Source organism: Mytilus trossulus, chromosome 8, assembly GCF_036588685.1.
Source record: "Mytilus trossulus isolate FHL-02 chromosome 8, PNRI_Mtr1.1.1.hap1, whole genome shotgun sequence".
Classification (NCBI taxonomy): Eukaryota; Metazoa; Mollusca; class Bivalvia; order Mytilida; family Mytilidae; genus Mytilus; species Mytilus trossulus.
This window is the reverse complement of record NC_086380.1, coordinates 40,491,693-40,563,781: the sequence shown is the minus strand read 5'-3', so window position 1 is coordinate 40,563,781 and position 72,089 is coordinate 40,491,693. Positions and strand designations below refer to the sequence as shown.

The 72,089-nt window shown below is 31.8% G+C and overlaps 1 protein-coding gene and 4 long non-coding RNA genes across 5 annotated transcripts; 1 reads left to right on the top strand and 4 right to left on the bottom strand.

The window, feature by feature from the left end:
* Window positions 1–16,973: 16,973 nt before the first annotated feature.
* On the bottom strand, window positions 16,974–19,979 carry LOC134680948 (uncharacterized). The gene is made up of 4 exons (XR_010100539.1): window positions 19,452–19,979; window positions 18,656–18,725; window positions 18,268–18,326; window positions 16,974–17,165 (listed from the first exon to the last, which is right to left on the bottom strand). It is a non-coding gene; the product is annotated as an uncharacterized LOC134680948 (long non-coding RNA).
* Window positions 19,980–20,622: 643 nt separating this feature from the next.
* LOC134680949 (uncharacterized) lies at window positions 20,623–25,167 on the bottom strand. The gene is made up of 4 exons (XR_010100540.1): window positions 24,964–25,167; window positions 22,208–22,275; window positions 21,293–21,357; window positions 20,623–20,668 (listed from the first exon to the last, which is right to left on the bottom strand). It is a non-coding gene; the product is annotated as an uncharacterized LOC134680949 (long non-coding RNA).
* A 949-nt stretch (window positions 25,168–26,116) lies between these two features.
* LOC134680947 (uncharacterized) lies at window positions 26,117–27,656 on the bottom strand. The gene is made up of 3 exons (XR_010100538.1): window positions 27,584–27,656; window positions 27,217–27,278; window positions 26,117–26,317 (listed from the first exon to the last, which is right to left on the bottom strand). It is a non-coding gene; the product is annotated as an uncharacterized LOC134680947 (long non-coding RNA).
* A 9,165-nt stretch (window positions 27,657–36,821) lies between these two features.
* On the bottom strand, window positions 36,822–40,875 carry LOC134680946 (uncharacterized). Its single transcript, XR_010100537.1, has 3 exons — window positions 40,845–40,875; window positions 40,502–40,617; window positions 36,822–37,613 (listed from the first exon to the last, which is right to left on the bottom strand). It is a non-coding gene; the product is annotated as an uncharacterized LOC134680946 (long non-coding RNA).
* A 15,070-nt stretch (window positions 40,876–55,945) lies between these two features.
* Window positions 55,946–58,549, top strand: LOC134681918 (uncharacterized). The gene is made up of 2 exons (XM_063541549.1): window positions 55,946–56,416; window positions 58,288–58,549. The coding sequence occupies exons 1-2, from the start codon at window positions 56,131–56,133 to the stop codon at window positions 58,515–58,517; spliced, it is 516 nt and encodes a 171-aa protein (XP_063397619.1). The 5' UTR covers window positions 55,946–56,130; the 3' UTR covers window positions 58,518–58,549.
* The last annotated feature ends 13,540 nt before the right edge of the window (window positions 58,550–72,089 follow it).

Genomic DNA, 72,089 nt, shown 5'->3' with positions numbered 1-72,089 from the left:
TTGTTTTCAAAACTAATGTCTTTCTTTTCTTCATATCCAACATCTTCTTTGTTTTCAAAACTAAGGTCTTTCTTTTCTTCTTCTTTGTTTTCAAAACTAAGGTCTTTCTTTTCTTCATATCCAACATCTTCTTTGTTTTCAAAACTAAGGTCTTTCTTTTCTTCATATCCAACATCTTCTTTGTTTTCAAAACTAATGTTTTTCTTTCCTTCATATCTAACATCTTTTTTGTTTTCAAAACTAATGTTTTTCTTTTCTTCATATCCAACATCTTCTCTGTTTTCAAAACAATTGTTTTTCTTTTCTTCATTTCTAACATCTTCTTTGTTTTCAAAACTGATGTTTTTCTTTTCTTCATACCTAACATCTTTGTTTTCAAAACTCATGTCTTTCTTTTCTTCATATCCAACATCTTCTTTGTTTTCAAAACTAATGTTTTTCTTTTCTTCATATTTAACATCTTCTTTGTTTTCAAAACTTATGTTTTTCTTTTCTTCATATCTAACATCTTTGTTTTCAAAACTAATGTCTTTCTTTTCTTCATATCCAACATCTTCTTTGTTTTCAAAACTAATGTTTTTCTTTTCTTCATTTCTAACATCTTTATTTTCAAAACAAATGTTTTTCTTTTCTTCATATCCAACATCTTCTTTGTTTTCAAAACAAATGTTTTTCTTTTCTTCAAATCTAACATCTTCTTTGTTTTCAAAACTAATGTTTTTGTTTTCTTCATTTCTAACATCTTCTTTGTTTTCAAAACTATTGTCTTTCTTTTCTTCATATCTAACATCTTCTTTGTTTTCAAAACTAATGTCTTTCTTTTCTTCAAATCTAACATCTTTTTTGTTTTCAAAACTAATGTTTTTCTTTTCTTCATTTCTAACATCTTCTTTGTTTTCAAAACTCATGTCTTTCTTTTCTTCATATCCAACATCTTCTTTGTTTTCAAAACTAAGGTCTTTCTTTTCTTCTTCTTTGTTTTCAAAACTAATGTCTTTCTTTTCTTCATATCCAACATCTTCTTTGTTTTCAAAACTCATGTCTTTCTTTTCTTCATATCTAACATCTTCTTTGTTTTCAAAACTAAGGTCTTTCTTTTCTTTATATCTAACATCTTCTTTGTTTTCAAAACTAATGTTTTTCTTTTCTTCAAATCTAACATCTTTTTTGTTTTCAAAACTAATGTTTTTCTTTTCTTCATTTCTAACATCTTCTTTGTTTTCAAAACTCATGTCTTTCTTTTCTTCATATCCAACATCTTCTTTGTTTTCAAAACTAAGGTCTTTCTTTTCTTCTTCTTTGTTTTCAAAACTAAGGTCTTTCTTTTCTTTATATCTAACATCTTCTTTGTTTTCAAAACTCATGTCTTTCTTTTCTTCAAATCTAACATCTTTTTTGTTTTCAAAACTAATGTTTTTCTTTTCTTCATTTCTAACATCTTCTTTGTTTTCAAAACTCATGTCTTTCTTTTCTTCATATCCAACATCTTCTTTGTTTTCAAAACTAAGGTCTTTCTTTTCTTCTTCTTTGTTTTCAAAACTAATGTCTTTCTTTTCTTCATATCCAACATCTTCTTTGTTTTCAAAACTCATGTCTTTCTTTTCTTCATATCTAACATCTTCTTTGTTTTCAAAACTAAGGTCTTTCTTTTCTTTATATCTAACATCTTCTTTGTTTTCAAAACTAATGTTTTTCTTTTCTTCATATTTAACATCTTCTTTGTTTTCAAAACTAATGTTTTTCTTTTCTTCATATCTAACATCTTCTTTGTTTTCAAAACTAATGTTTTTCTTTTCTTCATATCCAACATCTTCTTTGTTTTCAAAACAATTGTTTTTCTTTTCTTCATTTCTAACATCTTCTTTGTTTTCAAAACTAATGTTTTTCTTTTCTTCATTTCTAACATCTTCTTTGTTTTCAAAACTATTGTTTTTCTTCTCTTTATTTCTAACATCTTCTTTGTTTTCAAAACTAATGTTTTTCTTTTCTTCATATCCAACATCTTCTATGTTTTCAAAACTAACATTTTTCTTTTCTATATATCTAACATCTTCTTTGTTTTCAAAACAATTGTTTTTCTTTTCTTCATATCTAACATCTTCTTTGTTTTCAAAACTAATGTTTTTCTTTTCTTCATATCCAACATCTTCTATGTTTTCAAAACTAACATTTTTCTTTTCTTCATATCCAACATCTTCTTTGTTTTCAAAACTAACATTTTTCTTTTCTTCATATCTAACATCTTCTTTGTTTTCAAAACTAATGTCTTTCTTTTCTTCATATCCAACATCTTCTATGTTTTCAAAACTAACATTTTTCTTTTCTTCATATCTAACATCTTCTTTGTTTTCAAAACTCATGTTTTTCTTTTCTTCATATCTAACATCTTCTTTGTTTTCAAAACTAATGTTTTTCTTTTCTTCATATCCAACATCTTCTTTGTTTTCAAAACTAATGTCTTTCTTTTCTTCATATCCAACATCTTCTATGTTTTCCAAACAATTGTTTTTCTTTTCTTCATATCCAACATCTTCTTTGTTTTCAAAACTAATGTCTTTCTTTTCTTCATATCCAACATCTTCTTTGTTTTCAAAACTCATGTTTTTCTTTTCTTCATATTTAACATCTTCTTTATTTTCATTGCTCTTGATATTCTGGTCTGTGATATTAGGTATCAGATTGGCGGGTTTCCTTTTTTCAGAAGATAGTTTGGGTTTAGACATTCGTTTCTTTGTTTTTTCAAACATGATGTCAAAACTAACATTTTTATTTTTCTCTAGTTCAATATCTTCTTTGCTTTCATTGCTTTTAATTAAATTCTGGTCTGTTGAGGTCGGTATCAGATTGACGATTTTTCTTTTTTCCGAGGATAGTTTCGGTTTAGAAGTATGTTTCTTTGGTTTTTCAAAAATTATGTCAAAACAAGTATTAACTTTCTTTTCATAACCGACTTTATCTGCACCGTCTTCACCATCATAAGAACTTCCGGTTTGTTCTGGTGGCAGAACTGTCTTTTCTTCCTCGGCTCTTATTTTTTCATTAATGGTAACATCTATTTCCTCATCATCAGTAATTCGCACTGAGTGGCGTTCATGCACATGATTTAACTTTCCCTCAAGCTTCTTTACCACATGGGATTTAAGATTGAACCAATCTTCTGTTTCTTCTAGCATTAATTCCAATTCGATTATTCTTTCATTCTTTCTTTTTATTTCTTCCTCAACAATATCAATTGCTGACTCAAGATCTTGCTCTTTTTGTGCCAACCTGTAAGAAAATAAAGTTATTTGTTGGAATATTTAAATACAAATATACTATTTTAAAATGAAAGTTCAAATACTTTAAAATTTTCTTCAATATTTTGTAACTTCCCCTCTGATTATTTTATCAGACTCTATATTGAAATTTCTACACAGCAATTTCTTTATGTGTCAATTTTTGTTGGAAAACATATTTATGGTAAACTAATCCAAATGTTTACCCCTTTTGGATGTAATTTTTATACTTCTATATTTTTAATTTACTAAGTAGTCCGTACATTTTGTACGGAAATTTTAGAGACATCTGATTTTGGTTAAAATCACACACAAAAAACAAGACCTGAACCCGGGACCCCGGACAATGTTAGCGCATTTATAGTACAACCAAAACAGTGAAAGATGCTTTGAATTCACAATCATATCTAATGGATGGGGATCAAAATAAATCTACTAGAGCAAAGGAGTTCTAACATGAAGATAAACTCTCAAATCGCAAGAAGATCTCGTTTAAATTGTTTTACATTGTCTTATCGGGGCCTTTTATAGCTGACTATGCGGTATGTGCTTAGCTCATTGTTGAAGGCCGTACGGTGACCTATAGTTGTTAATGTCTGTGTCATTTTGGTCTTTTGTGGATAGCTGTCTCATTGGCAATCATACCAAATTTTCTTTTATATCTTAAGGTCTGTGTCGTTTAGTTTCTGTCTCAAAGGCGTATTAATCTCGTGTCTCCTTATGGTCTAATATTTGAACACCAGATCGCATGATTGGAAACGTAGAGCAATTATTTGTTCTATTCTCTACTTTGATATACGGAACTAGGAACTCGGACGCAGAGGGCCATCGATTTATACATTTGACACAAAGAGCAACCGCTGTATATATTCGACACAATAAGCCATCTTTGTATACCCTTGACGCAAAAAGCCAAGGCTTTTTACACTTAACACAAGGAGGCAGCGCTCTATATCTCTGACACAGAACACAATCGCTTTACCCAGTTGACACAAAGAGCCACTTTTTATAACCCTGGCGTAGAAATCACCACTCTACATCTGACACAGAAAGACATCGCTTTATACCCTTAGTCTATAACTAAGGCAACTGATTTATACCCTTGCCACAGAGAGCAACCGTTGAATACCCCATACACATAGGACCATCGCGTTATACCCCTGACACAGAAAGCAATCGCTGTATACCCTTGACACAGAAAGCAATCGTTTATCCAGTTGACAGAAAGAGCTACACTTTATAACCCTGGCGCAGAATTAAATCACCACTCTACATTTGAAACAGAAAGACATCGCTAAATACCTTTGATCTATAGGGCCACCGATTTAAACCCTTCACACAGAGAGCCAATACTTTATACCCCCTGACACAAAAAGTCATTCCTGTATATCCTTGACACAGAGAGCAACCGCTTAATACTCAATACACTAACACATAGGACTATCGCGTTTTTCCCCCGACACAGAAAGTAACCGCTTTATCCTGTTGATACAAAGACATCGCTTTATACGCGTGACACAAAAAGTCATCGGTTTATACTCCTGACACAGAGGGCCACCGCTTTATACCCCTGACACAGAAAGTCACCACTCTATACATTTGACGTAGAAGTCACCGCTTTATACTCCTAGATGGCACAGAGAGACACACTTTATATCCCTAAACACTTAACGTAGAAAACCACCGCTTTGTATCAACAGATATCCACTGTTATACGTACCTAATCTTCGAGGGCGGTAATTTCTTGGGTCACAAGCAACAGCAAGCAATAAAGTACCCCAAAATGACTAAGTGTAACACCATTCAAACGGGAAAACCTACGGTATATATAATCTATACTAGTACAAAAACGTGAAACGAGAAACACTTATGAACCACATCAACAAACGATCACCACTGAAGTGAACCATGTTCCTGACTAAGTACAGGTGCAAAAAAAATGTAGTTTGCGTGATAAATGATAAAAGAATATACTTACTGAGAAAATATGTCTTCGAACTTATATTTTTGGTCCACTTTCATATCGTCAAAGCCCTTATTAAACTTGTGGTCTGACATTTCCGACTTGTAGTGATTCTTCTTGTATACTATCACACTGATTTCTAAGAAAGAAAAAGGGGTTACTTTAAACATACATAAGAACATGTTGTCAACGAACAAATAAGTATGTTACAAGTCAACAACTAAAACATCTGTATGGAACGCCACGACTGCCTTATGTTAATAATCAGCCTTATACGCAGTGTTCACAGCATTATATGAAGTGATCACAGCATTATATGTAGTGCTCACAACATTATATGAAGTGATCACAGCATTATATGCAGTGCTCACAGCATTATATGCAGTGTTCACAACATTATATGAAGTGCTCACAACGTTATTTTAAGTGCTCACAACATTATATTAAGTGCTCACAACATTATATTAAGTGCTCACAACATTATATTAAGTGTTCACAACATTATACGTTTTTTGTTGTATGATGAGATTGATGTATGATGAGATTTATGAATGATGAGATCATTCGGTAAACTTCGTTTTTTAGCGGAGATTACCGAATCCATAATTGGTAAATAACGGTAATGCCCAGCAAACAAATTTAAAAAGTTATTAAAATCATGTTATCATAAGGTAGCATACAATATTTAAAACTGATTAAAATAAGTAAGGAAAAGATGAAACTGAGATGTGAATGATTGAAGAAGTTCTGTTCGTCGTAAGAAATACGAATGGCAAAATGTAAGTTAAATAATAAAAAGTTTATTTAATGAAATATCGAAGGAAATTTTGTATGATATATTCTCGAGTTCATTTCCTACTGAAGAAATTTAGCAAGGTGCCACTTTATAGTCCGTACTCAGTTTTAAAAAGCTTAATTACCTTTTAAATAAAACAGTCAGCTTTCTATAACACATAGGTGCCATATTACGCTAGCTTATATATGTCATGATAGAGTCATTTTTGGCATCGATTTTCAGAATTTGGCATTTTTACATGAATAAGTATCTAACAGATATGGAAAATGCAGTTTAAAGCATTTCACTGTAGGTGTTAAACATAACTTTACATCAATTATTCCATTTTTTTACAAGCTTTTTAGCACGGCAAGTACTAAGATTGTCTTCTAAATATGATCAGCAGTCTTATATAGAAATTTCAACTTTCATAGAAAAATTTACCCTTTCAAGACCCTGTTTAACATTTTTATTTAAAGTTATCATCTCTTATGAAAATTGAGTTTGTGGGGATGAATAAAACGTTTACTACGTTTGTTCGTCAGTTTGCACGGTACACATATATATATAAAAGTGGTATGCTTGCCAATGAAACAACTTTCCACAAGAGACAAAATGACATCACAGAAATTTTAAACAGCTAAACGGCCACAGTACGACCTTCAACAATGAGGAAAGCCCATACCGGATAGTCAGCTATATAGAAGGCACCGAAATGATAAACGAAAAATATTCCTAATTTATGTACAAACAAACGATCGAAAAACTAACATGTATATAACACATTAATTAACAAACGACAACCACTGAAATAAAGGCGCCTCCTGACTTGGGACGGCCACATATATGCAAAATGTGGTGGGTTTTAACATGTTAGCGGGATGTTGGTATCCTCCCTCTAACCTGGGACAGTGGCGTAACAGAACAACATAAGAACGAACTATGAAAATCAGTTGTAAAAGGCTTGTTAGTTTTCTCGTTTGAATTGTTTTACATGGTCGTATCGGGGCCTTTTATAGCTGACTATGCGGTATGGGCTTTGCTCATTGTTGAAGGCCGTACGGTGACCTGTAGTTGTTAATGTTTGTGTCATTTTGGTATTTTGTGGATAGTTGTCTCATTGGCAATCATACCACATCTTCTTTTTTATATTAACTCATTAGATGGGTACAAATATAAATGCATATGATCTAACAAGAAAATAGAGTGAACGTGCATGTGGGCGGGTACTTGTATATCCCAACAATAAAAAGACACTATAAGTACTGATCTGAGAGTATATATAACTAATATAGTACCATGCTGTTGATTAAAAATAACATCACTCCAGACCCTTTTGTTTTCCACATAATTAATATTGCCAATAATTAAGAAGTTCCAGGTCGAATCGATACCAATAATATGTTCACCTGTTAACTTTTACATTATCTGTACGTTCCGCATCTGACAGGAGTACCACGAAACGCTGTATTTAAGATTTTGCTATATACACGGGTCGTAATCACAGGGTTGAAACTACTTAATTCAACCATTGTCACATTGTTCCCGATTGTAGTACTTTAATCAGTATGACTTTCTAAGATGACAATACGAAGAATAAAAATCTGGACTTAAAATAAGGCGTATAGGTACAGCATGTACAGTTTTCAATTTGTGAGACGTAAAACAGCGAATCAAAAATTCAATTTTATTCATAACTCATAAAGGACAAAACTGTTGATTAAAAAATACTCCTTTCCAGAGACTTTTGTTTTCCAAACAAAATCAATAATACCAATATTAAATTGACAAGTTCCAGGTCGACGGGTTTAAACAGAAAGATGTTAAAAGCAGAGAAAACTTCATCTTATAATCGGCATGACTTTATCAGATGACAATACCAATACTAAAATAAGGCTTACGCATAGTTATATTCTTTAATTCAGTCACAGACCCGCGATATCACGGATGTGTTCTAGTAAATGTATATACATATTATTAGTTGTGAATATGGTGAAACTAATCCTCAAAATAAGTTTTAAATGCCCTGATGTGGAATAAACTTGGGTTAAATTGATCATACTTCTTAATTTACTTATTTCAATCCGTTTTAAATATTGTATACTGTCTTAATGATCACATATATAAAAATAACTGTTTAAATTTGTTTGCTGGGCATTACCGTAATTTACCAATTATGGATTCGGTAATTTCCGCTAAAAAACGAAGTTTACCGAATGATCTCATCATTCATAAATCTCATCATACAACAAAAAACGTATAATGTTGTGAACACTTAATATAATGTTGTGAGCACTTAATATAATGTTGTGAGCACTTAATATAATGTTGTGAGCACTTCATATAATGTTGTGAACACTGCATATAATGCTGTGAGCACTGCATATAATGCTGTGATCACTTCATATAATGTTGTGAGCACTACATATAATGCTGTGATCACTTCATATAATGCTGTGAACACTGCGTATAATGCTGATTATTAACATAAGGCAGTCGTGGCGTTCCATACATCTGACCATGCTGACGTATGTACCTGCAACAGATAAGACCATGACACATGCTATTTCAAATAACATTACCATGTGATCTTAAGTTCAGCAAGACGGACCAGAAAAAGGGAAGAAAAATAAACATTGCCTTTCTTGCGAGTATTTAGTACGTGAATAATATATATATGGATTTTGTAGTTTCTCTTTTAATCGTCTTCTTTCTCATTTTATTTAGTTAATGTACAGAATTAAGTCGTTTGTAGATTTCCCGTCTAATCAGTGGTCAGATAATATTATCAACTTATATTCTGGCTCTCACTCCCAGCGTTAAAATGTTAAAGATGTTAACGCTAGGAGTGAGAGCCACAGTTAGATTTAACTTTTTTGCATTATATTACAACAACTAAGCCATAATTACTTCTATAACATTACTTCCTTTTATTATTTTACCGCTTATACATAATACAGTTCCAAATAATAGCTAGCTTAAATGCAGAATTCAGTTAATTTATTCTTGACCTCATTTGCACATTTTTCTAAAATAACCCAACGATATTCTTTGACATCGATATTAAATATAATGTCGACCTCGTTCATTTAGTTCCAAAATGTTTTGAAAAACAAAGACGAAGCAAAACCGCTAACAATATATATCTATAATCGAGCGGACCTTTATCGAACTATATTTTTTTATTAGTATAAATAAAACTTCTAAAAGCAACTTACCTGCGTTCTTGATGAAATTTTTATTAAAATCACATCTCAATATCTCCAAAGCCTGTTAAGTTTTTATGTATACGTTAATGTTTGCGGTCGTGAAGTAAAAGCTCCTTTAGACAGCAGAGAAGTAGGTTTCTTCTGGCCGCTATTGTGACGTTACAAACAAAAAATCACAGACGTTACCAATAGATCTGTGCATGTTCTGGTGACGTTGTCTGAAGATGTGCACACACTGAGTTTTGATAATGCATCGAATGCACGAACGTTTGGTACAATTGGCTTTATTGACACCTTAGTACGCACATTTTTATATCATCATTATTATTTTGGAATTAAAAAAATGATAATAACTTGCTTATTATTACTATACTATATATAAAAATATTAATTTTCGCGAACCATTTAGGTCACGGAAATTCCAAAATATGGCATCAGTAAGGAGAGTTGTGCAAATAATGTGAATACACAGAACCCCCATCCAAATTATCTCTAGCCAAAAGTATTTATCTTTTTCTATTTTATATGTACTAACAATATTCAATTTTTCTATAATTTCAATTAAAATATTACAAAATCTGAGTAAAAATAGATCGAATGCCCCAAATAAACATTGTTTGATTGGTTGAAGTACTGTGGCGTCGATGCTTAGCATAATAAGCCTCGATGTAAAGCACACGCTTCACAGGAATAAGGAGAGTTTTACAAATAATGTGAATACACAGATCCTCCATCCTATTTATGAGGGTCTGGATGGGGGGGTCTGTTATTCTGTAAACATTTAATTTTCACCCCTTTTTTCTCTAATCTTTAAAAAATTAACCTCTTTTTTCTCTAATCTTCCAAAAATTAGCCCTTTTATTCTCTAGTCTTCTATTTTTTGGCCCGTTATTCTCTAATCTTTATTTTTTAAGGGCATTATTCTTTAATCATTTAACCCCATCCAAACCCTCATTTATATTTTGCTGGAAATGTTGCAGTGTTCATCATTTCTGTTTTGATTCTGCTCACAACATTCCATTTTTTCTATAATTCCGATTTAAATATGTGGAACCCGCAATAAAAATAGACGGCCTCAATCACGTGGCCTCAATGGTTTAATAGCAACGCAAAAAAATCCATTAATCATGTTGTACTTTGTTACCAGTCGGAACTACTCGGCCTTTCTGGTTGCACGAAGTGAATAGCCGAGTAGTTCCGATTGACGATGTTACATAAGCCAAATCACACATACAGATCTTTGCGCTCAAATGTAATTCTTGGTGAAGTATACAGGTAACTTCGTTTACGAAAATTTATACACACTTTTTCATTAACATGTTACCAGACTTTTGCATATTCACGTTTTTTGATGCTGAACTGTAGTCGAATTCAATTCTGTACATTTTTTTTACGTGAAGCGATAGGAGTAAGAATATTTTTTCGCGCCAATTTAACATGTTTAAGCAGCCTCATCACCATCAACAAAATTATTTATTGTTATTTTCGTGAAATTTTAGTCATATAGTTTATCAATTAGAGAATTTTTGGTAAGTATTACTTATTCATGTTAAGGTTCTACTGATGTGCTTCTCTAGACCTTTTTGACGTTCCGTTTTATCCCATTTATCTCAATACTATCTCCGATGACAGAAATGTCAACTCGACCTATTCGTGTCGAAAGTGAAAATCGCATCTATTTGATGAAATAATTTCTTCTTCAACGGTTCATGCATCATTTTTGTATTATTTGATAACCAATCACATTCACGTTGCATATGTTTGCATGAAAATGGTTATGTATTAGTGAATTGTAAGGGCGATGCAACATGCGAGGTCAGTGCGCGATCACGTGACATTATTATTTGTAAACAAACATGCTCCCCGTGTAACACGTGTATGAATTATCCTCAAAGTGTTATGAATCTTTCAATCACTATTTTATGATATATTTCTTTTTGTTTTTAGGTCTGCATATCAGTATAGTCCAAGTGAATTAGTAATAGTTCTGAGTTTGTTTTGTTTTTTATCATAGAATTAGAAGGTAAGTCTACATAAGTTATATTTAACTTAAGTCTAAAAAGATAACTCCACTTTCCCTCTATTTAAAACCGCATTCAATATTAAAACCGCATACTAATTTAAACAGCATTTGCTCCCCTTGAACACTAATTTGCCCCTTCCCCGTCATTTCCCTTTAAATTTGCGCAAAAGTCATACTTTTAGTCCATTTACATTAATGGCCTATTTGTGATTTTACCATCTTAACTGCAATTTTCATATTGAACACATTTGACCATTCAGTATGAGTTCCCACGTTTTTTGTCTAAATATGAAGGATGTTAACTTTTTAGGTCATGTTTTCCTAAACACCTTATTGCTATTTGGTTTGAGAACACAATTAATTTGTAGTGCATTTCTTTTAGAACATATATGAAAATTAAAAAAATTCCACCCGCGCTTTCTCAATGAAACTTTTACAGTGTGTTGTACTACTTTTGGGACAAATTATATCAAAATTAAAGAAAACTTCATCGTCTCTAACTCAAAATATGAACAATTTTATCTTTAGGGCGTCTTGAAATGTTTATATAGTGTCACGACTTCGTAATGAGTCACGGTACAGGATGAGAGCACTACATAGAACTTTCTCAATATTGATCCAATGTTGTCCAAAGCAATAATATCTATTACATTGAAGATTTTTTTATTTTATTTTATTTCTGCAATTGATATTAAAAGAAGCGATTTGGACATGCGTACTTTATCTTTGTTCTCGCGTTAGATGAATCTTGTATTAAACAATGAGTCCTTTGTGATATTTTAGAGAAATGCAAAATTGAAAACTTTACTCGGAAGAAAATCACATGACACTAAAGTACATCTTTACTCAAATTGTATACTAAGGAACAGAAAATCATTTCGTTGAGAAATAAAGAATGCGCCAAATGAGAACAATTAAATAAGATAACATCAACGACAAAAACAGGTAAATGAGAGAGAGAGAAAAATAAATACAAAACAAATACAGAACAAAGTAAAACATAAAATATAAAATTGAGAATGGAAACGGGGAATATGTCAAAGAGACAACAACCCGACCAAATTAAAGAGCAGACAGCAGCCGAAGTCAACTTATGCAGCGAGAAATTCCTGCACCCTGAGCCGAGCCTTTTATAACCACCCCATTCCTCAAAAATTTAAAACTTGACAATCAAATACTGTCATCGCAGAATTTTGACAGACATTAAAGTCTTACAATCATTGAAAATACGCAAAAGTTAATTTGTTAAACAACTTTAAGGTTGATATAAAAAAAATATACTGAACCTCCCTACAACCATATTTAAAGTTAAAACAAAAAGATCAAGTATCAAAAAAATCTAAAATTGTAAAGCATTTCTCCTCTTCAGTACGATTTTGAATAATAAAAAAAATTCTTTTTTTTTTTCAACCGGTAAACATTATTTATTTTAAAACAAATTGTGCATGAATGCATACGCGTGGATTTGAATGTAGCGTAAATTTAACAATTTCCGTCCTTTTCACAAAAACCCATACGCATTTATCTTATATTTCCTTTGTCTAGAGGTCACCTGGAATACACCCATATCACCTTTAATAAACAGAAAACCAAGTGTTTAACGACACTATTGGACGTCAATATTACAAAACGTCTATATAATATGATTTTGACGTTAACATACGACGTTACCAAAAGTGACACCAACATCGAGCGTAACGTCTATTCATGAATTAAATGAAGGTACTTTCGAGGAAACAATAAAATTCAGTTGGAAATATAAATATATGAAAAGGTGGGTATTTTGAATTTAAACAAAAATGTAACTAGTGTCGGATTCTGGGAGAGTACATGTGCTTAAATAAAAAATAATTTTCTGCATAAAAAGGTCCAAAATTTTTTAGCCTCGCTCCGCTCGGCGAAACATCCACATCATTTCAACCCTGGCTACGCCACTGTCAATGATGATTGTGGCCAAGTTTAGTTTAATTTAGCCCAGTAGTTTCAGAGGAGAAGATTTTTGTAAAAGCTTCAAGCTTGGTACAAATCCAGGATAGTTTAAGAAAGTTATTAAAATTTCAAAAACTTTAACCACAGAGTGAATATTTGTGGGGGCGACGACGGAATGTAGGATTGCTATGTTTCACTATTTCGAAAAATGTTGAAGGCTAGCAAAATTAAGACCACTTGTAAGTAATATACAAAAAAACAGGAAATAAATTTTTACAAAATTTCCATCTGAATATTAGCTTGATTGTAAACAAACTTCTGTTCATGTTTAGTACAGAGTTATTAAAATTTCAAAAACTGAGTGAATATTTGTAGAAGACTACAAAAGAAATGTAGGATGGCTTAGATAGTCTTGCTTTTGCCACTAAAGTTGCAGGCGCTATAAAAACATGAAAATAAGTTCATGGTCAGATGTACCTCATCAGACAAACATGTTTACCTTTATATAATCATTCTGTATACCAAATATAGTTGACCCTTTTTTGAATATCTCTTTTAACTTTTACTTATAGTATCCAAGAAATAATCCTTATCACAAAATTTAAATATGAACAAATATCCATGAAAATAAGGTCAAGGTCAGAAGAACCTTGTTAGACAGACATGTGCACCATACAATCATTCCATCCATTAAAACATAAATAAACATGAAGAATTACCTTGTTTCAGAGAAACAAATACATAATCACAAAACTGAACATTAATCACTGAACCATGACTTGTTTAGGCTAGGCATTCCCTCAGGATGGTAATAATGAATTGCTGTTTAAAGTCCTGTGGCAATTAAATGCATATTCAGGACAGGTTCGTGAATATTAAGCCCACTTTGTGCAATCCACAAATAGAGCAGCAGCAAATGCCATTTTTTAAATCATTGGTTTTAACATGCCAGGGGGTCCAACTTGAGACCAACGCAATAACACAAGACCACTGATGTAATCTTTGTATGAAGGACATGTATACCTTTATAATTTTATAATATACCAAATATATAGTCAGCCATATTACACATAAGCTAGGTTGCAACCATTTGATTTTCTGGGGGGGGTGGGGGGGGGGCTATGGTTTTTTTTTCCTGTGCAAACTATTTTTTTCGCCTTTGGCGAAGAACACTATATTTTTTTAGCGACAAACCAAAAACATTTTTTTTCTTTCAATTTTAGCATTACATAGTGGCAGCTGAGGGTGAAACCAAAATTCCAAAACAAATTATTTTTTCACCAAAACCTGGAAACCATAGCCCCAGCCCCCCCCCCACCCACCCCCCCCCCCCCCCCCCCCCCCCCCCCCCCCCGGAAAATCAAATGGTTGCTGCCTAAAAAATGTCAAATTCATGTCATAACAAGAATGTGTTCAAAGTACCCAACATGGATGCCCCCACTCGCATTATCATTTTACATGTTCAATGGAACATGAAATTGGGTAAAAAGTCTTCTTTGGCATTAAAATTAGAAAGATCATACCATAGGGAATGTGTGTACTAAGTTTCAAGTTGATTGGACTTCAACTTCATCAAAAACTACCTCAACTAAAAACTTTAACCTGAAACTTGCACTTTCCTTTTCTATTTTATTTGGACCGTGAAATTGGGGTCAAAAGTCTAATTTGGCTGTAAAATTAGAAAGATCATATCATAAGGAACATACATACTAAATTTCATGTTGATTGCACTTCAGCTTAAAAAAAACCTACCTTGACCAAAAACTTTAACCTGAAGTGGGACAGTCGGACGAACGGTACGACAAACGGACGAACAGACCAGAAAACATAATGCCCCTCTACTATCATAGATGGGGCATAAAAACACCCTGGTTATTGAACCTGAAATATAGGGTAAAATGTATAATGAAACACCATGAGGCATCTGCATACAGATATGGAGCTATCGAGCCTCTTCTACAGTTTGCATAATTATGATTTTACATAAATCCTTTTAGCATTATAGTCACCTATTAACAGCATTGGTAGCTATATGATGGTAATCAGCAAACACAATGATCAATTCTGTAAGGTAGTGCTTAAAGCATCGTTTATTTTGGGTCTTATTCAAACCAGCAAAGAAATTACACAAAAAATTCTTAAAAAAGTTGAATGATGATGATCGACACCTAATGGAAATATAAATCATCTGCATGTGTGTCATACCGTGGAACACAGAAATCTCTTCCCCCTTTACTTATCCAAATTCAAATGAAATGAGGCTGGTTTTTCAAATATATTTTATTTACCAATTATAATTATTATGATATATCACAATGATACAAAATATCCAAATGAAACCAATCACAATCTGCTATTGTTAGGTGTGTACGAATATCAAAAAACAAATTGATTCTAGGGATATGATTTTGAACACGTCTGTAATTTATCTCTACAATAAAAAGGAAGAAAAGGATCTGCATCATGGGTTTTGTATCATTAGCATAATATTACATTTATACAAAATAAATGTTGACATTACTGAGGATTCTATTTATTTTCCGGGTTGTTTTTATATTGTTTTGAATACTAATTAGGGGGAGATAATCCTAATGTAATTTCCAATTAAATAAGCATTATGAATTAAATTAAATCATGTCTAATTTTTGATACATGTATTAAATTCTGTAAACAGAGTAATTATTCTTTGTTTAATAAAAAAACCCTTTTTATTGCTAACCAAACTTATAAAAGAATTCCATAAACAACAGAATCCTCAATTAGTGCCAACTTTTAAAAATGACATTAAAAAAACATTACAATTCTTAAACAAAGGAAATTAAAGCTATGTTTATGCTACAATAAAAAATACATGAATCAAATTATTTTTTGAGAACAAACTCAACTTATTTACTGGGTTATAAAAAAACAAAATAGCAGAGACGTGGATTAAGAGGATTTTTCAGAGGGCCCCCTTCAGTGGGAAAAATTTGGTTTAATATTTAGGGAATCACTAAAACATGACTGGAGCAGGGCCCCGCTGAAGCAGTCAATGCCCCCCATATTCCTGGAAAATTTCTGGATCCACCACTGACTAAATATCTTGATCTGTGCAAAAAATTATTAGATCACCAAGGATATGTTTAACAATTCATTTCATATTTTTAATCACATGCTGTTTTAAAATAAAAAGTAAAGTTTATTTACTCACACCAAATTTCTAAGCATATTAATCTTTATTAAATATCCCCCCCCCCCAAAAAAAAAAACCCTTTGGGAGGAAAAATTTGGTTGATTGTACAGGAAATGACTGGTGTTGGGCCCCTTTATGTTAAGTTCTGGATTCGCAAATAGGTAAAGTGAGCAAGTGTATGATATGTTTGTTTATCCATCTACAACTTTAACCCACAATTATCAAGATTAAATGGGACTTTCTCTAAACTTTCAAATAATCTTCAGTATCTGCCAACACTGTGTTCCATTGTTTTCACTTCAAAAAGGTTGGGAAAACCCAAAATTTCATTATAATAAATTAAAAAACATACTGCCTTTAGTACAGAAAATCAGCTGAAAGTTTCAATGAAAATCTACCAAGCTGTGGATGAGAGCTGATGATGGACAAACAAACAAACAATACAAATCTTCTTTAACACCCCATTTCAAAGGCATATTTATGGGGATGTCTCCTCTCCCTGTTGCGGGAAAAATTTTGTTTAATCATTGCGCTGGCCCCCTCTAAGAAAGTCCTTTAGGACCCCGCAAAATTTAAGTTTTAATGATTCATCAATTAAAAAACAATAATTGAATGCAAATGAAATACAAATAATATAAATAAAAAAATATCCAATTTGAAACTCAATACAGGAATAAAAACAATTTGTTTACAACTCATTCTGCCACAAGATTACTGTCTAAGGATTCTACTAAAAAAAGATAGTAACAGTTCAGCCACAGTTTGCAGGATATTGTCTGAAGATTGTACCACACAAGGCAGCAAAGGTGACACTTTCAACTGAAAAGAAATAAAGTCAAGTTTTAATTATTGTTTGATTTCGAATTAATTATTATTCTGGAATATAATAACATTTAATGTGCAATTTTTCAAATAAAAAAAGAACCTGATATCACTGAATGTGAAATATAAAAAATAGAAGATGTGGTATGATTGCCAATGAGACAACTCTCCACAAGAGACAGAAATTTAAAACAACTATAGACTGTATGACCGTCGACAATGAGCAATGCCCATAAACCATTATCAAGTCAACTATAAAAGATTCCCAAAATGGCATCTGTAAAACAATTCAATCAAGATAACTAATGGCCTCATTTATGTACAAAAAATGAACAAAAAACAAATATGTAACACATCAACATACAACCCCAGAAACAGGCTCCTGAAGACAAAAATAAACTTTCCAAACTTTTCTGAGACTTAAGGTGGTACCTTACACTACAGGGAGATAACTCTGTAAAATCAGCTAAACGTTTTAATTACGTTGTGTTATTTAGGGAGGATTAAGCTTTTTAATGATCAAAAGTAGTGTTTGTAAAACTGCTATATAATCAGTGTAATTTATCTGATAAAATAGTTCGTTCAACGTTTTTGAAATTTTTATATTTTTGTCGAAGGGTCAAAAGTAATACTTTGTCAAAATTTTATGAAAATATAAACGAGCCAAATTAATTTTAGTGAAAGTGTTGGGTACCACCTTAACATCAATTTTCCATGAGTAATTATTTGAAATATTCAACATGATGAATGCAGAAGCTGCTGATAAATTCACTAAACAAAAAGTTAAAATAATTGAATACGGTATGTTATTTGTTGTTTAGTTGACACTTACTCCACACAAAATTTATGTTAAAAATGTAGGAATAAAATTCTTTTGAAAGTTGAAAAGAATATATGAACCACTGAATGTAATTAAGGCAGTTATTATGCATCTTTTTATAAAAGCTATTTTTTTTACTTGATATCAGGTTATATCCCCTTCATATTTCTTGTTCAGGAAAGGGACAAAAAATCAGTAAAAATGGATACATAGATATCTAGGGGCATAGATACATGTATAATTAAAATTTAAATTGTTTGTTGATTAATAAATTCTCACCTTAAACAGCTCTCTTTACTCCTCAAGCAAGTTACCCAAAGGAAACTTGTGATGCTAACCTGTAAAACAAAGTTCAAGGTCAGTTATTCGCAACTTTAAAAAATATATATAGATCATAATAATTGATTAAAAGTTCTCGAATAACATACAAAATTCTGTGAGAAAATAATTGGTATTCAAAATCAAACTAATGGTTATGTTTTCTGCTCTTTGTATGTTTTTTTATCTCTCCAACTCATTCTCGATTGCTATTTTCAATTCTATTAAGTTTGCAATACAAAAATAAACTTGTACTTTATCATATAGTATAGTATTTCAAACCTTTAAAAAAACAATTGATATCAATTACTATTAAATTATGAAAAAAACTAAAAGCTTGTATACCTACCATCATGTTAACAATATCAGATATTCAAGTCTTACTCCCCACACCATGAAAACATTGTAATTTCAACAACCTGGAAAAAAATGTTTTTAAGATTAAATTGTACATAAGATTTTTTTAAAAAGTGTAACAAAATTATGCCTTGTCACATTTCTTATGAATTTGTCTTATACTATCATTTTCTGAATGTTAACTTGATACCTAAGGTACAAAACAATTCAATTGAATACAAGTTGTTGTTCACATCCATTTGTATTTTTGTGCATCTGATGAGTTGAGCCTTTTTCAACTGATTTTTATAGTTCGTTCTTATGTTGTACTGTTATACCACTGTCCCAGGTTAGGGGGAGGGTGGGGATCCTGCTAACATGTTTAACCCCGCCACATTATTTATGTACATGCTTGTCCCAAGTCAGGAGCCTGTAATTCAGTGGTTGTCGTTTGTTTATGTGTTACATATTTGTTTTTCGTTCATTTTTTTTACATAAATAAGGCCGTTAGTTTTCTTGTTTGAATTGTTTTACATTGTCTTATCAGAACCTTTTATAGTTGACTATGCAGTATGGGCTTTGCTCATTGTTGAAGGCTGTACAGTGACCTATATTTGTTAATGTCTGTGTCATTTTGGTCTTTTGTGGATAGTTGTCTCAATGGCAATCATACCACATCTTCTTTTTAATGTGTTATAAAATTGTTCAGCATTGATGTAGATGTCCCCAAAATCAAACCCATTATAAACAAATAATTTAAAATGCCTATAATAATATGATCATTAGTTTTGTGGAATATTTCAACTCACCACATATTTTTCATGGTAAGGCCTCAGACTGGGTTGAAGATTTAATTGACCATCTTCCTTAAGAGCTGCTATCCTAACCTGGAAGGTGGTTTATGTCCTCATCTTATTGTCCATTTGCTTTCAGAAATAACATTATGTAAAAATAAATATCAGATGCACTTTTTAAGTCTTTTGAAATTTCACCTAATCAATTGTAGTTACCCACAATTTCTCCCACCCTCCAAATCTATTATCTATAGCTAGAGCTCTGCTTACATTTTTTTTTATTTACAGAACTCTAAATAAAAGTAATTTTAGCAAGTATACATCTGATATTTAAAGAAAATGTGTACAAAAGTGAATATTTTAATTAAAAAAGTTATATTCAATATTAACACTCAGGAAATTTCAAGTATAATGAGTATAACAAAGGAATTACCTCCCTTTTGTCCTGAAAATTTCACCCTGTTGAGACTCCACACCCTTTAAATATTTAACAATACAAAATTTGTATAATTAAAATAAAGAAATAATAATATGTGAAAACTACAACACATTTCAATAAAGGGATGCGCTTTAGCACATGATACGGCCGTTGCTCTTTTAAGTTTCACCAAAACTGCATAAAATCCCCCTTTTTTAAGTATAAAAATTCATTACTTAAGAAAAGGTAAAATCTAAAATTAATAAAAAGGGAAAGGGAGCTTATGTCAATAGATATAAACAATTCACCAAAGTTTCATGGACATTGGTGAAAGCCTTTTTGAGTTATTGTCCAGGTGTGAAAAATCCCCCTTTTTTATGAATAAAGCCCCATAAATCCAAAACTTAAAATCTGGAATTTATAAAAATTGAAAGGGAGCAATAACAAAATGTATATAAAAATTCAGGAAACTAAAAAAAACCACTTACATATTTTTTTTTAGATTCTCCATTCTAAACCAACTGGAGGCCTTTTGACTAGACAGACCATTATTAAGTTGACAAGTAAAAATTGTCTGTTCCATTTCATTTTCAAAGTAAAAATGAAATAGAGATACAGGGGGTGGGGGAATAGCGAAGAAGATCTAACAATTGTAAAAACAAGCTTCCAATCTAATTGAAAATGGAGAATCTTTACACCTTTTTTTTTTTTTTTTTTTTTTTATAAAAAATTACATTTTTTGAAATATATACAAAAAAAATTTGAAAAACATTCTTCAGTTTTATCACATAATCATTGCTGCAGCCACAGCTTCCTGAAATAGAAATAAACATTCTTAAACATATTTGTCAAAACAAGATCAAACCGATATACCGATTTATACAATTATTAGCAAAAAAGGATGATAAAATCAATGGTTGATGTGCATCATGTTTATTTTCCTTTATTAGTTGTATGAATTAATGCATTGGTTTTCTAGTTTGAAACTGTTTCACATTTTGTTATGTTCAGGCAGGGCCTTTAAAACTGGTACTGTAAAACCAGAAATTATTGCATGCTATTCTTGTGATTTTTCAACAAATGGACAAATATGCAAGATAAATAATCCCAAGATTTCAGAAAAATCTGGCCTCAAAGTTTTGCATTAGAGATTAGATTTATAAATACAAGTTCCTATTGTGATATTCAACCAGTTGCATTATTTACATTCATATAGGTTTTGCTCATTGCTGAAGGTCCTACAGTGATTGTAATTTGCTTCTCTTATTGATAGTTGAGTAGTTGGCAATCTTATAACATCTCTTTATTCTTAAATACCCAATCCAGATTACCAGTATAATTAAAACTATTAATTTGGAAAATATTTCAAAATACATGTGTTCATAAAAAAATACATGGTGAATTTAAAAGTTCATTAATCAATATTTTAGTTTCTTACCATAAAATTCAGCTCCAATGGCCGTTTCCCAGCTTCAATCCTTGCAGACAAGCTGTGGTGCTAACCTGAAATATAAAATACAAAATTGTTTTAAAGGATTACTTCTGAAATACTGTATCTATGATATATAAAATGGGTTATATATGCGATAGGTTTTGAGAACATTGCCGGTTAGACATCAATCTAACAACACAATTCAATCCTAAAAGGAGTAGGCTTAAAAGGGTTAAGTTGGCCCTAAGATTTTTTTTTTTAAATCAAGCCCAAATACTACAAATTTAACATATATATTGTTCTGGTATCATTATTGATACAAAATAAACACTTCATTTTGGCACCTGACACTATAAACTATTAAGTTATGACATCTTGATTATGCAATTCTGGTGTATTCGCAAAAGAGCCAATTAAGGTCCAATTTTTCACAATTCAGAACAGTTTTTAGCATATCCAGTAATAGTTTACGTCTTTTTATTTAAATACATGTATTACCCTTGGTTCCTATAAGTTACGAAACATTTTGGATCAAAGGTATTCTTTAAGCTTTTAGGTAAGAAAATTCACAAAATTATAGCATTTTGATAATATCTCCCAATATAGCTAATTATGGAGACTACAATGTATTATAAAGAAGCGATTTATTTTAAGTCACATCAAGTTTCTTGAAATATATCCATTTAAGATCCAAATTGGGGCCCCTTTGATATTCTATGATAAAAGTTGAAATTTAAAATCTATTATAAGGCCATACTTTGCCAAGAGACCATTGTCATATGATACTGATAAAATAAAGAGTATATACTGTTGACCAAACTCTTATAAACCTTTAACCCTAAAAAAGTCAGTATTCATTTTAAAATAATCTTATTTATAGATTATTTTTTTTTAAACAGGATTAACAATACTGGTACCTACCTACATATTAGCTGTATTTGACCACCAAGTCTTATTCCCACACCATGAAAACATGCCACAGAAAGTACCTAAAAAGAAATTAACACATTTATTAATTTTACAAACCACTTTCTATGTCAACCCAAGAGAAAATAAATCTGGAATTCCACTGGAATCCCGGCTGGAATTTTGATGGGATTCCAAGTGGGATCCCACCTTATTCCACCGGGATAAAATTTCGGGAATCCCGCCAAAAGTCCGGGAATTCCGATGTATATCCCGGTTGAAATATACTGGGATCCCACTGGGATATTGTGGGATTTCAATCGGGATCCCACTGGGATAAAATTTCGGGATTCCCGCTAAAAAAACGGGATCCCACTGGGATAAAATTTCGGGATTCCCGCTAAAAAACCGGGATCCCGCTGTAAATGTATTGGGATTAAATTTCGGGATTCCCAGGGAAAAAAGGGGGATCCCAAAAATAAATCCCAGTAGGTATACAAGTACCAATTCAAATTGCACTGCCACTGGGATTCCTGGGTTATTTATGTAAAAGGATACATGTCATGTTCTCCTTTCTGATAATTAATTTGCTGTCTCTGTACTTCCAACTAGTATTGCTGAGTAAATTATGGTAACTGGAATATCTGCATGCAATCTGTTCCGTTGGCAGCTCCATTTGAAACTATCATTAAATCCCCTAAAAGTATCAAAACAATCCACAAAGAATCATTTGTTCAATACGTTTTGAAAGCAACAAATTAAATAGAAATATTAGTGCATGCTTAAACAGTAGATTGGAAGTTAGGCCAAATAATTATGAAGTCTTAAAAGCTGTTTATTTTATTTTTTGGGCAAATTAATTACCCTCCCCCTTTTTTTATCCCCTGAAGATAAATAACTAGTGACTTACTAGTTTCACCAAATAAACATACACACAACTGAATTTAATTTTTACATATACCTACTGCTAGTTATGTCTGTTATGCGACAACAAGTTTATTCATTGTTTATGTTAAAAATAGATATTTTCAGTTTACGCTTTCAGACTTTCTGATGTTGATTTGCTCAAATAAAAAAACATAAAAATCATAATTCCCTAATAAATTATTTTTATAATCATTATAAACACATATACACATGTTAAATTAAATTATTAATGCACTTATCTGAAAATATCTGCATCTTTGGTCCTCCATCATCAGCGTAATCATATTTTGATGACGTTTTTACCAGTACACGAACGTCAAGGTGACAATCTCGCCCCAAATTATATCGGCCAGAAGTTGATCTTCTCCGTAACGGTATTATAAATAAATTAAGGGTATCGCAATAAAGTATTATTTACGGGTCAGTTTTTACTAAATATAAGACAAAAATACTTTATTAATCGGCACATGGTAAATTTAGATAAGTTATAGTCCGCATTAATTAGGACAGTAATTTCCAGGGTCGAACTGTTCAGTAAAATTGAAAACAAAGCACGCGGTGTTGATTTTTTACATAAGTTGAGAAACCAACGTTTTACGATGTCGTTCTATCTTATCATTGATGCCGGACGATAACTAATAGAAACGCACTTATGGAAACTTGGGGAACATCAGAAACGCGCTAACTTGTCTGGCAAAACACCCGGCGTTGACATTTCTTGGACGCCCTGCCATTTTTATCGCGAAAATCTCGTCAATTTTTTTACTTATAAATATCTGTCAAACTGAAAATTAAGTGATGCTTAAAAGTGATTGGCTTCACCTGACAGCTTTGGTGTCACACACATTGTTAATTAAGACCAATAACCTGTACTTGATGTAGCAAAACACTTACATATTTTCAACAACATAATTATGGTTGATCCAATTTCCCGTTTTAACTAGACTGGGAAAGTTATCCCGATTGGGATCCCGGCTTTAAACAGTTCCGATTGGGATCCCAGCTTAAGACAGTTATCACGTTTGGGATCCCAGTGTCCGATATTTATCCCGTTTCGTCTAGACTGAAATCCCGGTTTCAGACAGTTATCCCGAATGGGATCCCGACTCCAGATGCTTATCCCAGCTAATCCCGACAATTTCACCGGGATTGTATTGGGATCCCGATGGATCCCGTTTTCATTTTCTCTTGGGAACCTAAAGATTGATTTACACATTTTTCTGATTTCTTACTTCAAGTACCAATAGTATAAAATCCACATATTTTGTAAAGATTGAAAAACAAACAAAAGTAGTCAAGGTTTATGATTTGAATTCTGCACTCAACTAATTTGAATAATGAAAATGAGTTGTCTCCCATTGAATGAACAAATCTTGCTGTTAATTGTGCTAGTCTCCCCTTGAAAGTTAATTCCTATCTTAGAATTTACTCCTGCAATTGTAATAGAAATTCTTGTTAATGTACAATCAAGGGGTACAATCAAAATTACGTGATGGATATACACACACCGGAAGTTACAGTCGAACTCGCCGCTTGAAAGGTTAGTAGTTGCATTTTCTTGTTTATATCAATTAAATTTTGATTAATAAGTTGGCACACCGAATGTCAGATAGTATGTAGTTTTAAAATACACAATTGTTTTTGCTAGAAAGCGTGCAGTTATTGAAAACACTTCGACACAGTTCCAAATTTTCAACGAATTTTTGTGTCGAAGTGTTAGCATTAACTGCACGATTTCCAGCAATGATAATTGTGTATTTCAAAACTAGATAGTATCCGACATTCCGTGCACTACCTTATTTATTAAATTTCATTGATATAAACAAGTAAATATGACTACTTACCTTTCAAGCGGTCTGCTCGACTGTTAGTTCCGGTGTGTGTATATCCATCACGTGATTTTGATTGTACCCCTTGACAATGGTATCCCAAAATATTAAACTGGTAAATAAATTATTGAAAGATGTTTTTCATGCAGAAAATAAGGATGAATATGTACATTTAACAAATATTTCTAGAAAATGTATAGAAATTGTTTGACTTCAATAAACTTGCCTTCTCAATTTCATGGTAAAGCCTCAGACTTGGTTGAAAATTTTATTGACCATCTTCCTTAGAGCTGCTCTCCTGGCTGCCAGAGTGGCTGTCATCATTATCTTAATTGCAATCTTTTCGTTTTTGGTCCATTATTTATAGAAATAAATAAAAAAAATATCAGATGCACTCTCAATTAATCATGTATCTTGAAAATTTCACCAAATCAATTCTACCGATAGTGTCCCATAATTTCTCCCACCCTTAAATCTATTATCTGGAGCTCTGTTTACATTTTTTTTATTTACAGAACTCTGAATAATAGTCATTGTTAGCTAGAAAAATACATCTGATATTAAACAAAAAACTTATACATATGAATATTTAAGTAAAATAATAAATTTAAAAGAATGAGGAGTTAAACAGGGGAATAATTTATTACCTCCCTTTGCCAAAAAATTCACCTGTTTAGACTCCACATCATTGCTATATCTAACAAAAATACAAGATGGTATAGCTATAATAAATAATAAATAATTTGATATAAATTATTTAAATAATTAACAAAAATATTTAGTACATAATTGTTCACCTAGGTGGTTCACTTCCATTACTCCGATTTTCTCAACCAATTGAAAAAATGGACACCAAGATATATAACAAATCTTGCTTATTGTGGCATTTAACACTAAAAATCTGAATTAATCTTTTCTCACCAAGATGTGTTTTTTTCTATGCTTCTTGTGAAATAATCTTTTTTATAGCTAAAAACACTGCAAAAAAAAACAAACTAATGAAGAAGAAAAAAGAGATACATCCAACAAATAAGAAAACCAAAATGTACATTTTAACAAAATAACATTATTTTTCTTTTTTTTTTTAGATTCTCCATTTTTAACCTTCTGGAAATGTTTGATAACACATTGACCATAATTAAGATATCGTGAGTAGGTCTAAAAGTAAAATAGGAAAATTATGAAGTATCAATTTAGCCAACAACTTCCAGCTTTGTTGAAAATGGAGAATCTTTACAATTTTTAAATTTTTTTTTTGGTAAAAAAATATGAACATTTTTTAAAACATACACAAAAATAGTCTGAATTACATTCTTTTTGGTTTCAGTTGTATTGCACAATAATTTCCTGCAGCCACAGTTGAAGTCACCTGAAAAAGAAATATACATTCTAATATCTTTCAGAACAATATTCAATGCAAAGGAATAAGTAACTAGTTAATAAATGCACTTATGATGCATAGAACAATAGAACATTGCTTTTACTTTGCTTTGAAGTGATTCTGTAGACTGAATTTACAAACAACCAGTCTTCAGTAGCAAACAAGGGATGACAAGTAGTTGGTTGTTGTTCGACGTATTTATAGATTATCGTTGAGATGACCAATGATAATCTGTTTATCGCTATTTTACCTATGACGACCTTGTCAATTTCAATGTCAATTTTGTTAGCAACGCCACGTGGTCTCCTTAGTTTCTAGCGATAATTTTTCCATCTCAAGCGAGAAGCATGATATGAAAATTATCACAAAAAAGATCAAAGGAAAAATGCACAAAATAGCGATAATTGTTATTATTTCATGGTTTCATTATAAATCAAGCTGTTGGTTTTCTTGTTTGAATTGTTTCACATTTTGCCATGTTTCTAACTTTTAAAGTTAACTGTAAGGTATATGTTTGGCTCCTTGTTGAAGGCCATAGTGACCATTTGTTGCTTACATATCATTTGGTCTCTGGGAGATAGTTGTTTCAGTGGCAATCATACCACATGATGGTCCACATCCCATTCATTATACAATGTATATACGGGAACAATTTTAGAAAACTTACAGATAGTAAGATTTTCTAAGTAACTGAATAATTTTTTTATTTCCTTTATTTATCTTGATACCTCCCTTTAGATTATATCACAGTTATAGTTCAAGAAAAATTAAAGTTTACTACGTCTCAAGATCTGCATAATTAAAATATAATACTTCTTTGCATAACATTCTAGGGTATTTACATGTTCTTGGCTAAATGACTCATTAATTTATGTATTGGTTCTTACCATATTAGTCAGCTCCAATGGCCATTCTCAGCCTCAATCCTTACAGACAAGCTGATGCTAATCTGAAATATAAAGTGTTAAGTCTTACCAGAATGGTTTCAAAAGATCACCGTTACCATATGAAATTATAAAGAAATAGGTTATATATGTGTAATAGAGGCTGAGAACATATATTAACTAGATAGCAATCCAACAAACTAAATAATTAGGTTCGATATTCAAAATTACGTTATGTTTGTACTGATAAAAAAAAAATGTGTAAACTAGAAACCAAACTCTTAGAAACTTTCAAGCCTGAACCACATAAAATTTAAAAAGAATATTTATAAAACATTTATTTTATTCGAAACTGTATACTGGCACCTACCTATATACTAGCTGTATTAGACCTCCAAGTCTTATTCCCACACCATGAAAAAATCTCACAAAAAAAACCTGAAATATATGAAAATTTACAATTTATATACTTTATATTTCAATTTCCCTGACATTTACCAAACATTATTCCAATTTCTTACTATAACATAAATAACTGTAAAATCAATATAAATGATTAAAATCAAAAACAGTAAGTCTTAAGTTTATTGATTGAATTTTCAACTCCACAAAAATAATAATTTAAATATATTCCATTGTTTATAAAGGTAAATTATGAGTTATCTCCCATTGAATGGCAAAAATAACATTTTACATTAGCAACATCAACTCTATCATATGCCCTTAATATACAATTTTTATCAAATTACTGATTGTATAGAAAATGTTTGGCTTAATTAAACTTGCCTTCTTATTTTCTTGGTGAAGCCTCAGACTTGGTTGAAGATTTATGTAACCTGATCTTCCTTGGAGCTGCTGCCATGGCTACTTTTCATGCTTTTCAACATAATTCTTTGTGATAACCAGTTCACTGAATCCATTTTAATATTCCAATGTCCTTTCCGTTGTATATAATCCAATATACAATTGTCCAAAGAATGTTCCAAAGCATCTCACAATATTTTCTTTTTACATTCATGGCAGCATGGAAGTAATTCTCAATATAAAAAATTATTGTTTGAACTCATACATAAAACAGTAAAAATATCAGATGTGCTTTTATACATGTAACTTGAATTTTGAAAATTGACCAAATGTTTTTTTTTAAATACCCACAATTTCTCTTTCCATTTTTATTTAGAACTATGTTTACATTTTTTTTATTTACATAGCTCAAATTATTGCTCTTATATTAATTAGCAGACATCTGATATGTAAATACCTAAAAAAAGAGCTTATAAAAAAAGAACAGAATATTTATTGGCTAACACCTATAAATCACAAACATTTTTTTAATATTTTGGAGCATAGTTTAATAAAATTTCCCTTGTTTTAAGTTTCTCTTCACACACATCATAAGTATGAAAATAATTCTACAAAAATAGCTCAGTTGTGCAAGTTCATATTTTCCATCAACAAAGGAGAATGGTCTTTACTGAAATTTAAATATATGGAAATATAAAAGGTCAAACATTTGTGATGACGATTAACCTTAATCAATTTGCATGCTCATCATGTGAGTTCTAAACAAAAATTGTTACATTCTTACAAAGGTTTAAATAAAAATCTCCTAATTCAAGAATAGAAAAAATTATAACTGCAGGAGTTGATTACACAAACGAGTACTGTCTGTAAATTTTAATAAAATTTCACAAATTTCGGGAAAATGGGGGGAAATTTCTCAACCAGTTTCATACTAGGAATAACACAACTTCAACGTGAGTGCAATCTTCCTTTGAAGTTTCAATGGTAAAAGAAACGCTGATAATATAAAATACAAATATAATACAAAATAGTGGTATGTTGTAAGAAATCTTTACATTTAGGATAAAATTTAGGATGAAATATTGTAAACTCAAAAAATCCTGTTTCTTTAAATTAAATAATAATTGTCCAAATTCAAATTCCATGTAATAAAATCATTAAACTAGAATAGTTGAAGGAAATAGTTTCAAAATTTACAATTCAAAAGTAACATTTTTGTTCCCAAATTAAGTTTGATACATGAACCATATTAATCGGTGATGTCAAAATTTGTTTTTCATAAGAATGCTTCCAAAAAACTTAAGAAGAGAAATCACTGATATCTTGACATTAATAGAGATGGACTGACACAAGGTAAACTTTGGGAATGACTGGTTCCTTAAATGGAGGATAACAGTCAGAACTAGCTCCTGTCAATACACAAGACAGGAAACACCTCTTTTCTGCCATTTGGAAACAAATCCCATGTAATAACGTAAATAGTTTTTTCCATCTTCAAATGATAAAAAAGCAATTATTCTCCCCCAGGGGTGGTTCCAGCCATTTCTAAAGAGATGGGGCTCCCACCCAGGATAAAAGGCAGGGTTCAAACTAGGTTCTGTTCTCATTTAATTGGAACCAAAAAATTTGTACAGGTTCTGCAGATCCCAGTGTCTCGCTTACTTTTGCTGTTAATCCCAGGCTCAACAAAAATGAGGGGGGGGGGGGGGATATCAATAAAAATATTCCTCTCAGACTATCATTTGATTGTAAGAAGCTTCTGTCCAAGTTTGGTAAAAATCCAGAATAGTTTATGAATCTAATAATTGTTTTAAAAACTTTAACTTCAGAATATTAAAGGTTAAACTAAGTCCATTAATAAGCAAAATACGGAAAAACAGGAAATAAGTTTTAACTATTTTTTGTCTAGATACTAGCTTTTGATCATAAACAAGCTTCTGTCTAAGTTTGTTACAAATCCAGAATATTTGAAGAAAGTTATTAAAATTTTAAAAACTTTAGTGAATGTATTGTATCCTGGCATTTATAAGTAGAATATGGAAAAATTAATTTGTTTCATTTACAAAATTTACTTCTGGGTACTATCTTATGATCATATACAAGCTTCGGTGGAAGTTTTAGAAATCCAGAATAGTTTTAGAAAGTTATAAAAATTTCAAAAAACTTAAACTAAAGAGTGAATTTTTGTGATCGCCAATGATGACGCTGCTGACAGAATGTAGGATGGCTAAGTCTCATGTTTTTTTCAATTAAAGTTGAAGACTCGACAAAAAGTATTAATGGTTTAAAAAGAATGTTAAATAAAATTTTTTGAATAGTGTTTAATAAAATTTTGCAGAGGTACATGCTTCCAATTGGCTTCCCTCAGAGTTACATGCCTCTAATTAGGACCGCGCTGCCAGGGGTACTGCTTCTAATTAGCTTTAGCAGACAGAGGTATATATGTACTGCTTCAAATCAGCTTCGCAACAAGACAGAGGGTATGTGCTCCCAATTAGCTTCACTAAGAGGTACATGCTTCCAATTGGCTTCGCTCAGACAAACGTACTGCTTCCAGTGTCGAAATGGTACGGTATGCAAGTCTGTACTATATCCAGCCTAGTAAATGGTACATAATTGCAAGTCAAATGTCGTCCAAATATACAAAAACATATTTTATTTAACATTCTTGATCTAGTTTATTTTCGCATCTACCTTCACTCTCCTATTTATAATTTATCCTGATGGTGACATTGTGAAATGCAAATTATCATTACAGGATTCTGCAGTTCCCTATAGTTTCAATCCTGATGAAGGTGCCATAGGATCCAAAATATGGCTATCTTATCAAATTCACTTTAGCAATCCCTTAATTTTTTTTATTATCTTTTGATTAAAAGAAGCATGTCCTAGTTCTGTCAAAGTTTGGTAAAAATCCAGAATAGTTTATGAATTTAATAAATATTTTAAAAACTTTAACAGCAGACTGAATGTTATGTTAACTTGAAGAAAAACTAAGTCAGTTATAAGTGAAAAATACAGAAAAATGGAATTTTATTTTTACAAAATTTACTTCTGGGTACATGTACTATCTTATCATCATAAACAAGCTTTGGTCCAAGCTTGGTACAAATCCAGGAGAGTTTAAGAAAGTTATCAAAGTTTTTAAAACTTTAACCACAGAGTGAATGTAATATTTCCAAGGAGAAAAACTAAGTCCAGTTACAAGTAAAATACGAAGAAATGGAATTTTATTTTTACAATATTTACTTCTTAATACTATCTTATGATCATTTACAAACTTCTGTCCAAGTTTGGTATAAATCCAGGATAGTTTAAGAAAGCTATTAAAATTTTAAAAACGTTAACCACAGAGTGAATATTTGTGACGATGCCAATGACGGAATGTAGGATCGCTATGTGTCACTTTTTCAACTTAAGTCAAGGCTCGACAAAAGGAGGATCCAACCTCTCCAGAACTCCCACCCTCTGAATCTACCACTGCCCCTAAAGTATGGTACATGATCTAATTTGAACCTGCTTAGTTATAAAAAAGAAGATGAGGTATGATTGCCAATGAGACAACTATCCACTATCCACTAAAGACCAAAATGACACAAACATTAACAATTATAATATGTTTAAAGTGAATATTGTATGCAATTTTTAAAAGAAATATAAGGGGAATTTTGAAAAGAAATGTCAAAATCTTGTCATGATGAGTAATTGTTAAATGTGACAAAGGTTAAAATTAAAAATGGTTGTTAATTATGTACTGATAATTATAAACCAAATAGTTATACCAAACATTTTAAAGAATTACACTGATTTTAGAAAAATATGATGCCGAATGGACAAATGTCATTTTTAGAAATTTCTTAATTAAATTAAATTTGAAACAAGTTATCTCCCTTGCTTAAAAGTAAAAGTTTTCAGCTGTGTAAAGACAAAGCAAAGAAACAAACAACTATTTCGCTTAAATACAACATTCGAGGCTAATTGATGAAACTTGATTACAAATATTTTTCAAGCAAAATGTGAATACTGTGGATTCCTTATTATTGACAGTTTTTTTTATTATTATTATTCATGTGAATGACAAATTTTAGGTTTTCACAAAATGATTTTTTGGGGGATTTGTATGGAGAATTTGTAAAATGTCTGAATTAAAGCATATTATTGGGGTTAGAGTTAAAAATGAACCCAAGAATGATATATTTGAAGCAAAATAATTAGATACTTCTGTTTAATACTAGGGATTTTTATCTAAACAACTCTAGGAAATGATGATAGTTTCAGATAAATAAGAATGAAGGTTTAAGGGGGGTATTTGAAATGATTTAAATACTTGTTCTTCCCACTTGGTCAAAGCATTAAGTGAATTTAATTTAAAAGGTAGATTATAATTTTGAAATGTTACTTTTACTTCACCATTATCTTGTTAGCAATCAGTGCTTTTAAGAAACAGATACCCTGAAATAATTTTGATGACGCTTAAGTATATAACATTTTGGGTAATTTTTCACAATATTAAAGGTATTTGAATTCAATCTTAGATACAAATATATTTTTAATATTTTGGTTTCCAATACATCATAATATGTCAAATATAATTTAGAATTTGATTAAAGACCTTTGTTTTTGACATTGTTTCGAAAATTCTAAAACTTTTTTACAGATTTAAGCTCAAAATTATATTTTTTTTAATACTTAAATTACCAAACAAATATCAAATATTTTCATTTCAGAATTACATATAAAGATTCCCTCAAAAGCAGAACACCATATCCTGAACACTTGAAAACTATGATACCATTCAAAGAACCAATGAAAAAACAAAAGAAACAACCAGACCCTAGCAACTGCAAGCTACTCAAAAGAGAAACTATGTTAGTAATAGATAAGAAACGCAGCGCTCTGAGCTCAATGTATTTCTGAAATGGTCATTTGATATTTGCTTAGTCTTCAAAAAAAAAAATCAAGATGAACATTAATGTTCAGCTATGAAACTTTAAATGCAGATGACAAACTTTAATTTAGTTTCAAGTACAAATGTACTGTTATTCTCCAATTTGACAATCAAGATGTATTGAAAACAGTAAAATATTTAGGGAAGTTGTTAAATTACAAAACTGAAATTTCAGTTTTATCATTTAAACGAGTGTATCACCAAAAACTGCATGAATTGTTTTGAAAATTTCAACCACCCGAAAGCACTAACAATGCAAACAAGACAATGTTTAAAAATGTTTTATAAATATCTGTTGATCATTTGATCCAAGGACCTTAAACTGTTTTACAACCTAATAAACCTCATCCTAAGTTATTTCAACTATCACCCTTTCTGCATTGATCAATTTGATAAAGAAATTAAATAAATGGGCGTTCCACTCTGGGTTAATCTCCAACCTCTTTTTTAGCTTCAAATGTTGTTGCATATATAAGTATGGAGATTTGTCACATTGGCACTCATACCACATCATACCACATCTTCCTATATATATCAATTTAACTATTGAAATTGATGGGCAAACCATTTTGCTGCATTTCAGAAGAAAATCTTGTTCAATGGTTAAATAGTGTTGTAATCAAATTAAATCAATCTTCTTCCACGGTTTTATCATTTAATATCCAGTTTTTAATGTATATTATAATTTGTATGCCTGAATCTTTTTTTTAGTTTTTTGCGGTCAAATTTCTAACTTGGTTGTTCACATGAAATGCTTAATAAAAATCTCTGTCATTTATGTATTCAAGCTGAATATGTTCTCAAAAAAAATATTTTTTGGTAATTTTTAAATATGAAATGAAAATTATTCCAGAATCCACCGACAAGAATCAAATAAGTACCACTTGTATTTATATCGGCATATTTATCTCAATATTTTTAAATTATGAGAAGGTGTCCATGGCTTTAATTAATCAAATTATTATTTGGCTACAGTTATAAATTATTGGATAAAAACTTTTACAACAAAAAAAAATTGCTCGACATAATCTTCCAGAATCGTTGATGGTGAATGTTTGGGATAATCATAAATATTTTTTTTTATTACAATATCAACTAATTTCAGAAATTCAAAATCTTATTCAATTAATCTGAACCAAACCATATTTTCCCCAATTACTAAATACTTTGCAGACATATCTTAATTTTCAAGCAGTTTTTTACCACTTCCCAAGGGCAAAATATACATGAATTTGATCTTGGCATAGTGTACCTGAATTTTACTTCACAAATTTAGAGCAAAATTGCATCATTTGTTGAAATACCATATCGTATTGATACCCTTATCTTATACAACTTGCCTCCCCTTCTAATTTAGTGAATTTTTATTTCGCTACTCAGTGGCAGAATCCAGAACTTTTCATGAGGGGGCCCCCTCTAGTCATACTACAGTGATTCCTTATATAATCAACCAAAAGGAGTATGTTCGATAAGGTTCTTAAATGGCCCCCTTTTTAGCGTAAATTTCAAATTCAGATTAATCGACCAATATCACGATAAATTACAGCTAATCCATTGACTAGCTAGGATATACACCATTTTGTTGGAAATTTTACGTTTCTGCGTTTCATTATGATGTCACAAGTTGAACTCATTGATTTTCACGAAAAAATCAATGAAAATGGGTAAATTTCCATAGATTATTGGACAGGAAATATAGAGCGCATACGTCGACACCAAAGATCTTTTAAAATAATGTTTGTGAAGACATTTCACACGTCTTATTTGAATCTTAAGCTTGTTGACACCTGCGCTCTATGTTTCCTGGTCCTTCATTTGGTTATAATCTGGCTTATTTTGACAAATTTCACCAAAATCCCTTATTTTGACCTTTTTGGGATGTAAAAATTAACGTGTTAGAAGTAAACTTTGACAAAAACAGTTCTGTGTAACTTTCTAACATGTCTTTAAGGCAACTTGAAACAGTTATTGTCTTGTTACTATGAACTTTATAATTGGGGCCAAATATGGCTCTTTCCGAACTTACTCCTTTACCCACAAAAGGGGGGGGCAAGGCTCCCTGGATCCACCTATGCTACTGTCATTCAAGATATCAGTGTTTTCATGTAAACCCGAATCATAATTTGTCATTTTACCTTATATTTTCTGTAAAAAACATTACATTACTATATTCTGGAACAGTTCAATTGTAAAAACTCTTAGAAGCATATCTTAATTTTCTAAAAAAAAAATATAGAAATTTTTTATTTGTAATCTTTTATTTAACACATTTATTAATTTGGTTATGCATGAAAAAGGTTTGAACATTTATTTTCATATTCGTTGATTAAAGTAAATTAACATTTCCAATAAAAAAAAAATTATTCAAGAAATTATTTACTAATTATTTTTTATAGTCCAATGGAATTTTCAAAAAATTTCAATATGTAAAACATTTTGAAGAAAGAGATAAAAAACACATAAAAATTTCATGTTGCATTTTGACAATTTTTGATAGAATAAATGCAGCACAGAATGAAAAAAAACCATTTTACTTACACAAGTATAGTAGATAAGTTAACATATCAAATACTTGCTAACATTCTGTGGTGTCTGAGATCACCCTTTTTTTTGTTTTGGTTGGTGCTTGGTGTCAGATCATTCCTGGTCTTTGGTAAGGTTGTTGTGCCTGAAAGCATCCCTGATCTTTGGAAAGGTTGGTGCATGGTGTCTGAGATCATCCCTGGCTATTTAGTTTAGTTGGTTGCATGGTGCCTGAAAACCTCTTAGGTCTTTGGTTGGGTTGGTGCTTTTTGCCCTAGTTCATGTCTGTTCTTTGTTTTGGTTGGTGCTCAGTGCTGGAGATCATCCCTGGTCTTTGGTTGAATTGGTGCTTGAGAATCTCTCAGGTCTTTGAATGGGTTGTTGCTGTATAATATTTTGTCAGTGTAGACAATTTTCCGTCACTTTTTTTGGTTATGTGTTGTCTTTTTTCACCACATGGTTTGAGATTGTACCTCTTGTTGATCAAAATATCTGACTGTTTTGTTTGAATTTTGAGGATAGTAGTAAAAATACTATTAGAGATATGCTATTCCCAGATGTTCCAGGACATGGATACCTTCATGATTACATTGTGTGTGCTGCTTCCTTGAAAAAAGGTGAAAACAAGATGTCTCATGTTAAATTTTGTGAGGTAGGATATTTCTCGTGTTCCAGGGTGTTCTCAAATTACACCAGTTAATACTTCTGATTGATTTGTTCTGTGGTTTTACCTCATTGACAAAAATACACGGAGACAAAAATAATAAATACTGCATACCTATACATCTTCGTAAGAACTCTGAAATAGATATGAAGAAGAAAGATTAGTTATTTGCACTTCCATAAAAGAAATCTACATGCCACTCTTCTTCTGCCACAACATAGCCAAACTCTAGGGTGTATGACTGAGGTTGCATCTACAACAAAAACAAATTTGTAAATTATTAGTGTTTGAGAATGTTGGTGTCACTTCCATCAAATGAGTCCATGACTGAAACATCCTCTCGGCTGCATCTGCAAAAACAAATCTGTAGTGTCGTGGAAAACGTTGTTGTCACTTTCATCAAACGGGCCCTTTAACAAGCTCATGGTAGAGTGATCTTGTTACTATTGTATAGTGCTGCGGAAACTCTGCGCTACCCTCCCTGGCCTAGTACAACGGAGTCTATCCAACGTCTATGACTGTAACATCCCACTGCTGCAATCTGCGAAAAACAAAATAATAGAATTAATAATCTGTTGTTGAACTCTGAAATGAAATAAAAATACATATACAACATTACACATATAAGAAAAAAATCAATTAAACTTTATTTAATTTTCTTTGAGGTAAATTTCAAAAATTAAATACATATTTTTTTAATTTAACTTTGGTATCTTCCTTTTTTTTATGTAGCTCTTGTTGACCATTATACCAGACTGTTTTAACTATTAGAGGTATTGTATTTCTAGAAGTTCAAGGACATGCATACATTCTTGACTGCACTGTGTGCTGCTTCAATGAAAAAAGGTGAAAATAAGATGTCGTGTTAATTTTTTATGAGGTAGGATATTTTTTGTGTTCCAGAGTGTTCTCTCTCAAATTACACTAGTCAAACTTATTACTTCTGATCGATGTACTGTTCTTTGGGTTTTAACTCATTGACAAAAATACACCAAAAGACAAAAAATAATAAATATTTTATACCTATGCATCTTTGTAAGAACTCTGAAATGGATATAAGAAGAAAGATTAGTAATTTGTCACTTCCATAAAAATGGACATACAGAAGTCTATATGCCACTCTTCTTCTGTCACAACATAGCCAAACTCTAGGGTGTATGACTGAGGTTGCATCTACAACAAAAACAAATTTGTAAATTATTAGTGTTTGAGAATGTTGGTGCCACTTCCATCAAATGAGTCCATGACTGAAACATCCTCTCGGCTGCATCTGCAAAAACAAATCTGTAGTGTTGTGGAGAACGTTGGTGTCACTTTCATCAAATGGGCCCTTTAACAAGCTCATGGTAGAGTGATCTTGCTACTATTGTATAGTGCTGCGGAAACTCTGCGCTACCCTCCCTGGCCTAGTACAACGGAGTCTATCCAACGTCTATGACTGTAACATCCCACTGCTGCAATCTGCAAAAATCAAAATTATAGAATTAATAATCTGTTGTTGAACTCTGAAATGAAATATAAATACATATTCAACATTACACATATAAGAATAAAATCAATTAAACTTTATTTTCTTTCCTTTGAAGTAAATTTCAAAATTAAATATTTCTTTTTTAATTTAACTTTTACTTTATTTTCCCACAAAATTTAGCTTTGTAAATGTTGTAAAAATACACAAATTATTAGTCTGTTTCTTTTGTTACCTTTTCTGAAGTTGGACACAGACTTCTTTTTAATGAGTTTTACGGTGCAAATTGCTGTGTTTGTTTTTTCTACATTGGCTCATAGAGGTATAAGTGTGGGTTGAGATCTCTCAAAACATGTTTAACCCACTGCATTTTTGCACCTGTCCCTTGTTAGAAGCCTCTGTCCCTTGTTAGTCTCGTAGGTTTTTTAATTTCAGTTCATTTTAATATATGTTTGAGTTTAGTATGACATCCACTTTCACTGACCTAGTGAACATTTTTGTGTAGGGGTCAGCTGAAGCCTGCCTCCAGATGCTGGATTTTCTTGCTGAGTTGAAGAGTCATTAGTTGATTCTGCTGTTTTTTGCTCTTTGGTTGGGTTGTTGTCTCCGACATAATTCTTTTATATAAGATTTGTACTTTGCAAATAATTGCACTCAAGTGAGTAAAAAATTGAAGCAAAAACATTTGAGTTTTACCACTGAAATAATATTTTTTGTTGGCAAAACCGTTTTATTTTGACATTCTGTTCTTTTTATTATCTGACCAAGCTGAGCAACCATCTACTACAATGGTTCTTATTAAATGTTGTATGCATACAGACCAAAATGAGGTTGAATTGTGGTTTTGGAAAAAAATATGAAATCAGCAATGCTTCAGATCATTTTTACCAATTTAACTATAAAAATGACTGTTAATAATTACAAGTCATTTCTTCATTATTCCACTTTTATTAATATTTATAAAAAAAACAAAGTGCTGTTATTGTTTATCTAAATAATTGCAAATGCCTCTTTAAGTGATAAATTATCTAAATGTATTTTTTTTTAAGCAGAAGGTGGCTAAAAATACACAAGATTATGATAATTAAGTAATTTTTATAACAATTTGAAGCTCCTACCTAAGCTTAGGAATTTGATGGTTTCTTTAATGTTTTTTGAGTGAAAGTGACAAGCTCCAGGGGAGGATCCAGCCATTTTAAAAAGGGGGGTTCCCAACCCAGAGTAAAGGTGGGGAGGGGTGGGGGAGTCAAACTATATGCTCCCATTCAAATGCATTGATAGGCCCCAAAAAAGGGGGGTTCCCAACCCAGATTAAAAGGGTGGTCCAACTAAATGCTCCCATTCAAATGCATTGATGGGCCAAAAAAAAGGGGGGTTCCAAATTCCAGACCCCCCCCCCCCCCCCCCCCCCCACCCCTGGATTCACCACTGAGCTCATTGTGTAAAAGGCATATTCTATTGTGCAAACCATAAGCCTTGCTATCAACAATAAATTTGGTGAAAACTTTATAAAAAATGAAAGTCAAATCTTCTTATCACTAAAAAAAGGTTATATTTTGTTCAAACTCATTTACACTCTGACGAAACTAAAAAAAAAATCAGTCAAAGTCAATCAAATGTTTAGCATTGACAATGCATATAACATTTCAATGGAACTAACGTACATAAGGTTCTTTGTGACTCAAGAGGTGAAAGCCCATAAAACTACTCACAATGACGAAATGCTTTCCATGTCTCCAACAAAGTTGTCACTAGTACCATTCAACTTCAATCAACATTGTGTTTGTCTTAGTCAAAGTCAAAGTGCAGTGCTAGTGAAATCGTCTCAACAGAGTAGAAATGAGTAAAAAATGTTTTTGAAGATACTTGAACATTTATAAAATTATATTTATTTCAAGATGTAGGACACATGTTTGGACATTTTAGTGTGCTGATTAGGGTCTCCATGCTGTGGTATTTTGTTAGAAGAATGGCATCCTACATCTTAGTCTTGGAATTTATTTTGAAAAATGAAGAAAAAAATCTTTTGTTGATTGTAAGCATGGCAAAAGGCAAAACAATTTCTGTATTTCTTTTATCTTAGTTATCAATTATATATGTGAGGGGGATAGGACCTATATTGGGACTCAGGAATCTAGTATTTTAAAGCACAGGATTTAGGGATTGACCCCTTCAGGATAAAGTTTTTTTTTTTTTTTATTTCTTGATGTCAGGATCTAAATTTATTTAAATTTCGGGAGCTCAGGATTTTGTGTTAAGCCCGGGATTTCGGGATCAGGACCCCTCTTTAAGTTTTCAGAATTATTCCATGTGGTCAGAGTTATCTCCCATTGATCAAACAACTCCATATTTACTTACATTGTAAAATTTTGAAAAATGACCAGAGCAACTGAATTAATTCTAAAGACCATTCAGGTAGTGGCCATTTTCCTCAATGATAAGAGTGACATTTTTCTCTTGTTGGGGAGTCAAGATTTCCATTATTTTTTTAAACCATAAATTGGCTTATTTAAAATTTGAAACCCCTCAATTTGAAAAGTTTTCTGTATGAAATTTTGTCGTTAAATGGTTAGGAATTGCACAAAACAGGCTCAAGCTTTATTTAAAAAAAAAAATTTCACCCTGCAACATGCTCATGTGCTTAGGTCAGATATTTGTGTGTATGTAAGTTATTTGTCAGTCTGTTCATTTTATTCACAAATATTTTAGACTTTGGATGATTTACAAGTTCATGTATTGTATAAACATCAGACTATAGTTGAAACCTCTAGATGGTTTTGGTTATTTATTTTCCTTTTATCACTGTCTTGTTGGTGTATACCCTTGATCCCCCATTTTCCATAATGATGCTTAATATTTAACCAACAATAAGAATACTCACCAAGTATAATTTAAGATGAGGTTCTTACCATACTCTTTGGTAACCCCAAATATACTTAATACATTGCTTACTCTTCAAGGTCATACGGTTCTTCTTTCTGCTCAGTTGTTTGGTCCCTACAAAATATCATTTTATTTTAATATATGAAAGGATTGAAACTCAAAACTGTATTGTTCATCCTTTTTTAATAAAATGTTTATTCAGTCACATGTTTTCCTAGGTACATCTCCTTTAATCATTGCCATATTTCACCTCATTTCTAATATATTTATTTCAAGAAAGATAAAATTAAACACCACTATTATCCTATAAAACAAACCTCAAAATTTTAACCAATACATACCTGAGTAATCATTTCCAATGCTTTATTGTAAAGCTTCATCATAAACTGATTGATGAAATGCAGCTGGCTGATTTTCTAATCATTGTAATGTTGACTATAGTCTGATTTTCTAATCATTGTAATGTTCACTGTAGTCTGATTCTCTAATCATTGTCCCACAATAAAGTGCACAGGTGAATTTAAAAATTAAACTTTATGAAAATCGTGTTTTTATAATCCTAGCTAAAAAATGTAATTATAAGTATTGAATGCTTCTTTTTGTAACTTTATAGGGTTGTAAAAGCGTTGACCGTGCGTACATTTTTAGCACTTCATACAAAATGTACTTCGGTCAAGGCTTTTACACCCCAATAAATTTACAAAAAGAAGCATTCAATTCTTAAGTAAAAGCTTGAAAACATAACAACTCTAATAAATCAATAAACTTAAAGAAATGGGGTAAAGTCATTATATTGTAATTTCACATGCAACATGAAAAATTAGTGAAATCATTCAATTCTCCAAAAGTAATTTTCTGGAACTTTTAAAATCTAAAATCCAACACAGATCACATTGAATCAATTAATTGCCTTAAAATTCTTTCAAACATATTTCATGTCCCCTAATATTCTAATGAAACAAGAATGTGTCCATAGTACACGGATGCCCCACTCACACTATAATTTTCCATGTTCAGTGGACCGTGTAATTGGGGTCAAAACTTTAATTTGAAATTAAAATTAATAAGATCATATCATAGGGAACATGTGTACTAAGTTTCAAGTAGATGTGACTTTAACTTCATCAAAAACTACCTTGACCAAAAACTTTAACCTGAACTTTGCACTTTCATTTTCTATGTTCAGTGGACCATGAAATTGGGATCAAAACTATAATTTGGCATTAAAATTAGAAAGATCATATCATAGGGAACATGTGTACTAAGTTTCAAGTAGATGTGACTCAGTTTAACTTCATCAAAAACTACCTTGACCAAAAACTTTAACCTGAACTTTGCACTTTCATTTTCTATGTTCAGTGGACCATCGTAGGTGGGGCATAAAAATACCTAGGTCTTTAACCAAGTAAAAATCAATTTAAACTGATTTGGCTTCTAATTCTAACCTATTGATCACACGACCATATATCGGTTCAAATTCTAACCTTTTGATCACATGACCATATAGGTGTTACACAACAATCTACTCATGAGGGTTTGGATGGGGTTAAATGACTAAAGAATAATGCCCTTAAAAAATGAAGAATAGAGAAAAATGGGCCAAAAAATAGAAGATTAGAGAATAAAAGGGTTAATTTTTGGAAGATTAGAGAAAAAAGGGGTTAATTTTTTAAAGATTAGAGAAAAAGGGGGTGAAAATTAAATGTTTACAGAATAACAGACCCCCCCATCCAGACCCTCACTCATTTCACACTTTAGTAACTGGCTGTGCAGAAAAATATCTACTGACAAAGGACATACTGCAAATAAATTATGTAACTGAACTTTACTCAGACCAATAACAAAAACGTGAAAAAAGTGTTAAAACAATTGAGATTAAACCATGTACATAATATTTATTACCACCAAAACGGCTGTAAGTAAATCGAGGATCAAGGACAATATAATGGAGAATCAAGTCTTCTACTTTTTGAATTATGGCTTTATCATCTTTATAAAATACAAATAGACTGCATCTACTATAAACTTGAAAACTGTAAACTTGAAATATAATTCCATGTATCAGTAAAATACGAAAAAGTAAAATAAATATTTTCAAATCTTTGCTATCGATAGTTGAGCAAAAATATGCCATCTGCATTTTCAGTTGGTGCAACCTTTTCAAACATCACGATACTTGCTACAGCATCGACTCAGGCACTTGTTTTGTAGTAACCAGTGCATGCTCTAGTTTATTTTTTTTTATTTATTCCGATGTCAATGAACACGATTGATTGTTGGTTACTTGGTGTCCAGTGGCAAATATTTCATGCATATTCAGGACGATCAATGAACACGAGCCAACTTATTAAATTTCATCAGATAGTCTTCTATATCATATCTTAATTTTTCGAAAAAAGACTTCAAAAGTCGTGTTTTGATCCATATTTTTAATAATGAAAATAATCTGGGAAAATACCAAGGGGTTAATATCTACCTTGAGTATGTGTGGTTTCACGAACAGTTCAAATCAAATCTTTTGCTTCTGTAAACTGCATGTGTCCATCTTGTTCGTTTGAAGACAAAGTGCTATTTGAAACACTTCGGCGGGAAGTTTTCCACTGGTCAACAATGAAGGGTCTAAAAACTCCAAACCAATGAAAACTCACAAAATAAGACACACCTTCGGTATTAAAACTGCTCACAAAATTTATTTGACAACAGCTAGCCTTTTTTAACAATAAAATTTAGATCTCAAATCGAGCATAAAAAGGTGTGATAATACATTTGATATAAAAATGACTTGTAAAGATCTTTTTTATTCTAAAGACTCATGAAATTAAGAGACCGTGGCATTTTATACATAAACAGTTACAAATAATAAATAAGAAACAACACGAACTCCATTAAAAAAGTTACAATTAAATATGTATCATAATCTAGTTGTTCTTTATCACTTAGATCACATTTTTTTCCAGATCCATCAATAGAACAAACACTACCAGCTTCAATTGGCAACTTGTGACTTCCACATCTAAATTTATTAATAGTATACATCATTTCAGGTGGGGAAACAGAGAGATATTTCTCAAAACCAAATTCAGTCTTACAATTCTATAATTAATACACTTAGGTGAGTTAATATTTGTGCTTTCCAATTTTCAATAATTTTTCATGAAGAAACTGTTTAACTTGTCTTGACAGAATAACATTTCTTTCCATAGTTTGGTTATTCCTACAATGATTATAACCACATTCAAGTAAAATTTCGTTGATACATGGTAACCATTTAGAGTGATACACATCATCTTCGTCAAGTCTATATAACATATCATATCGTGCGTGATATTTTCTTTTTTTACCATTTAAAATAAGTTGCAAAAAGACAACCATTCTGGCTTTAATACAAATAGGCATAGGTTCTCTACCAAGCTCTCCATAAACAATACAATTTGGAGTACATTTTTTAATCTTCAAAATATACTTGCAAAATTCTATTGCAAAGATTAAATAATTTCATTGTTTTCGTAACCCCACACTTGAGCACCATACAACAATATAGGTGCAACCATTGCATCAAATATTTGTAATAAAATATCAACTGGTAAACAAAGCCTTCTCGCTTTACACAATGCATAGAGCATGGCCTTCCTAGCCTGTTAGACTAGCCGAAAGGTTTGGGTATATTTCAAAGGTTATTGGGGCAAACAGTCGAGGAATTGAGGGCCAAAAACAAGCATGTTTGTGGAGTCGAGACCACAAATTGTCCAGAATGGTTGTTGAATTACCTAAAACCAATGCTTTATGAAATCTTCTTTGAAAATTAGAGTTGTCTTTCTCTGTCCAGAATAGTAGTTTAATCAACTTAAATTAATGCTTTATACAATATACAATGCAAAATTCACTTTACTACCAACTGATAAATTAAAGCAGTCTTTAATAACCATTCAGTGATTACAAGCACTTTGATTATCATTCTAGGGTTATGCCCTTTTACAAATGGAAACATTGAAGAATTATTTAGTCTTAACTTAAGTTTGTTTTAACTCAATCTAGTGAACCATACCAATAGTAAGCAAATACATATGAAAAAGATTAGGTATGCTTTCCAATGAGACAGTTCTCCACAAGAGACCAAATGACACAGAAGTTAACAACTATAGGACATAAACAATAAGCAAAGCCAATACCGCATAATCAGCTATAAAAGGCACCGAAATGACAATATAAAACAATTCAAACGAGAAAACTAATGGCCTTATTTATGTTAAAAAATAAATAAACAAAAAACTTATATGTAACACATAAATAAACGACAATCACCGAGTTACAGGCTCCTTATATCATGTTCTCAAATCTAGATATCATCTCCCATATAGAAAAAAAACGTGTGGAAAAATTAATCTATTATGTGTTGCTCTCCTAGATACAAAATGTATCCAAAATCAAAGATGTAGAACATATTCTATCATAATCATTCGATAACTAGTGTTATTACTGTCTCCTCTATGCCTGTCTTGAACATAAAAAAAAATATTAAATAAATAACAGTTCTAATGCTCAGGTTGGTTGTCACCGTGCAACACAGTTAATAATATAAAAAAGAAGATGTGGTATGATTGCCAATGAGACAACTATCCACAAAAGACCAAAATGACACAAACATTAACAATTATAGGTCACCATACGGCCTTCAACAATGAGCAAAGCCCATACCGCATATATAGTCAACTATAAAAGGCCCCGATAAGACAATGTAAAACAATTCAAGCGAGAAAACTAATGGCCTCATTTATGTAAAAAAATGAACGAAAAACAAATATGTAACACATAAACAAACGACAAACACTGAATTACAGGCTCCTGACTTGGGACAGGCACATACAAAAATAATGTGGCGGGGTTAAACATGTTAGTGGGATCCCAATCCTCCCCCTAACCTGGGGCAGTGGTATAACAGTACAACATAAGAACAAACTATAAAAATCAGTTGAAAAAGGCTTAACTCATCAGATAGACAAAAAAATAACACCATAAAGGAAAAACATAGTAGAACTCCTTTTGTCATAAGACACTGTCAAACATCCAAACATACTACCCACACTCATCTGTGTCCACACTTGTACGATCATAATAAATTCATTCACATATGATGTTAGATTCGACCAAAATTATGCCTCGTTCACACGTACATTTAATTCGAACCGAATTCGCTAATCACGTTCACACACTCTTCTTTTTTAATTCGAATTGGCTTAATCGCATTATCCAATTCGCATTAGCAATGCCTTTTTGTTAATACGAATTAAAAGTTAACGTCGTTTGGACAGTAAAGCGAATTTGACGCGCATTGCAATTCGAATTAGAATATACATTTGGACGTACAACGTTTCGAATGCGAATTAAACTTATTCGAATTAGTTAATGCGAATCGAATTCGAAGTGAACGCAGCATGAATATCGAACCCTTTAACCAGTCGAATCATGGAAGATTCGCATAACTATAGAGCAGAGCTGAAAGATAACCATGGGTGGATGCAAACTGAAAAGTTAAAGGACAGTGGCAATATTCATAAGAACATCATAGCATTGATATGTCATCTGCACTTATCAGTCCGCGTTTTCTTTCTCGATTCTTAATCAAAGTTTTAAAAACTGAATCTGAATTTTGAAAACTTTATCACATAATTGAAATTTCAAAAATTTCAAAATTTGCTACACATTTGATAGTTTAGATATTTTACCAAAATTTATATAAAAATTAAGGTCATTTCTAAATTTATCCTTTTCCCTCTTTTTAACACATAAGAACTAAAAAAAAAATGAAACTAATCGAAATCTGAAAAAAGAAAGAAATCAAAGTGTTGGAACGGAACTGAATGGTGTTGTTTTTTTGTGAAGCGAATTCCTACATTCTAAAAAGATAACAAGTTGCTAGATGGAAAGTTTGATGTGCTGTAAGTTTATATTTTACAACTATGTTTTGTTTGAATTGTGACTTGAATATAGAGTTTTCTCATTGGCACTCGTATCACATCTCCTTATTTCTATTACCTGAAAGTTTGAAAGGCATAGTCCAAAAAGAAATCAAAATGTATTTACTATATCGAAATATTTGATACTTAATGTATTGACTGTACAATCGCTTGACTGTACAACCAATTTGGTTTTTCCTGTACAATCACTTGGGCCTTTCCTGTACAACCACTCGGGTCCTTCCTATACGATCTTTTTGCCTTCTTCATACCATACTTTGCATATGCATTTAATTGTTTGTTTCTTGTCTGTCTTAAGGATACTTGTTAAGACACTCTAAGACTGTCTATATCAGAGACAAAATCAAAATTCGAAATATTTATACAAGACAAAATCAAAGGACAATACAAATACTACAAATCACTGACCAGTAAAAAAGTGCTCGCATAAAATAAAATTAACTGGCAAGAGACTAAATGCTCAGAAAAGGCAACAAATATTTTGAAGTTAACATAAACTACCATTTACTAATAGTTTAAAGGTTGTACTTTGTAAATACATCTGTTTCATTACACGTCTCTTTGAGGGCCCGGGAGATATTTTAATTTTCATAGATATTGTTTTTGTTCACGTACTGGTTCCCAGTAATGACCTTTATGTTTAATCGCATAGAGACATACTTTTGGGAATGCTTCTAGTAAAAATGTACATGGTAGGCGAATTGAATTCTGAGTAAGATTTAAAGTGAAGGGAGGGGTTATGCAGAATTTTAGTATAATTTCAAACTCTTAGAAATTCTGGGCATACAAATATTGAAAGTATGCCGCACAGCACTATGTTTTGTCCTTTGAATGAAAAAGGTAGTGCTTATCAACTTTCCATTTTAGGATATAATTTTTTTTACGAAACTTCGTAGATAAAGTTGCTGCCTTAAATGGATATTGTTGTTCAATTTTTGAGTCCAAGTTTCAGATTTTTTAACATAGCGCCACTCGAAACCTAGCGTAAAAAAATCGCCTGTTTCTCCAATACAAGACCTATATAGTCCTATCCCGTGACACCCCTCATTATTTCTCTATAGAAGCCATGGAATAGGCCATTCCCATGCTAATTTCTGCAAATTTATTTGTTTGTTAAAATAAACAATGACATCAAAGGTGCCATTTTTGGCAGGGGAGGACTACTTTTACGTTCTACAATTAAGTGGGGGCATTGATGGTCTAACACCTAGATCAAATCAATTGAGGGGTGTGACTTGTTTTATCAATGGATGGGATAAATACAATTTCATGATAAAGAATTTCTGCCTTTTTAAATATTTTTTTTTTAACGGCCGTTGCTGTCTTAATCATTTTTTTCTTCTGTTTTTAGATATATTGCCTTATTGTTCGAAGACACATGTAGGCACTTGTTTCTATCATTATCAACCTATATTTACGAGTAAATATACGTTGCTAGTGTTGCGTTTAGTGCCTGTGTCAGAAGGAGAGTGATGATAGAGAAAGTGTATGGACAGCAACATTAATAACCAAGGCAAAATTATTTTAAAAGTTTCTCTATTTTGTTTATCAAATTATGCTTCTTCCCTATAGGCATAATACATGTATATTCAAATTGAAAGAAGTTAATCATGACATCTTGTTTGTTGACGAAGAAGTGTCATATAGTTGTAAGATTGACTCAGTCACGACATAACTTATGATTATTGTAGCAGTGTGTTCTGTCATCTTTACACCAAAACGAATGGAGAAAATATCCAAAAACACAAACTACAGGCCCAGGAGACACACAGTGACATGCTGTTACAGCAACATGTAAGTCTTGCATCCGAACATACAGGTGACGAGCATAAGAATACATTAGATATTATTCAGGGTATTACACATTTTGGAGTCATGAGAAAAAATTTGCACATGTTCCTTGGAGAACTAGATTCTGGTTCTGTGGAAGGTACATACAAGACAAATTCAGTTTGCAACAAAAACAATCAAACAGACTTGAATGTTATTTTGAACGTCTTCAAAGTGAACAAGAACCGATTTTCGTAACTATGTAACATATACAAATAAAAATATGCGGTATGCGTGCTAAAGAGAACACTCTCAATCCAAGTCACAATGTATAAAAAGTTAACAATTATATGTCAAAGTACGGTCTACGACACAGAGCCTTAATTGGCTCACATCGAATAGCAAGCTATGAAATACCCTAAATTGCTGATCTGAAATTATTAACAATTCAAACGGGAACACCAACGGTCTATTTTGTATACAGTTAACGAGAAACACCAATGAACCATACAAACAAAATAAAGTAAGACAAAACATATGTTGAACATAAAAAAAAATACAACCACTGAATAGTACGTTCCCGACTTTTGACATATAAATACAGAATGTGGCGGTGTTAAACTTGTCTGTCCATTGGTAACATTACAACATAAGAGCATACCATAAAAATTTGTAAGGGGTTCCTCGGAACCCAGTGTCTCGCCTACTTTTGCTGTAAATCGCAGGCTCAACAAAAATGAGGAAAAAAAATAAAAAAAAATATTCCTCTTGATATTATCTAATGATTTGTAAGAAGCTTCTGGCCAAGTTTGGTAAAAATCTAGAATATTTAATGAATCTAATAAATGTTTTGAAAACTTTAACTGCAGACTGTATGTAATGTAAACTGGAAGAAAATCTAAGTCCATTTAAAAGTAAAATACAGAAGAAAAAAAATGAAGTTATCTTTTTACAAAATTAACTTCTGAATACTATCTTATGATCATAAATAAGCTTCTGTTATGGTACAAACCCAGGATAGTTTAAGAAACTTTCAAAGTTATTAAAATTTCAAAAACTTTAACCACAGAGGATATTTGTGGACGCCGCTGCCGACGACACCGACGACGACGGAATGTAGGATCGCTTAGTCTCGCTTTTTCGACTTAAGTCTAAGTCTCATCAAAAATCAGTTGAAAATGGCCTAACTCAATATATATGTTCCGGACCATATGAGTATTTGGACCATACGCGTATGGTCATGACCGTATGCGTATACTCATATGGTCCGACCATACGCGTATGGTCCGACCGTACGCGTATGGTCGGACCATATGAGTATAATACTCGTTTGGTTATTAACGGGCCGGACCATATGAGTATTTGGACCATATAGGTATATGTATTTTTTCAAATTACATTATTTATAAACGTTTCAATAATACAAAAACTTTATCTAAAAAAACAGTGATGGTTTAAAACATGACAATTTTTTTAAATTTTATAATCCAAAAAACTACGTAAAAAAAGTATTGATGCCATAGTTAGTTTTCATCGCTAGTTACATTCGTGCATATAGGTTTGGATGACATTCACTTCCACACGGTATCATAGCTTTTTTGCATTTGCAAGAAATTTGTGCACGATCTTTTTCATTTACACATTTTGTTTGCGAGTGAAAAACAAGCCTTTTTGCAGCTGCGTTCAGTGATACCAAGGTCTTTGGCAATTCTGATGTCTACGGTGTTTTAAGAAGCTCTAGATCTCAAATATCGTAAAATGACTGCAATACACCATCTTCACAACACAACTTAAATAAACTAATAGTATGCTACTTTCCAGTGACTTCTAATGTAACAGTTCATTAAGAATTTTTTGGAATTTAATTTTTAGTCCACATATTGCCAATTACTCGTAATAACTAATCGGTAATGACCATCGGTATAAAATGTGTTTACTTTAAATTTGACAATTAAGTAAAATTAACTATGTGAAACTTCTTATTTTTATTTAGCTTATCTTTTTATTATAATATAATGATAGAATTACCTATATGATAGCGTATTTTAAATGAACGGTCATACCATATGAAGAGTTTAGAAGTATTAAAAGTAAACTGTAACAGAGTGTTAATTACCCCGACCATACGCGTATGGTCGGACCAGATATACCCAGATGGTCATGACCATACGCGTATGGTCTAAATACTCATATGGTCCGGAACATATATATATATATAAGAAAATTATTAAAATATAATAACGGTTTCAATGCATCACTTTTTTACTAGTACTTTCACTGCTTCCGCAGATTTTCAGGTAATGTGACTTGTATATAAATAAAACAATTGATTGACGTTAACAATAGTGGGTCTCATTGGGGTCTAAGCGTAACGCGGGATTGCCGATTTTTCGTAAGCGTGAAACGTGAAAATCAAATTATTGTCGTGAAAACGGGAAATGAGGTCTTGCGGGACCCGGGAAATTACAAAAAAATGAGAATTGCTTACGTACATAGTGTAAGCGGGATACGGGAATCTGACAAAAGACTAAGCGGGATCCGGGATCGGAACCCCCCAATGAGACCCCCACAATAGTATGACGTTAACAAATACAAGGGAGACTACTAATGTCATATATATATACAAAATAATAAAAATGTGTCCATAGTACACGGATGCCCGAATCGCACTATCATTTTCCATGTTCAGTGGACCGTGAAATCGGGGTCAATACTTTAATTTGGCAAAAAAATAAGAAAGATCATATCAAGGGAAACATGTGTACTAAGTTTCAAGTTGACGGGACTTCAAATTCATCAAAAACTACCTTGACCAAAAACTTTAACCCCTAGCGGGACGAAGGGACGTACGAACGAACAGACGGACATACGACCCGAAGGACAAACGAACGTACGCACAGACCAGAAAACATAATTCCCATAAATGGGGCACAACAGCCGAGTGGACATGGACGGGTATTTGTGTACATATACCCAACAGAAAAGACACTAAACCGACACAATAGCCTCTTCCAAATAACAAATATACATATATCTCATGTTGGAGACTATGCAGAGGATGATTGCTACTCTTGGTTGTTTTAGTTTTTGCCTGATATTTTAGAATTTCCAGGTTTTAACCAAGTACTGCCATTTACCCTTTTTTTACCACTAAGCCCCCTTCTTTTCTTTACAGATAGTTTCTAAAGCCATACTAGTATTTGAAAATCTGAACAAACATTGCAGCACACTCAAAAGAAAACATGTTACCACTGCCACTGCCCAGCTTAAAGCATCTTCCGAACATTTGAAAGTCCCTACCATGTACTGGTTACCAAAATTACACAAAAAAACATTTAAATTCCGTTTCATCTCCGCTTCGAGTAAGTGTTCTACTACTAATCTATCAGTGCTTCTAACAACCTCCCTTACTACTATCAAAAAACTGGTTATTAACTTTTGTAATAAAGCTTATGAAAATAATGGTATTAATTATTTTTGGAGTGTTAACAATTCTTTAGAGGTTTTAGATAAAATACATGCTTTCAATGGTCCTTACAATTCTGTTGACAGTTATGATTTTTCTACTCTGTACACTACACTTCCACACAATCTTATAAAGAAAAAGTTTTTGTATTTGATAAAATGGTCTTTCGAAAAATCTCATTGTAATTTTATTTGCTGTAACTCCTTTAAGGCCTTTTTCTGTAACGAAAAAGGAAAATATGCTAGATACACTTACTGGAAATGTGAGGATATGATTGAAGCTTTAAACTTTCTGCTTGATAACATTTATGTACGTTTCGGCGTTAAAGTGTATCGTCAGGTAGTAGGTATTCCTATGGGCACAAACTGTGCCCCTTTAATAGCAGATTTATTTCTATATTGCTATGAATCTCAGTTTATGACCAAACTCAGTAAAGACCCATCATTGTTACATTTGGTTGATACATTCAAAAATACCTACCGTTATCTGGATGATATTTTTTCGTTGAATAATCCAGAGTTCTCTAAATATACTTCAGAAATTTACCCAAACGAACTTACTTTAACTAAATCTAACATAACCAGCAGCAGTTGTCCTTTTCTAGATTTAGACATTTCAATTTCAAACGGGAAACTTCACACTAAAATTTACGACAAAAGAGACGATTTTTCATTTCCTATTGTTAATTTTCCTTTTTTAGACGGCGATGTGCCTTTGGCTCCATCATACGGTGTTTATATATCGCAACTCGTTCGGTTTGCCCGTGTGTGTTCTGATGTCATAGATTTTAACGAACGTAATCAATGCATCACTGGTAAATTGTTGTGTCAGGGATTTCGATACCATAAATTACTTAAAACTATTACTAAATTCTTTCATAGATACAAAGATTTGATAAGTAAATTTGGCTATACCTGCAGAAAGCTTATTAAAAAATGGTATTTCACATCCTAAATTTTATGGTAATATTGTACTTAAAGCGAGGAAATCACTATGTGATCCTTGTAAACTCATCGAACCTTTAAACAAACTTATAAGTAAGGGTTATCGTACCAATATTGTAATTAGATCTCTGAATATAGTTCACATTGGCACTAATATTGATTTTGTCATTAGCAAATTAAAACATAACTAAATTTCATTATCTTTTGAGGCGAGATGTATAGAGACACAGACACGTTAACTTTTATTTCTATAGAAGTCGCTCTTCACTATACTACTACCTGTCGATACATTTATTTTTGGCATTGCACAAGTCATGTCTTCTATGACTATTAATGACGTTAAAATACTAAATCCCTGTGATGTGTTTTAGTCGATTTTAGTCTCTGATGCATGATTTTTTACTATTAATTGGTTTAGGCTTTTAACTAGCTGTCAGTAACTGCGAGTACTCTCAAATCGTATTTTCTTGTTAATTCGACCTGTTGATACTGTTTATAATGCTTTTTGTTATTTTTTATTTATTTGGATCTTGTCTGTACATCAGCTTTGATTATTTGTAATATCTTCAATTTTTCACTTATTCTTAAAACATTTGTATAAACTTCAAGATTATAAAAAAACGGTTTTTTTCTAAAGTGAACATTGATTGGTTAAATATTTCTCAGTGTGTTTGAATTTGTTTGTTAGCTTTTTGGTCATGAATGTTTGTCTCTAATATTTAATTAACTGTGCATTTGTATTCAGATATCGCAGATCAAATTTATTCGTTCATTGTGTAATTATACGTTTTTTGATTGAGTTAAGTCTGCCAATAGATATTTTATCGTATGTTTTTCTATGTTGTGATGTTATGCTATTGTTTCAGAAAAAGGGAGAAGGTTTGGATCCATTAAAACGTTTAATCCCGCTGCAAATGTTTGCAACTGTCCTAAGTCAGGAATCTGATGTACAGTAGTTGTCGTTTGTTTATGTAATATATACGTGTTTTTCGTTTCTCGTTTTGTTTATATAGATTAGACCGTTGGTTTTCCCGTTTGAATGGTTTTACACTATTAATTTTGGGGCCCTTTATAGCTTGTTGTTCGGTGTGAGCCAAGGCTCCGTGTTGAAGGCCGTATTTTAACCTATAATGGTTTACTATTTAAATTGTTATTTGGATGGAGAGTTGTCTCATTGGCACTCACACCACATCTTCCTATATCTATGTTAATCGATTTGGACGCACAGATGATGAAAAATTGTTATCTATAGACTTCATTTGAATTAATCATTTTAATATGTATAAAAGAGTCTTACAGGCATGTTTTGTTCTTCATGTTCTTTGATTCTCATGAGAAATTAGTTAGTTCTCTAGTACCCGTAACACTGTACACACTCAGCAGAGTCATTTCTTAAAGTATTGATTTAAACAACCACTCCAAGCTTTTAAATCTTATTTCTTGTATTACAAAAGGTTCTCTAGGCAAGCTTACAGTGGTATTTTTTTTTATCTAGTTAGTAATTAATTACTCTTAATGGACAGTATATATACTCACAGTATCAACAATAATCCCTTTGGCATTTTTTAACCATAATTCTACAAGTCACTTCATAAGTTTCATGCTCTACTAAATCTGTCATTTTGACTTACATATTTTCAAATTCCGAAAATAAACGCTGAAGTTTATTGCTTTCTTCAATGTCCAGTTGTAAGTCGGCTCTGTAAGCTTTATACTGTGAGGTTTAAGATTTTGGAGGCAAAGATGTTCATCACCTCCATAGTTTTTGCAGTTTTCACTACGGTTGGACTTGGTAAGAAAGCAATTATATTAAGATTTTTTTTAATATACTATTTTTCTCAAATATTTCTTTCTAATTTTCGTGCTTTCATTTGAAAATATTTACATTAGAAGTTCTATCCAGCTCCTTTATTTTGATTGGCCACGCGATGCATTCTCAAAGTTGTATTTTTTGCGCGTACAATGTAATATCTATGTCTGTACTTGCTTTCCATGGCAAAGTTAAATAAATGCATATCAACTAAACGAATGACTTACTTTTACTGCTATTGCCATGGTTGTGTTTTAGCAATGTAGTTAATTTTCCGAATTGAGTGCTTTGTTTTGTTTTATGTCGGATTCCGCGCTTCATAGACAATCGGTTGACGCTTTTACAACCCACCAAAATTTACAAGAAGATTTAGTCCATTCTAAAATAACGGTATCTAAAATAATAATTATTCAGATTTGAATTATGGCACTGAAAATATGTGGAAAATATTTAATGGAAGTCATATGACACGTGTCGTACTGAGTTTAAGGCTTTAGCTCTCCAAAGCTTATTGGGCATGGGAGCTATTGCCATCACCCGTCATCCGTCGTTATCAATTGCCCGTTGTTGTTATATATTTCAACTATCTAATCTAATGTTAACAGTATAATTTAGTGTAAATACGTCATTTACAGTGAGAGAAAAACATGACATTGTTCAATACCCAAATTATGCGAGATTGAACACCGTTAAAAAAGTATTAGTATTATTCAGTATGAAAAAGACAGCAAAGTATTCTCAAACCGATTCCTAAACCATTTGTAAAATGAAACCATTGGTGGATCCAGAACTGTTCATATGAGAGGGAAAAAAAGGGGGGGCACTGACTGACCTAAAGAGGGAGCCCGCTCCAGTCAAGCTTCAGTTATTCCCTATATAATCAACCAATTGTTTCCCACGAACAGGTGGGTTCCGGCCCAAAATACTCCGCCAATGGTAGCTAATTTGCCTACAACGAATTTGCCGCTATGAATTTGAAGGAGCAATATCTACATAGGAAACATGTCAAACATAAATATTAAAAGGTCGTATTAATTGCTGGTGACACTATATTTATATTAAGCACAAGTATGTGCAGGATGAAAATTTCAGGGACTGAATTTTCGGCTCTCCCTATATACCATTTGCTAGTATGATCTTGAGGAAACGATGAAAGTCCGTCGGAAGGGGATGATATATGGCTGACACATGTTAAAAAAGAGCCACATCTCTTGCACGTTAAAGACATCCTTGTAGATTTCGAAAAAGAGCAGGCTAATGCCGCTACAAGGCAGCACTCGCACCCGCAAAGGGGATAGGGATTAATATAATTAAGTTGCAAAACTTGTTTCCCATCCACTATAAATAGATATGTTTAAACTAAATTAGACTAAGTATGAGACTAAATAATATATACAAATTAGACTAAGTATGAGACTAAATAATGAAAGAAATAATTTACGTTATATCTTTTCTGCAGGTTATCGTGTGGAACAAATATGGATTAAAACTGAAGACAGTGGAACCGTTAATGTGGAGACTTCAAATTTGTCCAATTATTACACCAATTTGGCACTTTACAACATATTTCCTGCCACCAGCAGATCATTTAGATTCCAAATTAAAGCATGCGCAAATGCATTTGTTTTACTTTCTGCTGCTATCAATCTAGACTCCCCTAACATGTATGAAATATGTATGGGCGGAGGTGACAATACAGTTATATTTCTTCGTATACTGCGAAAAGGTTTTAATAAATCGGAAGATTATCAATTTGAAACACCTGACATTTTAAATTGCACACAATATAAAGCGTTTGTCCTGGATTGGGGAGTATCAGGTAGAATAACTCTAACGGCAGAAACAGGAATTGTAATGGATTGGACGGACACATCTCCAATACCTATAAAAGGTGTAGGACTCATGACAGGATGGGATTCTGATGGAATGTGGATTGTAGAGCATTTTCGTAAGTCATAAAGTTTAGTTTTTATATATGAAAATACAAATATTATTTCAGTAAAATCTTGTGAGAGTTGTGGTATAAATCTTGTATTGAGTGCATCAATTGTAAGTACACTGTTTAACCAAGAAGAAGAAAAGAAAAAAAGAAATTAGCATTCAAGACATTCTTAAAACTGTATAAGCTGTAAAATTCACGTTCAGCTATTTACCCAAAATTCTACAACAGGATTTATAACACACAAGAACGTATATCTTAATTACAATAAGTCAAAAGAAACACGATAATCAATGCAATAACTTATTATTGAGTATAAGCATTTTGCGTGCATTTGAAACTAGACAGATATAAGGAGATAATCTATATTGGCTAGAGGTATAGGGGAAGGGTTGAGATCTCATAAACATGTTTAACCCCGCCGCATTTTCGCGCCTGTCCCAAGTCAGGAGCCTCTGGTCCTTGTTAGTCTTGTATTATTTTAATTTAAGTTTCTTGTGTACAATTTGGAAATTAGTATGGCGTTCATTATCACTGAACTAGTATATATTTGTTTTGGGGCCAACTGAAGGACGCCTCTGGGTGTGGAATTTCTCGTTACATTGAAAACTTGTTGGTGACCTTCCGCTGTTGTTTTATCTATGGTCGGGTTGTTGTCTCTTTGATACATTTCCCATTTCCATTCTCAATTTTATTGGTATGAGTGCCAATGAGAAAACTCTCCATCCAAATCGCAATTAAAAGTAAACGATCTTCAACACGTATACTTGACTCACACCGAAAACAGCAAGCTAGAAAAGGACTCCAAAATGACTAATGTATAACATTCAAACTGGATAACCAACTATCTTATCTATATAAAATAGGAACGAAAGATACCAGAGGGACAGTCAAACTCATAAATCAAAAATAAACCGACAACGCCATAGCTAAAAATGAAAAAAAAACCAGACAAACAATAGAACACATGACACAACATTGAAATCTAAACAATAAACAACACGAACCCCACCAAAATTAGGGGTGATCTCAGGTGCTCCGGACGGGTAAGCAGATTCTGCTCCACATGCGTCACCCGTCGTGTTGCTTGTATGTGATTACAAATCTGGTAAACAGTATAATCAGTAGGTCACAATCATCAAAGGAAGGGGATTGTTGTTAAGACGTAAGGAATATATCCGATATCATTTGTGAAACGGTTATTCCATAACGGTCAACCAACGCGTGATTTCAACTTCACCATTTGGAGCTCTTGGTTTAATAGCTTCCTTGTGAGCAACAGCCCTCTATCAAGAAAATCATGAAAGAAAATGCTCGAGCGGGGTTCGAACTTACAACCTTACAGTTACATACAGAAAAACCTGCTGATAAAAATCAGTCATAAATGGTTCAATTACTCGTCAGAAAGATACAAACAAACAAAAAAGATCGGCCTTGGCATGTTTAAAAGCTATATTCTGACACTTTATCATCTAAAACTTCTTTAAAGTAGTTTCCTTTTTATCGTACAAAATTGATTTTCCATGCATGATCTAGGCAAATCTGACAATTTTGCATAACTTGTAGCATGAAGAAAAAGTACGGTGACCCATATTTCTTTATTATACTTTTGAAAAAACATTTTGACAAATTATCAAAATATTCTATCAATGTTAATTAAACGCCCCAGCAACCTTCAAAAACTTTTTAATAAAATGATTGTTACTATTTACCACATAATTTTCCTATAGAAACTAATATTCACATGTTGCCGTTTTGCTAAAAAAAATCCCATAAATACACGTGCCTAGTACTAAAGCTATAGATTTTTTCAGACCGTTCTGGTTTTTTTTAAATTGTTTTAGAAAGTTTTTAAATAATTAACCTCTTTGACTTTTCAGCTCAGTTTAATGGCTTTTACTGTAGTGAACCAGGAACCCTTGGTAATATGATCATACTATCTACCATAAAGAAAAGCAACATAATTCCATGTGTATTTGCCTGTTCATTTATATATGGTTGCCTTGGAGTCAATTTCAATTTCAAAACTGAAGAATGTCAGATCATTGCAGGAGGTCAACAGATCTTAAAGGCATATGTTCCAGAATGGCAGTTTTATATAAAATGCTAAAATGAGAAAATGATGTGCTTACCACGCATGTTCAGGAATCTGCACACCAGATGATTCAGGTAGGAGACATACAATACAACACAATGTGTGAATAATCTTTGATAAAGTAACATTAGTTTACTTCTTACTGCGATTTGGTTTATTGTATTTAATTTTTGTGCATTGTTCTGACCTCAATGATTTTCAACTTTGTTCTTGTTTGGCTTTATAAATATCAATGCTCATCAAGTTTGTTCTTGTTTGGCTTTATAAATATTTTGATATGAGCATTACTGATGAGTCTTTTGTAGACGAAACGCACGTCTGGCGTACTAACTTATAATTCTGGTACTACTTAACTATTTTATTATATAGTCAACCAATTATGTTTTTCTTCTACACTGACCGAAAATAAAAATTGAGATGATGTGAATTAAAACACTTTTTGTTTCATCCGGTGAAATGTGGTCAAACTTAGACCCTGGAACCACATCCATGATTGTCTTTCATTTTATTAGTATCCTGTTTGATACATAATATTGTAATCATGCCAAGCGCGGTTCATCCAATTCAGAAACATTTCTTTAATTCCATGTGATGTTATGTGTCCCGATTTCATTTCCTAATGGCTAAAAACATCCCTAAGAGAAGGTATTCAACTATAAACGAAATATCACTTTTGGCCACCGATGATATTGATGATGATGATGAGGAGGGTGAGGTAGAGGAGGAGAGGGAGGAAACTGGAGAAAATGTCTGTTTAAAAGATAAATTCTTATTCAGGACCTGAGCATATGAAAATAAAACCTGCATTGTACTAGACAAACACACTGAGCCAAATGTTCAACATGCTAGAATTGAGAACGAAAATTATGAATGTATCAAAGAAACATCAATCCGACCAGAGAGCAGACAATAGCCGCAGTCCACCATGTGTCTTCAAAACAGCGAGAAAATTCTGCACCCGGAGGCGTGCTTCAGTTGACTCCTCAAAACAAATATATACTAGTTCAGTGAAAATGGACATCATACTAAACTCCGAAATATAAAAATGATCTGAAATAAAAAATCATACAAGTGTAATTAAAAATAAAAAATACTGCGGGGTTAAACATTTTGTTAAACATCTTATATATCATGTGTACTATTGTTTGTCTGTTTGTCTTTTTCGTTTCGATGTTAGAATTTGACTGTCCCTCTGGTATACTTTGTGCCTCTTTGTTTTATAAGATAGAAACCCTCCACCTATATACTTGCCAAAGTTGAAAAAACAATAAACAAAAGTGCAATAATATACACAGTAAAACTAAGTTAAAAATAGGTAAAAATATGTCAGAATAGGTAACAAAAGACACTAAACAAAATGACAATGATACATAAATTGAAAAAGGATTACTAGCAGTTACTGACATGCCAGCTCCAGACATCAACTAAAATGATCGAAGGATCATGTCCTCACCATATGAGTATCAAGTAAAATACCTCCCGTTAGGGCTTGTGTATCATGCCATCAAAAATATGTTAGAAGAACATAACCTGTATCATGGTTTGAAAATAAACATGATTATTTCCGATGCAAACACCCTACAAGTGAATCAAATATAAAGCCAACACAACCACCTTTAATTACGTGACAACAGTATCGTAACTTTATCCCTTCTTTCTAAGTCTTTAAAGATATTGTTAGATTTTTATGATTTGTAAAGAATTTAACCATACAAGATTAGTTGTAAAATATCTGAACGTTTAAGGTGCTAGCAAGTTGATTTATATTTACGAATGATGTCCAATCATGAAATTTAGTAACTGTTATCCAAATCATTTATAAGTCAAGTTGTAGTACTAAACTTATAATTTTGCTAATGTGCTTTATCTGTATGCCTTTTTGTGACGTGGATCTGTACTTTCTAATCTCGTTATTGTGTTAGTGCTTTGATAAATTATTGAATTCTTGTCTTTCCATTTAACTAGACTAAGTGTACATTGTTCATATGCATTTTTGTGTTTCTTTATTACATATATGTTTATTTCTATAGAGATTGAGATTATAACACAATGTTGGATGCTGTACCCCTATGTTTGGCATTTTTACCTATTATTTATCTTAGTTTTGTTCACACATTGTTGTCAATATGATGGAATTGCATGCGAATGTATACAAGCGAGAGGTTTAGCTAGCTATAAAGCCAGGTTTAGTCCACCATAAGAAAATGCCTATACCAAGTCAGTGATATGACAGTGTTTATCAATTCGTTTTTAATATGTTTCAGCTTTTGATTTTTTACATTAGATTAGGGACTTTCCGTTTTGAACTTTCGTCGGCGTTCAGTATTTTTGTGATCTTACTTTTTATTGTCAAATGTAGTTATCAAGATAAAGAAATGACGTAACATGAATTGTTATAAATCCTCTTTATTGATGCATTACAATATACTTATTAATGTGTGTCGATTATAATTATATAGCAGACCATTAGCAAAACAACGAATAAAAATTGGTTGAAAGCATCAAACAGGACTTTAATTCCTTCTACTGTTTCATAATTTGAAAAAAAATCGCTCATTCGAGAAAAGTTACTTTAAATTATTCCATAAAGAGTTATCAAAGGTACCAGGATTATAATATAGTATGCCAGACGCGCGTTTCGTCAACATAAGAGTCATCACTGACGCTCATATCAAAATATTTATAAAGCCAAACAAGTACAAAGTTGAAGAGCATTGAAGATCCAAAATTCCAAAACGTTGGGCCAAATACGGCTAAAGTAATCTGTGCCTGGGATAAGAAAATCCTTAGTTTTTCTCTTTCGAAAAAATCAAAGTTTTGTTAACAGGAAATTTATAAAAATGACTTTATTGATATTCATGTCCACACCGGAGTGTGGACTACTGGACTGAAATGTTCCTTCAGTAAACTGTTTGTGTTCTGGCGGGAAACTGAACTTTTATTTTAAGAATGAAATAAAAAAAACATTTTCGTCCAAATCACCAAAAAATGCTAGGAGTTGCACTGACACAATTATTTACAAATGAATTTTATTCAGGATTTGATAGTGACAACTCTATCTTTGTTTCCGAAGTACTTTTATTAAGTTTAACCAGAACTTTTCCTCGTCATATTCTTTTCTTGGAAATTTAATAAATGATGCTGAATTGACAAAAGTTAGCAAACTTGTTGACATATTTGTTTCAGACACATCCTTTACCATAAGACTAATTAAAGTCTCAGATTCCATGTTCGGGCATTTTTCCTGTGCTATTCTTGATTCAAACAGACACCAGCTGCTTTTTACCATATCGTGAGATATAACAATAATTATTCTCCTGCTTGCGTTCATTTTTTCAATTATGTTTTCGACATACACTTTACCAACATCAAAATCTCGATCTCTTTTACATAAAGATATTCCTGACTCATTTTCTATTTTTTCTAAAAGTTCTTTTCGAATCCATTGTAGGTCATCGTCGCAGTAAATAATATATGCTTCAAATTTGTAATCTGTCTCTACATTTGATATGAGGGAAAATCCTTTCTTTTTCACTCGGTAAAGATATAACCAATATCTTATATGCCATCGCAATCTGTAGATTAAACTGAAGATGATAACGAACACAATACCTGATAATGATAGTGATGTTACAATGGCAGTGAATAATTCATTATCTGTAGAACATTCTAAATGAGTTGGTATTGCATTTTTAAGCAATTCACCGTCTTTCTCAGGAGGCGTTTTACAATGGTATAATTCTGGATAATTTTCGAAAACGATTTTTTCCGTTTGTATCCAGTTTTGAAACCATACATTAGAGCATGTACATGCAAAGGGGTTGTTTCCTAATGACAACATTGATAAATGTTTTAATACATTTTGAGGAAACAGTGTATTGTTTATAGTTGATAAAGCATTTCCAGTTAGTATTATCACTCTGACAGATGATTGGTTTCCAAATACGCTATTCCCTTTCCATGACGAGATTCTATTGTTTTTAAATGAAATACTTGATAAATTAGTCAATTTTAAAAACAAGTTTTCAGGTAGTGTGATAAGTTGACAATTGTCAATTCTAAGTTGTCTAGGAGATTGTAATGGTGATAACATCTTCTCTACAACGTTTATAGAGGGAAATTCATTGCCACTTAAATCAAGATATTCTATTTTAGGGCTATATCTGAAAATTTCGGTATCATTAAAATGGTACAATATGTCATTTCTGAAAATAAAATGGTTGTTAGTAAATATCAACTCTTTAAAAGTTATGCTTTGAAATGCCCTATCATCTATTCTGTTAAATCGGAATCCTAAATTACTCATGAAAAGGCATTCAAGCGACGGGAGTTTATGAAACGTGTAATTTGATACAACCAAAATAGGATTTGCAGTGAGACGTAAAGTGTTTAATTTATCTAAACACCAGAACAGGTTATCTATGCTAATGATATAATTAGCCTTCAAATTAAGTTTAACAAGTTCAGGGTAATAACAGGTTGTTTCGTTTCCAAAAAAGTCCTTTGTTAGTTGTATACGATTATAATGGAGATCTAGTATTTTTATTTTTTTGAAAAATCCTGGTTGGATACTGGATATAATGCCATATCCAATACGTAACTCTTCCAGCTGCACCAAGTGTTTGCTTAGAAGTGTCATATTTAAGTTTTGAAAATTGCTATCCAATATTTCTAGCATTGTAACGTTAAAGCGTGATAACGCAATGTATAAAACAGTTGGTTCATTACTCCATTTCATTCTTTTTAATATAATTTGTTGAAAATCTGAACAATTGATCTGTGCTAATGCATCTGCTACTATCGACGAAGTCAGGTTAGGATTCCTACTAAGGTCCAATTTAAGAAGAAATCGAAAATGACTGAAGGCATCAGCTGTGATATGTGTTATGCCGTTCCGTCCGAGAGAAACACTTACAAGTTTCAATCCTTCCAAATTTCGAAATGTTGAAGCATTAATGATTTGTAATCGATTTCCAAAAAAGTCTAGTCGTGTTATATAGCTCGGAAACTCAGGGACGAACCGTAACAAGGCACCCCGACATGATGCAGATCCATATTTTCGCGAGCATTTACATGACTTGGGACAACTACAGCTTCGTGCAATAAGACCATAGACTAGCAGCACAAAAAGTAAAATAATTGAAACCGACATGTTTACCATATTCCTAAAAAAAATACATAAAGTGTAGTTTTAAAATAGTTTGATTAATCAATACCATAAAATAACAAGTGAAAATATTATATAAGGTACATTTATTAAACCAGAGCAACTAAGGAAGTCTAGTAAATGTTAAAAGCTTGATTCAAACTTCAAAACAAGAATTACAAGGATGAGTGAAAAATGTTGTCTGAAGCAACAAGGTAGAAGTGGCGTTACTAACTGTCAGACAACTATGATAAATATTTATTCAAACGAGAAGTTAGAAAAAAACTGTCACATTTCTGACTTGTGACAGACAAAAACATCTTTTTGAACAAACGAATATTTAAAAAGTAAAAACACAAAAATACCGAACTCCGAGGAAAATTCAAAAAGGAAAATCAAAAATCAAAAGGCAAAATCAAAAGTCCAAACACATCAAACGAATGGGTAACAACTGTCATATTCCTGACTTGGTACAGGCATTTTCTAATGTAGAAAATGGTGGATTGAACCTGGTTTTATAGCTAGCTAAACCTCTCACTTATATGACAGTCGCATCAAATTCCATTAAATTGTCAACGATGCATGAACAAAACAAACATACTCAAAGAGTCAATATTGTGTTATCATCTTAATATCTCTACATAAACAACAAATGTAACAAAGAAGCACAAAAAGGCATACATTAATTTAACATTCTCATTTTGCTTTTCTTATACGGCTGAATTTAACTATGTAAAGTCTACCCATAATGATAGAAGGTTTCATTACTGGTTTAAAAATGCGCGTTTGAAATTCGCACAGGTAGACATAAAAATAATTTTGTCGTATGACGGCATACATAAATGAAGACTTACGTAAAGTTGATATAACAAAAACAGACTTAACAGTAAAAGTAATAATAATAAATAAAATAATGGTGTGGTTCAAAGTATGACGGGATACATAAGAACAGTTTCACGTCAAATACGGCTGAATTTATCTATGTAATGTCTACCCATAAATGATAGAAGGTTTTCATTACTGGTGTAAAATAGCGCGTTTGAAATTCGCACAGGTAGACATAAAAATAATTATGTCGTATGTCGGCATACATAAATACAGACTCACGTAAAGTAGATATACCAAAAACCACACTTAACAGTAAAAGTAATAATAATAAATAAAATAATGGTGTGGTTCAAAGTATGACGGGATACATAAGTACAGTTTCACGTCAAATGTATATCATGAAAAACAGACTAAACAGAAAAAGTAGTGTTATTGAATAAAATAGTTTTGTCATTCATAGTATTCAAGATCAATGAAATAATTTTGCCGTTCAAAGTATGTGGTTTTACATAACCACTGAGTCACTTCAAATGATTATCTAAAAAAGACTTATAAAAGAATTCTTTAATACGTAATTAAGATGATAACAAACGTCAGTACGCAAAATCTATCCTTCAAGACCATCTTGTATTATTTGTGTGTGTTAAATTATAGATATAACAACAACTAATTTGAAATGTAACTATAAAGCTTACCTAAATGTTCGTCACACGTTTTTGTCGTCATCTACATATTGACACATGTCATAAATTTTCTGATATACGTTTCTACTATTTTTCATTGATGTTCTTATTGCAATGTGAGAAATGTCCCCTACATTGGTTATATAATAAGATAGCATAGCACAAATGTAAAGTATTATTATTTAAATACAAACTGCATATGATGGTATTTCTCAATTTGTTTTCAGTGAAAACTTCGCGTTAATCAGGTAAGGGGAATTTTGTTTTCAGAAAAAAGATGACAACATTTCATAAATTCTTCATTGTTTTTATCATCGCCTTACACAATCGATCGATCTTTCATTTGATAAATGCTTACACATCCTCGGAGTTTAGTTTGATTAGATGACCTAAATATATGCATTATATATAATAATTTATGATATCTAATTTATTAAAACAAAACTTGCTAAAGTAATCATATCTCTCATCTCAAAACAATTAGAATATAGCACTAAAATTATTTTATACATGCCATACTAACCAACTCTTTCCTCTTCTAGCATGAATATTAGAAATACCTGAGTGCGGAACTGTTTAAACCAATATAATGTATATTTTCTCATGATAAAAAATAGCTTTTACATAAAATAGTATGTCTATATGTCACCTTTGATCCTTGTACTTCCTATTCCACTTAATGAACTATTTTGAAAGAGATTAGGCCTAAGTTTGTGATATTTGATGAATTATTAAGGAAATATAAAAAAAAAAACACACATTATTATCATACTGTTTCGGGTCAAGAGTGTTTAAACTATTGGAAATTCCCTATCCTATTTTAACAAGGTTTAAAACTCATTTGAGGTTCGATTTTGATCATTTTTATTTTTTGTAATATCCACTAGTAGTATAATAAGATAATTTACAACCACTGGGTAAATGCCACTGCTGGTTCAGTGTTTCGTCACTAGTCAGCATTTCTGTTTCGACAAGAAAGGTCATTGATACGATCATAATTATAAATCAACTGTTATGTACTCTTTGTAGTTTACTTGGCATTTTTAACAATTTTTATTCGAGCGTCACTTAATTTCAATCCTATAATCCATGCTGTGTTTATCATAAACTTTAAAATTACGAAATACCAACGCCTTTTCTACTTCCCAAAGACAAGATTACCTCAGCTGTGTTTGGCAAAACTTTTATGTGTTAGGTGTCCTGAATAATCCTTACCTTCGTACTTCATTTGGCTACTTTTAATCGAGCGTCACTAATTTAAATGAGTCTTTTGTTGACAAATAGCGTGCCTGAAGTACAAAATTTCGATCATGGTATTAATAATGAGTTTATTTATGACATATTATTAACGAAAACTCATTATTTGAATACTAATACTGAAATTAAGAGCATTTTCCCCTTCAAAGCCTGGACATAGTGAATAGCTAGTGCAATTTGAATAAATGATTTACTTGAGATAGGATGCAATCAGCGTTACTGCGACATGTATATTTTATTATCGCTATTTTGTGCATTTTTCCTTTGATCTTTTTATGTGATAATTTTCATATCATGCTTCTCGCTTGATATGGAAAAATTATCGCTTAAAACTAAGGTGCCACGTGGTGTCGCTAACGAAATTGACATTGAAATTGACAACGTCGTCATAGGTAAATTAGCGATAAACAGATTATCATTGATCATCTCAACTCGATTGCTTTTCTCACTTTCGCTGTACCAGCTCAAGCGAGAAAATCAATCTCGTTGGGATAATCAACGATAATCTATAATTATCTTACCTCCTATCGTATCTAGGAATATTTTTTGGTTAATAGCGACCTCGTGGAGACCGTGTTTATTCAATATTAGGTTAGTAGGGAGGCGGGGCTTATTTCAATACACGGTAATTAATGGATTTCCAAATAAGGCATTGTTTGATTATATAAAAGTATTGAAATATCTATTAAATATTGTTATATCAAGGTTGTTGATAATAGATATTTCTCGTTTACATTAGTTTTTAAGTGCAGACCTATTGAAGAAGGTTCTTAAAATTGAACACTTGAACTCTTTGATACAGAAATAAGATGTGTGATGATGGCAAATAAGACAACTTTAGTCTAAATTCAACAAATAAAGCTAGTCGGTAAGACAAATTCGTTACATAGTGTGCTAGTGACCTAATATGATATTCGCTCTCACCCCATATGGAACTTACTGACCCTGTATATATTATATTTGGTCACTAACACCCTATGTAACTGATACTATTGAATTTTAAAGTTGGTATGAAAAAGCTTTTATATGTTTTGTCGTAAAATTTTAAATGTTAGAATTTAATTCAATAATAATTAAATTCAATTATCGTAGTTATATAACTTGGTATGATTTTAAATGATGGGCTGTTCGATTAATTTTTTACTGGTCACTTTTATATGCGAATTAGTTTAGCCCACAACATGTTAGTCTGTGCAATTTACTTCGTGAGGTTTTGTCATTTGGATTCCAACCTTACACAGAGCTTGACCAACTTGAACAAAGGTATAGAATTTAAAATTAAATTCTACACAGACGAAAAAATGAGTATTCTTTTTTAGATTTAGAATTAAGCAATGTGCATAACAGTAGCTAACTATACATCAAACTGTTAAACGTTTATTAGTATAATAAGGTTAACTTTGTTAATGTATACTTTAAATGACTTAACGTTTTCTTTGGTGTAAAATAATTTAGATTTGGGTTTTTGTTTTAATTGTCGATAATCTTTTCTTGGATATTATTTTATTTGTAAATTGAGTGGATAGTTAGAGAAATACTTATTCAGGACGAGAACATATTGATATAAAACCTGCGTATTACTAGACCGACACACTGAACCGGATATTCAACATGATAGCTCACAAGGAAAGTCCGACAACTGACATGCCAAAAAGCATGTACGGGCTAATGTAATGATCGAGCATTATCTCTCCTTACCTCTAAATGCTTTTGTTTTGCATGTAAGCGATATACTAGTAATTTTCAAGTATTTGGCTGAACCTGGCCGAGGCGATTGAACCATGGTCTTTCGTACTCTAAGCGCGGACGCTACTAAAATAACACCGAGGAGGTTTTTGGGTAACAAACAATGAAAATATCAATAATAATATATAGCAAACATAATGCTTATAAATCCTAGAAGAATAAATGATATTAATAGGTACACTATTTTCTATTGGTTTCATTGACAACCTTTAAAATTTTTTTTTTTCCATATAAAATCTGATACTGCAAATAACCAATATACTTGGATTTTAATTTTGAAGTGTCGGCTGGAGCATAGTATGCTTAATGACAGTACATTTTTTTGTTCTTCAGTTTTGTTATTGATTGATGTTAAACGATCAGTGGCAAATATTTCATGCATATATAGGATTGTAGATATTGTTGAACAACGAATATAATATAAAATTGAGAATGGAAGTATGTTCTTGAAGGTGGTTCGTCAAAATGAAAGATGGGAAAATTATTCTGAAACAAGAAAAAGAGATACTGTCGAAAGATTGAGCGATTTTTCGTGCACAAAACGTTTTATGTGACAACACATATTATTCCAACTATTTTCAACACTAACATTTCCCAATATGTAGCCAATACTGGAGACTTCTGCTTGCATGTTGATTTTCCATTTTAACCACGGTTTTATTAACTTTTGTAAAATTGTTAAATAAAAATACTTTGACCTGGCTGCTCGAATTTCATTCTAATCAATAGAGATTCGTTGAATATCTAGCAAACCATATACCTAGTATGTTGTACCAGTGCAAACATTTAATAAATTTTCATGGAAGAGAAGGACTATTAACAAGTTATCAATGATACCAATGCAATTAAGAGAAGACGTTATCCTCTAAATCAAATACATTTAAAAAAGAAGCGAAAAATACCAAAGGGACAGCAAAACCCACAAGCCAAACAAAAACTTACAGCTAAACGCCGACAAAGTCAACAAAAACAACAAGAAAAACTTAAGATTGAGTTATACGAACCCCATCAAGCACAAATAATGAACTCAATTCAACTTCTCCGATTAATAATGAACATGATAATTTGGCATTATATCACCCACTGAATTGTCACATTTGAAAAAAAAATTCTACATATTTAGCCAAATCATTCACGTAAGAATACTTGTTTAAACAGATGACTCAAATATAAATTTGAGTTAAACCTTTTTTTACAATTATTGAAATCATCATCATGATCATGTCGAAGCATTTCTTAAATAAGTAGTCAATCATATGTTTTTGCGTGTATGTGTGTTTTAAGTAAATCCCAGAACACATTTTCGCGATTAAAATAGAACAATTATAGTTCTATGCACGAACCTCAACATGGATAAAAAAAAAAAATCAACAAAGTAGACAATAAAAGACCCCGACAGGAAATATTGAAAACTATTCAAACCAGAAAAAACAATAACCCGACATGGGACTTTAATACACATAAGAAATAAGACATACAGCAAACAACGATAGACACCAAACTTCACCTTCCTGGCTTTGGACTAGAAGCTACAGTTGAATAAAGGACATTATCTAAGTCTCGAAAAAGGCAAATAAGCTACCTTGCTTAACTCATACTAAATCACAGAACAACATAATGGAGTTTTAAATGGTTAAGATCAAAATAAATACGCAAGTTAAATAATTTTGAATGCTTAAACGACTATCTTAGATAACAAGTGCCATTAAGCTACATGAAATAACACGCATGTGCTTTGTTTGAATTTACGAATAAATACCTTATTTGCAAAGGATATATATGCATATGCTATGGCAAACGAAAATATATACAATATATAACAAACAAAAACCAGCTGAGAACAGTAGTTTCAGAGTATACAATAGTCATCAGGATTCTAATTTAGTACGCCAGACGCGCGTTTCGTCTACATAACACTCATCAGTGACGCTCATATTAAAATATTAATAAAGCCAAACAAGTACAAAGTTGAAGAGCATTGTGGATCCAAAATTCCAAAAAGTTCCAAAAATTATATTAAGTTTTTATCTCCTTCATTCTTAGGTCTGTTGTCTCGTGCGTTTTTTTGTTGTTGTAAATCAGCCCTTTAATGTTTGTATTAAGTTTGGATGATTCAAATATTATGGCTTCGAGCATACACAAAGAATCATTAATTCTAAAAAAATTGCTACCTTTAATGTTTTGAAGGAGCTTTTATATGTTTACAAATAAAGATTTCTCAGGAATGAGGTGTGATAAAAATCGCTAAAAAAATCAAATCGGTCCTCAAATTAGTTTTTGACATTGTTGAACAAAAAAAAGTGTTTTATTATTTTCGATCGATGAAACACTTTTTACCCAAGACTAAAATTAGCTTTTTTTATACTTCCTTAAAACTATGAGCATTATAACTCTAAATCATCTATCTCAAAATAATTTTGAAGTGAAATAGGAAATACAAAGTATAAAGGTGATATATGAACATATGATTACATATGATAGCTCTTGTTCTCATGAGAAAATATTTAATATAATGTGAATTGGTTTAAATAGTTCTTCACTCGGGGCTTCATATTCACGCTAGAGGAGTAAAGTCTTTGTAAGTATAAAATAATGTCTAGGGCTATATTCTATTCTATTTTCGATGAATTTACATGATTACTTTTGAAATAAATTTGAAATATTATTTGTGTCTAATTTCTTCTTCTCCTTTGTTTTTGCAACAAAAGAGGATGAAGATCAATAACAAAGAGATTTAGTGAATGGCAATAATTTATTTTGATTTTATTGAACCATAAAACTAATTTTTGTCTCTTCACATTGAATAATCCGCGAAGTGGATTATGTAAAATGTGAAGAGTCAAACATTAGTTTTATGGTTCAATAAAATCAAAATAAATTATTGCCATAATTTTTTATTTCAACATTTGCGTTCTTGTTTTCCAGTTGAAAACAAACATTCTAAAATATTTTCTAATGCGAATTTAAAAAATTTCCTCAATTACTCTTTTTTGGAAAATGCAAGATATACAATATTAATTTAGTATTTTTATATTGTTGGTTAATCAATTCAACTTAAATCTACAGTTTTTTCTTTCAGGAATATGCTAAACATTTCTAGTTCAATTACTGTACTTTATGTGCTGCAAGTCTATGTTTTAATTGCACGAACTAGTAGTTGTCCTAAGTTGTGTATATGTTCAAGGAAAAGTGGATATGTCTCCTGTCGTGATGCCATGTTACGGTTCGTCACAGGTCTACCGCGATATACAACATAACTTGACTTTTCTGGAAATCGATTAAAAATTATTAACGCTTCAACGTTCCACAATTTGAAAGGATTGAAATTAGTGTATTTCTCTCTCGGAAGGAACGGCATAACACATATCACGGCTGATGCCTTCAGCCACTTTCGCTTCTTACTTAGGTTGGATCTCAGTAGGAACTCTAACTTGACCTCGTCGATGGTAGCAAATGCCATAGCACAAATAAATTGTTTAGATTTTAAACAAATCATACTAAATAGAATGAAATGGAGTAATGAACCAACCGATCTATACATTGCGTTATCACGCTTTAACATCACAAAGCTAGAAATTTTGGATAACAATTTCGAAAATTTGAATTTGACACTTCTTAGCAAAACTCTGGTTCAGATTAGAGAGTTGCGTATTGGATATGGCATGGTATCCGTTATTCAACCAGGATTTTTCAAACAATTGGAAATACTAGATCTCCATTATAATCGTATACAAATAACAAAAAACTTTTTTGGAAATGAAACAACCTGTTTTTTTCCAAAACTTGTTAAACTTAATTTGGTGGCTAATGCCATTGCTCATGTAGATAAACTGTTCTGGTGTTTAGATAATCTGAACTCTTTACGTCTTTCTGGAAATCCAATTTTAGGTGTATTGAATCACACGTTTCTCGTCGCTTGAATTCCTT

Bases quoted from the DNA above. Each gene is read 5' to 3' on its own strand.
- LOC134681918 (XM_063541549.1), top strand. From the start codon at position 56,131: ATGTATGAAATATGTATGGGCGGAGGTGACAATACAGTTATATTTCTT. The intron at 56,417-58,287 runs GTAAGTCATAAA...TTGACTTTTCAG, and splicing joins GTGGATTGTAGAGCATTTTC to CTCAGTTTAATGGCTTTTAC.